At 49.8% G+C, this 67,248-nt stretch overlaps 2 protein-coding genes across 3 annotated transcripts; one reads left to right on the top strand and one right to left on the bottom strand.

Annotated features, from left to right (window-relative positions):
• Positions 1 to 440: 440 nt before the first annotated feature.
• FAM114A2 (family with sequence similarity 114 member A2) lies at positions 441 to 17,304 on the bottom strand. The gene is made up of 16 exons (XM_063348716.1): positions 17,193 to 17,304; positions 15,501 to 15,712; positions 15,182 to 15,281; positions 14,618 to 14,713; positions 14,221 to 14,333; positions 13,124 to 13,258; positions 12,821 to 12,979; positions 12,082 to 12,205; positions 11,001 to 11,080; positions 10,163 to 10,291; positions 9,809 to 9,948; positions 8,951 to 9,023; positions 8,333 to 8,386; positions 2,810 to 7,612; positions 598 to 688; positions 441 to 501 (listed from the first exon to the last, which is right to left on the bottom strand). The coding sequence occupies exons 1-14, from the start codon at positions 17,200 to 17,202 to the stop codon at positions 7,511 to 7,513; spliced, it is 1,527 nt and encodes a 508-aa protein (XP_063204786.1). The 5' UTR covers positions 17,203 to 17,304; the 3' UTR covers positions 441 to 501; positions 598 to 688; positions 2,810 to 7,510.
• Positions 17,305 to 17,311: 7 nt separating this feature from the next.
• Positions 17,312 to 27,825, top strand: MFAP3 (microfibril associated protein 3). Of its 2 annotated transcripts, none has more exons than XM_063348717.1 (3): positions 17,312 to 17,399; positions 21,685 to 22,142; positions 23,539 to 27,825. In XM_063348717.1, exons 2-3 carry the CDS (start codon positions 21,863 to 21,865, stop codon positions 24,282 to 24,284), a joined length of 1,026 nt encoding a protein of 341 aa, XP_063204787.1. In that variant the 5' UTR covers positions 17,312 to 17,399; positions 21,685 to 21,862; the 3' UTR covers positions 24,285 to 27,825. The 2 variants fall into 2 exon arrangements, with proteins under 2 accessions (XP_063204787.1, XP_063204789.1); XM_063348719.1 differs by lacking the exon at positions 17,312 to 17,399 and adding an exon at positions 17,425 to 17,637.
• The last annotated feature ends 39,423 nt before the right edge of the window (positions 27,826 to 67,248 follow it).

Below are 67,248 nucleotides of genomic sequence, written 5' to 3' on the forward strand. Positions count from 1 at the left end.
TCTCCCCAGGGCTTGGTGGTAACCTGGGGGCTCTGCATCGCTCACGTCCCCGCTGCGCCGTGCTCACCTGCAGAGGTGGCCCGACTCTGTAGCTGCCTGCGTCCCCCGGGACACCGACCGTCCTCACAGGAGCTGGCCCCATCCCGTCGCGTGCTGGGCAGGGTGGTCAGGGTGCCCCACAGACACCGCACAGCCAGTGGGACAGCTGGTCCGGGGGGGGTCCCAGCATGGCCCCCCCGGCATCAGATGGTTTGGGAGGTGCTGGGCACACCCTGAGCACCGCGCTGGGGACTTTGGGGCTGGAAACCCTCCGGCAAATGGTTCAGCAGCTGATCTGCAGAAAACTCCATCATTCCCCTACCTTGTCCTCTTCCTCCTTTTTCTTCCTCTTCTTTTTGTCCTTCTCTTTTTCTCCCTCAGCCTTTTCCTTTTCTTCTTTCTCTTCTTCCTTGTCCTTTTCCTTGTCCTTGTCCTCTTTCTCCTTATCTTCCCGTCCAAACCCTACGACAGGGCACAGAGGGAGGTTCATTGCCAGCGTGCAGCATCCAGCGCAGACGAACCCAGCAAGTCCCCCCTGGGTTCACACCAAACACTCACATTTCAGGATTGTCGACATTTCAGCGAAGCCAAAGGGGCCTGGGGCACAAGACCGTCCCACCTGCGGCACAGAGAGGACCTGAAAGAGTAACTGGAGAGTGGAGTAACCTGAGCTTTTCAGGGATGAAAACACCTCCCTGGACCCCACCACTTTGTTTTCTTTTCTCCACGAGAGAAGAGGCATTTCCTCAAAATCGCAGGGAAAAGGGTAAAGGCCACAGACTTGTGGCCTCCAGAAAAACGGACCAGACCTTGCGCCCACACAGGCAGCACCCACTGCCCTCTGCCTGGGGAAGCAGCAAGGAGAGAGTGATGGAGCCAGAGAGAGAAATCGCACAGCAAATGCACAGGGAAGTGCCTTAAACTCCCTCATGAGCAGGTGCAAATTACAGAAATATTTAAAATTAAATGAGGATGACTCAATACAGAGCAGGTTTGGGGCTCCCAGGAGGTCTTGGCAGAAAGGAGATCTCCCCTGGGACAGGGCGAGGGCAGGGAGGGAGATGGAGGCAGCAGCAAGCAGAAGAGAAACGGAGAGCAGCGGCAAGAAAACTCCCAGCACCGATTAGGTGCCTGAAAGGTGGCAGATGAAAAGAAAAGAAAGAAGACAGCTTGCTTTAAAAACAGCAGGACCAAAGTCCATGAGAAAGGGGCAGAGGGAAGGCAGCAGGGTCAAGGGATCGGGTCCCTTCTGCTTGCAGGGAAAAACAGGGTCGCTGCTGCAGCAGGTAATTAGGAAACAGTTTCTCTTCCAGCCACTGATGGGGGGAAGCAGGATATTAATGCTTTCTTGTAATTATTTTTTTTTTTTATCCACAAAATTACATCATCTGGTTGGTATTTGGGCTTTTAAAAGAGCAGTTTCTGAGCCGATAACATTGATTTGTATTTTCTAGACAGGTTTTAAAACCCCTGGGATGCTGCAGGGCAGCGGGAAGCAGCGGGGTTTGGGGCAGCGGCAGGTTGGACGGGGAGGGCAGGAGCGTGGGAAGTGGCTGATAAAAGGCGTAATCAGCGCAAAGTTAAAATCTAATTAATAATGAACAGTAATCTAATTCATCTCTATAATTAACAAGTGCAACTACTAATTGAAAATAATTACATTTTAATCTAAAATCATTAAAAATAATCAAATGTTAACAAAAGAAAAGGCAGCCCCTGGGAAGACACAGGAGAAGATGTAGCTGATGCCCTGACCCCAGGTCCTATCGCACCAAAGCTGCTCGGCAGCTCCCAGGCGTGTGCCCAGCCCCAAATCCACGCGGGATGCTCCTGCCTGGTGCCTTCCCTGCCGGGGGCAGGGGGGGGTGAGCAGATAGGAAAGGCACAAGGCACACAGAGGTGGACCTCAAGCTTTGCACTATGAGATGGGCAACCAGACCAAGGCCCAGCAGCCAGGGCTGGGAAGGGGTAATGCTGCCCCAACGCATGCTAAGAAATGCCACCAATGTGTGTGTGGGGGTGTTTTACAACCCTTTAATTCCTCACCGCACCGATAATCCTGTCCCTGGGGACCAACCCAGCTGGTTTCCAAGCGATGGGGTGGGCTCCCCCATCCCAGGCTCTGCCGGGGTCCTGTACAGGGGGTGCCACCCAGCACCCCGTGCAGCCCCCACCGCGGGTGGTGGCTCAGATGACGGCTGCCAACGCTCAGCTCTTTTTCCCATCCCAGACCAGCAGATCCAGTTCCGCCTGTTCCTCAGGAGCCTTGGCCACCGCATTTTGGGCAGGCAGGTCTCCCTGCCGCAGATGAGCTGGTTTCCGAAAGCCCAGGCAGGCAGCAGACCAGCAACACCCAGTGACCGGCTCAAAGGTCCCCACTGACAAGCTGCAATTGTTCTCCATGGCCAAGCAAAGCACGAGGCACGTGTGGATCAGATCTCTGGCTAATGAAGCAAACGAGCCTATTCGTACCCCACCGGGTGCAATAGCCCGGGTGGCCTTACCCCCAGGCACAACGGGCTCACTGCTCCCACTGTCTGTGCCCGCTCCCGTCTCACTCAGAGGACTGAAGTGCTTCCCGCGAGGCTCAGGCACGTTGCCCGATTCCCATCCCCAAGACCACAGGGAATGCAAGTCGTCCCAGGGATGCTCCTGCGGCACCCTCTGCTGCAGCCTGCCCTCCCGCTCTGCTTCTCCAGCCCGTCTAATTGACAAGCGACTCTGTAAACCCCTCTGTAAATGACATGAGGGAGACAGGAAAGTGCCTTACCTGGAGCTGGGAAAGGCAAGTGGCCTCCTCAGTGCGCGGCTGGCAGCTACCAGGGATCTGGGTATTTGAGTGTTGCGGTCTCCTCCCCAGTCCCACTTTCAGAGCAGAAAAACTGGCTCTGCTGCCCGCCAAGGGCAGCGCATGACACTGGGAACATGACCAGTCCCATTCGTGTCCGCAAGAGCCTCACTGACATTGCCTCTGGCGCAGGCAGGAGCAGAAAGATCTCCTGACCCTTTGCAAGCAAGCCAGGGCAGATCTGGAGGCTGCAGACATCCATGGGGACCAGCCCTGGGATGAGGGTGGGCACTGGGGACTCAATCCAGGAATGTGCTATGGTCAGGACCCTGTTTGAAGAAGAAAAGAGGGGATTTGGGGGTGTCCTTGAGACCAAGGTAGGTGGAACCTCCAGCATGTCCTTGCTCCCCGCTTGGTGGGAGGTATCAGGCTGCTCCAGGAGGTCCAGGCAAGGCCAGACCAGGCAGAGCTCAGCACTCCCAGCTCCCTGCGATGCTTGTCCTTGCTGCTGGCTTTCACTCCAACATATCATTAAGCAAATGCCTGTCAGCAGAGAGCAGTTACCAGCAGGTCTAAACGCTTGCATAATGTGCTTCCCCCTCTAAAGCAATGCCCTCGTTTCCACTAGCACCAATATGGGATAATAACAGTAACAATAAGTCAAGAAGGGCTTGTGTACCTGAAAGCTAATTTGTTTTCTCTACCTAATAAAAGGCATTACCTCTCCCGCAAGATTTGCCCCATTTAAAGCCTTCAACTCTACAACAAAGTTGCTCCCATAGTCATTTTACTTTAATTTACAGCATGCGTGGAGCCCCCTCCCACCGAGCGAGACCGGGTAACTCACGTGGGGGGCAGGCACCTGTACAGAAGTCACTGGTCCCAAAAACCTGGCCACATCTGCCCCAGGCCTCCTCCACCAGAGCCTGCACCAGCCCCAGCTGTAGAGCAAGGGTCCCCTCCGCAGGTTTAGATCAGAAATAAGGGATGGGTTTTAAGGGCAAAGGTGGAAAAAACCTGGAAGAGCTCAGCCAAAATGTCGGCAGAGTCCCCGTTGCTGCCAATTTTACCATCGATGGCAGTGGTGCTTTCTAGCAGAGATGCTTCAGCTCATACACAAATCATTTGGGGAACTCCCGGTGGCCAGAGCTCAGTCTGGGGGTAAACGACAGCAGCGATGCTGCCCGATCCCGGGGTGACACCGACAGGGAACTCAAGAGGCACAGGAGGGCAGTGGAGACAGGATGGGGCCCTGGGCTGGATCCAGGGAGGCTGTTTGGTGTCGGGACCAGCTGGCATCCACTCCCACTTCTCTGAGCAGCTCCTGACACCACCTTAGGAAGATCCTCCCCCACAAACACCACGCTCAACCTCATTTTTAACTGGTGACCTCATTGCTCGCTCCCTGCCAGCCCCAGCCGGGCTCTCAGTACTCTGATGCGAGGAACCTAAGCCTGCAGCATCCTCCAGTTAGAGCAGCCCAGGGGACAGCCCTGCCATCGCTCCCTGGACACAGGGACACAAAGCATCACCCCGAGGCACTGGCTCTCAGGGACCATTCCAGCCATCTGGCCAGGCTGTAGCCATCGGCATCTGACAGCAGAGGGGCGGCTGCCACCACCCACCCAGCAGGACAGCAGAGAGTGGCAGGTCCCAGCCCACAGACTGCACGGGCTCTGCTCTCTCCCTGCAGCAGGCACAAAGCTGCCCTTGAAGGAAGGAAAGGAACCTGCCAGCCAGACCCGAAACACCAGCACGGGGCCACCTCCAAGCTGCTGTCACAGTGCAGAGCTGCAAGGGACTAGCTACACTCCCCGAAAACATTAATTAGCACAGTACTGGGCACTTATGTCCTCCATTTCTGTGCCAAGAAGCCTTTGGCTACAGAAGATCAATCTCTCTGCTTAAATCATATCATCATAGACCGCTGTTTATTTAGGATCCAGCGTGCACACCTGGGAAGGAAATGCCAGAGCTCTCCTCCTCCTCCTCCTCCTGTTCCTCCTCATCCTGCCTCTGAGTCAAGCCATTTAATTTGTGCTGCGGGTGACCTGGGACAGCTGTCCCCTTGCTCGGGGCCACCAGTGACAACGTAGCTGCTGCTTCTTCCAAATGAGGACAACTGCTCATCCCGCCCGTGTCAGAGGTTTTGCTGCTCCTGAACGTGCGTGTTTTAATAATGAAAAATGAGTTCCCGGGAAGCTGGTTGGGCAAGGGCTGGGAGCAAGTCCTGAAATCCATCGGGAGGACCGAGCCTTTATGGTTTAAACCTTTCCACAGCAGCTGCCAGGAAGCAGCTTTTACAGCTGCAAGTAACAGAATCTCTCCCAAGGAAAGAAAATAATTGTGGAAGGCTTTTTTTTTTTTTTTTCCTCTCTTCCCCTCCAAGTCACTGCCAGCATCTCGGCAAACTCTTATCTATTCTCAGCCACCTCTCACCTCCCCAAACACTACCAGAAGTGCTCAAATTACTGCCAGCTCTCATTAGGTTCATGCACAAGGCAAGGCCGAGCAATAAGACCTCCAGACAGTTGGATGCTGAATTCTGATGAATCCTTCGGGTAAGAAGATTTCAGCAGCTGTGGAACTGTTTCTGCTGGCGATCTCCTGCAGTCCTTGCGCGGGTACACAAGCGAAGCTGGTGCACATTTGGTTGTTGGCTGCTGTAATGAAATGTAGGTGGGCATATGACTGAAAGAATTACTGTCTGCATATTAAAAAAAAAAAATCACCTTATTTCCTTTAATTATTAAACTACTCTGCACTAAAGCACTGCAGGTGTGTGGAATTTATCTGCAAGAGCAGCAGCTGCTGCTTCATAAAACCCTGTTATCTTTATTTCATCTCTTCCGACATCTCTGTAGATTTTGGCTTTGCGGTAGGAGCAAAGCTGCCATTTTGCGCTGATGCGGGAATTGGGAGCTCTCACCCCCCAGCCGGGGTTCAGAGCCCTTTTTCCCATGGGACGGTACCCTGTCCTGAGAACAGCCCCAGCCGTCCCGGCCCCAGGGCAGCACCCAGCCCTGCCCCGCAAACCACAGTCAGGGCTGAGAAGAAAAAGACCAAAACCACAGTTAGTTCTTCTCATTTCATTCACGCCCATTGCTACCTTGATAGCTTTTATCTGAAATCATTGTCAAAATAAGTATTTTCTTTAATAATGCTATCAACCTAAAGAAGAAAAAAAAAACAGTTTATTGTACTGCACATTTTTTTTTTTTTTACCCCAGACACACTCCTTTCAAGTCTAGTTTTCTTTAAGATGCAAAAGAAGGCTCTCCCTTTAGAGATCTGATCAGTCTAACCAGGACTAAGGCAAGGCTTTTTCCATATATATAAAATCAGAGGAGCATTAGCCAAAAGGTATTCTAATAATAAAAACACTTCTCTGCTGCACAAATAGAGCAGAAGAATGTTAAGCCTTCGGAACAGCAGAAATGTGCAAGACCTGCTAAAACCCGGAGGATTTTCAAAAGGGGGATTTGAGCATCATTGTTACCAATGAGCGAGCACAGAGGCAGGTGTGACACTCGGTCACCTCTGGTTAGCTGTTCCTGAAGTTCCATTTTAGCTGTGCATTTCTGCTCTTGTGATTCCAACAGAGGCTGCTCCTTCCCAATGGGCAGGCTCAAAAGATAAAAATTGCAAAAAGGAACAAAGCAGGGAACTTTCACAGCACAAAGAAACAGATACCATATGTGGAGCAGCTTCTGAGACAAATTAGGACTCCCGCCAACAGAACCAAATTGCTTCCTCTCCCCCTACTTTAATATACCTTCCAAGAAGAAGGAGCATGGCATTAGAGTGTTTTTACACAGAAACGCGAGAAAAGCAGTATCCGAGTTTGTGAACAGTCTGTGGCTGACATGTCAAGCTGCACGGAAAAAGGGGAGTCCTCCTCCTAAATTCTCTCATTAAATCTTCCAAACACAAATCAATCCCTTTTAGCCAGTTCTCATTTATTGCTATAAAGCAAAGTACCCACATTCTTAGGGCCAGATCAGCATTTTCCCAGCTCGTGCTGAAGCAAGCCCTCTGCAAGAGAATGAGAAACAGCACCCTAGTGAGAGTCCCTGTCCCACATCCCTGAGTCATTAACAGACATCTTCAGGAAGCCAGGGCTTCGCTTCACAAACAGCAGCTTGATAAGGAATCCCCTCTGCTGTATTCTTTCCAGCCTAGAAACCACAAGGTTCATAATCATAAATATTTGCCTTTTCTTGCACCTCCTACGCAATATTCATTTCAAGACCAATGCAGAGCTATCAGGAACCCAATTATGTCCCTCTGACTTAAAAATCACACCATGATTTTAGCTAACTCTTTAACTAGCCAGCTGCTACTCTTTTCTCCAGCACTGTCTTCACAGTCCAGAGAGCTTCTCCAAAGAGCTTGTTAACGCATATAGCAGAGGGATTTCAGTGAAAAGATACAGACAGTCCATGAAAACAGAGAAGCAATCTGCACTTTAGGTCTGTCACGTTGTCCACCAGCCTGGACTAAGCTAATCACATCTCACAATGTGCTGCAAGAGCTGTCATTGCCAGACTGCATTTAATCACTGTTCTTGCAGCAGCAGCGATCAGAGTTAATCTTTTTCCCTTTAATAAGAGCCATTACATCATTCTCCAGCATGGAAACTATGAAGTGGGAAGGTCAAAAAGTTCTTAATTAGAAGGATTTTTATTGCTGTGGTAGTTCCGTTCTAGCCTCAATAAGAGAGATCTGCAGTACAGGCAGCAAGAGCTGGAAGGCATCTTGGATATACGAAGCACTGTTTGAAGCCTATGAAAACAAAAATCAAAATATACGCATGAATAATTATGCTACCAATCAGCTTTACTAACTACATACTCATTTCAAACAGCATTGATTAATGCACATAAGAAACAGAAGCCTAGCGCTTGTCAGATTTTTAAGGCTTCATTCTAGAAATCAGTTTATGTTTTTGAGGGGCTTTATGCCACTAGGCAAAAAAGCAACTGGCTTAAAAACTGCCAAACAAGATTAGGTACAATCCAAATATAGGATTCTGTTTTTGATAACAGTTGAGAAGAGTTTATTTCAAAGTGAAACATACCCATGCTGCAGTAGGAAGGAAGAACACACCAACAGGAAACACCCGTTTCCTACCACACCTCAGAAGTTTACAAGCACTGAGAACCAACTTAACAGCTGGGAAGCGTTGGGACTCTCGCATGCTAATTTATGAGCTTGTCTAAGGTTTGACTTTGGACATTTAAATTCTAGAAATACAGACTGATGAATTTAATGTGTGTCTTCTGTGTCAGCTGAGACCACATAAGGCTCACCCTTCACTTAGTCAGTCCTCTCTTGCGCAAATCTACAGACATTTATTAAAAGTTTTAAGTTATTAGATAGGTAAGCAGAATCTTAGCCCATGGGTTAGAGAACTTGACAGGCATAAGGATACTGAAATGGAAAAAAACCAGCATATCTATTTTTTAAGTATTAGCTTAAAGTTTTAACTTCAGCATAACTGACCTCTAAAAACACTCCAGTGATTAAGGGATTAAGCACATCTGCTTTCTCTTTGACCTGCAGAGATCAGACATATATTATCCTGATTGAAAATTTGATCACATTTCTTCAAGCAAGATAAAGCTAAATCCTCAGTAAGTTTAAAATCACCATTGCTCCCTCGACTACAGGAAAGCTAAGTCACAAACTGCAGAGCACCTGCCCTGTAGCATGCAAATAAGAACACAGCAACCCACATACGCCCAACACAAATTGGACATGAATACACACATTACATCTTCAAATGAACTCTGGAGAATTTAGAGATAATGATGTTATCTTCGGTAACACCTGAGTGTTTTGGAAAATCCACAACAGGATCACAAATCTAATTTTCTTCCCTCTCCTTAGTACTCTCAGCACCAATTCCCACCCCGGCTCTGCGCCAGGCTGAATGCAGCAGGAGGCATTCAAAAGCTCAGCTGCCACAATTTGGGGAACGCTGGCCTAGAAGATCAGTTCACAGGGCAAAAAACTGCATATATAAGTGTGCAAACACAAAAAGCACTTTGTGGTGAAGATCCCAAGGCTGTAATCAACCAAGCACATCTTATTCCTAAGAACTATGGTGTTGACTCTTACCCCTGCAGTCGTTAAGCACGTAGTAAATTCTTTAGAGAAAGTTGACAGTTCTCTACACAGCACAATCGTCATTCTGTGGAAGAAGAGTAGGAAAACCATCTGGTAATTACAGTTTACAAGAATAACTTTCTTTTAGCATTCCTCTAACACACAAATACCTTGCTTCCGTGCACATAAAGCTAAATTAAACCAAAATCGATACAGAGCATATAAACAGCGTCTGAAGATCCAGAAGTTCCCCAAATAAATTAGGGAGGAGGAACATGGAAAAATAAATAATTCAAGCTGAAGATAGGAAACAGCATTCAGGGGACAGACACATTCATTCAAGAAGGAACAGTACTAACTTGTGGGGTTTTTTTACTGACAACTGTCATTTTCTGACTATTTTCTTACTTAGAAAGTACTGCGTATTTCGTATACTTGCCAGGTATCTCCTGACAGAAAAGAAAAATCTTGTGTTATTCATTATTTGTAAGACCAGTCTACTAATTAGTTGCAGAAATTTTACAATATCACGTACCTAACATACTAAATGATTAACAAAGAGGTAATTAAGAATCACTTCTATACAACTGCTTTGTCTTATTTTAAATATCTGTCTACTAACTAGCACAAGCTTAGGGCAAACATTCTTCTTGGCTATATAAAAGCTTTCAAGTAGTTTCCTCTTTCCTACCAAGAAATGTTTTTAAGCTGGAAAAAGAAAGAGACAGCTGAATTCTGCTGGAAGATAGTGATGCAACTTTGAACACATATGCAGAATTCAAAAAGCCCTGAACCCCATGGATTTATTAGACAGTTTAATCAGTATGTTGAGTAATTATATGCTACACATTTACTATGAGATGAACTTACTGTGAAAGGGACTTGGCTCTGTCTGTGGCTGTCACCTCTTGTTTCTGACCATGTAGAAATAAAGCTGCAGTTTTGTGAAACATTTCTATGGAGCATGCTGTCAGTTCAGCCAGACTTCTTATGGCAAACGCATGAATATCCTGCGAGAGTTAAAAAGATTCCCCCCATAGCATACAAAACCCAGCAGTTTTTATTATTTAAAACAAGTGATTCACACAACATACTATCACTACACCACCCTTTCAGAATCTGCACAGAAATAGAAACCCATAAACTCTGGGAATCACAGCTGTAACTTAGCCACCAGATAAACACTCTGCGGTCAGATATTCTCTTCCTTCATTACTGAGTTACCTCTACTGAATTTTTAGCATCACGGCCACCATCTCCGGATTCCACTTCTTGGTTTTCTTCACTCCCTTTTTCTTCTTTAGGAAGGCTACTGTTGAATCGTGCTATCCATTCATGAGCAGATGTCCTCACCTGTATGAAGATGTGCCATAGTACTTAATGACTGGAAGGAAGCCCCCCTGCACACCACAAAACATGGAGTATTGGACCTCTCTAGAGGAAGGAAACAGCTACGACTCCTGAGCTAGCGAGGAGAACCAGGACAAATGATCCTAGCACCTTCAGGACTTTGTAGAGTGTCAGATGCACTGATGTAGTCGAGGGCAGTCATTTCTCTAGCACCGGGTGCTGGAGTTTACCAGCAAGACCACAAGTAAGAGGTGCTTTAAAAACATGTCTGCAGAATGCTGCTGCCACTTGGTGGATCTGAAGGGTAGTGAAATAAAGGCAAGAAAGGCAATTCTACCGCAAACCAACTTCTGAACGTAGTAAAACCAGCTGCTTTGTACCAAGAGGAGGGCTTCAATTCATGACCGTAGGTTGATTTCACTGTGGTGGCTGAAGGCTTACTGCTCCCGGCTATCTTTGCCACCACTGATTACTGCCCAGTGACAGGGCAAAGACACACTAGTGTCTACTGATTCAGAGCCAAAGACATGACAGAATATGATTTTGCCCCATAAAGCCAAAGGAAAAGACCCATCTCTTTTGCCTACTATTGTCAAAGGATCTAAAACGCAGCTTGGTTTCATGCCTTTGATATTTCCACAGGCAAAGCAGGACTGGGAAGCAGTTCCTGTGAGGAATCCCTCCAACTTTTAGAAGATGGGAAATAACTCACCATGATCAGTTTGTCTGGCTTTGAGCAGATACGCAATTCAGAAAACAACTCTGTTACTTCTTTTGTGAATTCCTCATCTCCTAAAGGACAGGAAAGGTTGAAGAATCCACATAAAGGACAGATACGGGAATAAGCAGCTCTTCAACGCACAACTGGTTCTGCACAAGTCTCTCAACTGTTTCCTTTATTTCTCTCTGAATCATCACCTCAGGCAAGAATGCATCAAACCTGCTCTTTTTAAATACAATTTATAAGGGAAGTTCTGAAAAGGTGGAGACATCAGTGCCCAAAGGTTAGCTTTTGCTTTTTCAATCCTGGTTTTGCAGATAAGGTAATTCTATTTTTTTTAAATTATTATTATTATTTTTCAGGCAGCATTTTACAATGCATTAACTTGCGCATCACCTTGGGGAATGTGAAATATCACTTAAAGTCTATGGTTCTATTATATACGGCAGGGCAGATGTTAACAGTGGGGGGAAGGCTGTGAGATCCATCATGTGCAAATATAAAAGGTACATTAAATGTTAAATGGTAGCAAATGCAGGTGTGTAAGCCCTCCCTGATGAGCCATTTAGGTAAAAGCAATGCAAGAAATTTACATTTAAAGCTGTGTAATCCTCAAGAATCAGATGGCTCTTGTGTACGGAGGCACCTCTGAGCCTTTTGGTCTGTGTGGCTAACTCATTTAAAAAAAAAATTAAATAAAAAGGCTTTTTACTTTCCCACAGGTTGTAAACTCTATTCACAGTCTTTCCCTCACGGTCAGGGGAACCCAGCATCTCTTTGAATTTGCATCTTGGCTCAATGTCTGTTGTATGTATTGCCTAGGAGTCAAGCAACTTTAATCCTGCTCTGGCAAGAAATCGTTCCTGCTACAGAATTAATGCACAGCAGCTTTCCAGAGATGAAGACTATAGTTACCTGTCATGCTCCTGGCCACAGACAGCTTTAGGATTAAGCATCCACCTAAAGAATAACTTAACTTTGGCACCATGCCCATTGCTGGTGATCTCAGGGCTGGCTGGTTCTACACTGAGAATTTCATTGAGAACCACCTTCTCTTCCCACAACCTCTTACCCTTCTTTTCTTCCTCTTCTTCTTCAAAGAATTCAGGTAAAGAAAACGCTTCTTTGAGTTGCTCCATTTCATCCTTGAGTGTGTCCAACTCTTCTCCAGAGAGAGCATTTAGAACTGATTTCACCTAGTTAGGGGCAGCACAGCCACAAAGAGAATCATAAACTCAACAAGAAAAAGAAACAGGATGGAAGATGCAGCACTGGTTTACACTGCATGTAAAAACACCACAGATTGATATTAATGAGAAAGCCATATTTTACTACGGTAAGGAGGAAAAGGAAAGACCTATTTCTGAAGTCTCGTTAGATAATAATGGATTCTTAAGGAATTATTAAAATACTTTCTTTCGTAAAAAAGTGAATGAATTCTCAAATTGCATGCTGATCTGCCCTCCTCCATACCCCAAGGCAGAGAGGACAATCTCTGCTGAGCTTAAAGTACTCTCTGCTTCTCCAGACCAAGGCAGCAAACAAGTGGGTATGACAAGAGAGTAACTTGTAAAAAATTGCTGAAGGTACGAAGGAACTGAGACTAGCTAGATAAAGAGAACAGCTCTAGCAGCTGACGACAGGCCATAATGCTCCCAAGGTAAACACCAGATCAAAGTGAAGTTGTGTAATCAATCATTTTATAACAAGTTCGGAGCACTTGATTTTACATGTATATACATATATTTCTCATTTTTTTTGCCCTGCTCAGCTGAACTTAAAATAGAAGGCAAATTGCTCAAGGCCATTACCTTTGATTCACTCTCTCTGGAAAGCATCTCTAAGGCCTCCAGATGTGAAAGACCCTGAAACTCATCAAACAGTAACCCATAATGGGCTTTCTTCTCTGTAGCCATGGTAACCTCAGTAGCTGTCTGCTGCTCTTCTTTCTCCTTTGCCTCTCTTAAGACCTGAAAAAGAAAAGCAGAGAACTCAGGTCAGTGCCAGAAGATACAGAGGAGAAGGCTTTTGGTTCAATAGTAAATGGTTGCTTAAAGACAGGACCACAAAAGAAGGGAGAAGAAAAGAGAAGAGCTGATGTGGAACTGCCATACCTGTGATAACGTAGAGGTTCTGTTCATTAAGCCCTTTGTTTTTTTGAAACCAGGGTCTCCCTCAGCTATTACATCCATTGTCTTTTTCCCGATGAATTCCAAGGCATCCAGACCTCCACTAATAACACTTTTGCCCTAGGAATCAGATTTGGATATACACATCGCATAAAAGTCACAGAAGACTATGCAATTGAAGACACTGAATCGGGGAATTTATACAGCAACGATACTCCAGACACTCACATGCAAGCCAAACTGGTCCTTGTCATCCTAAAATTCAACCCTAATTGCCACAAAGATAGCAGGACGACATGGAAAGAGACACAACATGCTATCATCCAACAGTTTAATATAGCACTCAGACAGCTGCAGCAATCTGATGGGAAATACATTTTTATTTTGTGAACAAGCTGGTTCTTGCCACATTAAAGTATTTAGTTCTTGTCCTTCCAATCACAAAACACTAGACCAGTGGGCTGCTAACTCTTGTTCAAGCCTTAAAAGCAGAAGCAAGCTTTCCATCTGCAGCTCTTTCAAATTCACGGGCAAATTGACAAGACAGCAGATCACAAAAGCACATTTTCCAAGGGTAATGCGTTCCTTTGAAGTGCATTTCTCATGGTCACAGGAGCAAGCTCATTTCCAAGCAATTTGGGCTAGATTCACAAAAGTTTTTGAAGAGAATGGATTTCACCTCTAGACATTTCTGTGGAAATCAGTGGAAATATTCCAGGAATGAGTCTGACCCTGCATTTACCCAAATACTCTAAAGGAAAGGAGCAGAGATAGCAGAGTACAGAGGTGACATGCATAGGAACGCACACATGGGAATGCACACACCACACAGTCCACGTTTTCTTTTTTGTTACGTATCAACATTCAATACAGAAACTATCAAAATTCAAGGCAACTTACATGTTAAGTGCCAGTTACAAGCAAGGCACGGGATAAAGACTGTCTGAAGGTTGAAACAGTTTCTCACCATTCATCCCACAAAAGTCAAAATTAAAAGTCTCCTCTTACGATGTTTCAGATGAAAGGTAAAAACCCCAACGCTCTCTTAAACCCGTTGTGTCCTGCATTCCCAACTCACTCACTGTGCTTTGGACAGCAGTAGAGATGGTTGATAAAACTCCAAGGGCCCCAGCAATAGGAAAGGAACTGCCATCATCAACTGCATCTGTGTTGCTACCACCAGCATTCTCGCTTCCTGCATTAGAAGGCAGAAAATTAACTTCCTCACTTCCAAAAAAAGATCCCATCAGCTGCAGAGTGAAGAAAATTACAAACATCAAGTGTCAGCCAGGAGCAGGGCTAGAACTGGGATTATCTACCTACCTACTTTTCAGTGCTAATAGAAGTAACCAATAGAGTATTATTTTAGCATACAGATATCTACTTCAACATGCAAGATGCAGGGTAAGGTGATGTTATTTTGGGGCCGATTATGTTATGAGAAACATTTCAGTGTTGTTCTTACGCAGTAAAACTGACCTCTTGTAGCATCTCCAGTCTCTGAAGATATTTCACTAGGACTGGGGATCCCAAGGGTTGTTTCCGCTTTTTCTATGACATTTGAAATACCTTGACCTAGAGAAGACAGCAGCATTACTTTAACCATGAGATACAACAGAAATCAGAACAGAAACAGGATTAGGGCTACATATTGTTTTTTATCATTCTACATTCCTCCAGTTTGTGACAGTTCACCCAGTACTAAAACCTACTATCCAGCTTGCTTGCCAGTGTAATGAACTCAGGTTTCCTCTCAGCTTTTAAATAAAGTTGTAAATGCCAGCTGAATATCAATTTAAAGTACCACCTGAAAATTATGCTAACACCTTAAAAACTTGAAAGTAATTTTGGCTGTGCATATCTCCTTAATCTCACTGTACCTTTTGGTACAAGTTTTCCCCATTACTTGAATGATTCTCTTGACGTTTTTCCAATAATTGCTTCTATAACAGAATTTCCTTTCTCTAGAAACAAGCTCAAAAGCACTAGCTTGAGACATGAAGTATGGTTAAAATATTTACCAAATACTAGAAAGAGCCTTACCTACAGTGGCTACAGTAGCAGACGCAGTTGACAGAAGAGATTTCCCCCAGCTTCCCCAGTACCCCCATCCTGTCTGAACTGCGGTAGGAGAATCGGAGACCTTTAATGAAGAAAAGCAGAAAAGAGTGACACAGGTATTATGGTGAGGAGAGGAACACCAGCAGTCTGTGATGTGTAACTTTTGTGCAGCTTTTTCTTTTCAGATAAACAGCAATGTGAATTTTCAATAAAGCAGTGAGGCTTACGGTCAAAATTCTTCTGTGCATAAAGCCATGAAAACCATGAAGTCACGTTATTCAGAACCAGCATAGGAACACACCTTGAGGGTTTCAGCTGCAGGCTTTCCTGTGGCAGCAGGCTGGCTTGGGGGTTTGGGTTCAGGTCTTTTCCGAGTCATAGGCACAGGTTCAAGCTCTTGCTCTCTCTCTTCATTGCTCTCAGCACAGCCAAGTTCCTCTGCTTTCTGTTCATTTTCTTCTTCGTAAGAGGCTTCTTCTTTCAGACTTTCACTACTGTCTTTCTCAGACATGACTATGAACATCCGTAGTAAAATAATCACTCCCTTGTACACTTTGACATTAGTTCAAAAGCATCACATTTGTGTTTTAAATAATTAAACACAACTAAGATAGAAATTCCTTTATGTTGCCACTCGTACCCGCACAAACAGATTATGTTTTTAAGGGAATGTGTACAATGAGTTACATCTGACTAGAAGAAATGTCACACTTGGAAGTTTAAAGTCCCACAGAAACATCCCACAGAAACACGTGGCTTTATCTAACAGACACACCCTCTCCGCAGGAAAGAAACAGGTTGCTAACTCTGAAAAGCAAATGCAAGGTACAAAAGATCCTCAGATAATTAAATCCATGACTTGCTTCACCAAAAAAAAGCCGAAACAAATTGCTTGGGACAGCTGCTTTGAAGGGTTTCAGATACGAATGAGGATAGTTGTCAGAATGCCAAGCAGGTAGGGAGGCAGTGACTGGTTCGCTTTTGTATTTAGGGCTCAGCTTCGCCAGGGTGTTAATGCCACCCAGGATTTGAAATGTGCTCCAGCTGCCACAAACACCAGCCCTGACATCGCCCGTTGGGGATGACAGTACCCACGCACAGGGCTGCCATGCTGCAGCCTGCTCACGGGGCAGGGGGTTCTCCCTCCCGGCAGCGGCACTTCACCAGCTCCGGGGCAGTAACGTGAAGGCAGCAGCAGGCAAGGACAGGCAGGGCATCCCCCAGCCCCCCGCCATTGAGCAGCATCCCCAGAGAGGCGACCTCTGATGCAGTCGGGGGAGTTACCCCCAGGAACGTGATTTTCTTGGCTTTAAGTGAAGGAATAGGGCAGCAGCCGCGATGGAAAGGGCAGTTCTGGGTGACAGACAGGGGACCCCCACCCTGTTTCCCCGGGACCCCCCCGCAGCACCCCCAAACCTGCCTGGCCACTGCCAGCTCCCCCGGCCCCCCACCGGGCCTGTCCTCACCCGGGGCTCCCCCTGCACCCCTCAGCCCTGGGGGTCTCCCTGTGCCTCCGCTTCCCTGGCAGACCCCCAGGGCCCCACAACCTCCATATGGGACTGTCTGCCCCACAGGGGACCCCCGAGTGCCCACAACCTGCCCACGGGACTCCCCTGCCCCACAGGGGACCCCGGGTGCTCCAAACCGCGTCCCCCCCAGGATTCCTTGCCCCACAGCGGACCCACAGGTGCCCACAACCCCCCCCTACTCACAAACACAAACACAAACATACATACGGGACACCCTGCCCTACAGCGCACCTCCGTGTACCCACAACACCCTCATGGGGCTCCCTGCTCCACAAGGGACCCCCATATGCCCCAAAGTCCACCCCCCCCAGGGCTCCATGCCCCACAGGGGACCCACAGGTGCCCCAAAGCCCCTTCCCCTTGGGGGCTCCTCGTCCCACAGAAGGCCCCTTCAAGCCCCTTGTGCCCCCGGCCCTCCGAAGACCCGCTCCGCTGTCCCATCCCCGGTCTCGGTGTCGCCTCACCCGCCAGCATGGACCAGGCCGGGCCGCCAGCTCCGCGCTGCCCCCGCCAGGCGGACCTTAACCATCGAGATCAGGCGCAGAGCGGCACTGGCCGGCTGACCCCGGAAGTGCGGCCCAGCCCGGAAGGGCGCGTGGGGAAGCAGTTCCGTGGCGGCGGGGCCGGCGGCGGCGGAGTGCGGTGGGACGGGTCCGGCCACTCTCTTCCCGGTGAGAGCCGCGTACCCCTACCTCACCGCGTCACTGTGACGTCAGGTGTTACCTGGCGACGTCAGAGTTGGGGGGGAGCGACGCGCAGGCCCTCCCCGCTGCTGCGGGAGGCGTCGGGGGCCCGTGTCTTAGGGGCTGTTTTGGCATGGAGGTGCGGACGGGGAGGGGTAAAGCGGTATTCTGGTGTGATGTCAGACCCGTGTGACGTCAGGCCCATGAGGCCTGCGTTACCTCAGAGGTACGTCGTGTTTTCCTGAGCAGGTCGGCTTGAGCGGGGTATTTCCACGAGGGAACCGAGGCGTGTGTGGGGCCGGGGCTGCTGGGGACAAGGTTTCTGTGCTGTGGAGTTTTGTCCCCTGTTTTTTTTTTTTTTATAGCCAATAATAGGGAAAAAAAAAAGATTGTTTTGGCGGTCAGGCCATCCCGTGTCCTTCGTTCATTACCCGGTGATATGCCAGGCAGCCACAGGACCACACACAGGGCAGAACACTGTGTCCCCTAAGGCAGTGCCCGCGGACGAGGTCGGCCCAGGTCTCATGGAGGTTTGCTCCCCACGTCGGTGCTTGGACTGTGGGTGCAGCTGCTCCCTGCAGAGCCTTCGCTGGTGCCAGCAGAGGGTGAACCCTCCCTGCTGCCTCTCCTGCTCTGGGAATGCATCTCTTGTCAAGCCTACAACATCTGTTTTCGTAAACTCTCTAGGAGTCTTCAGGGCTTGGCCACACGTGGCCCTCTGATTTGAAAGAAGGTCAGAGGGGCCTTACAAGGTGGTCACAGCAGCCTTATCGCTGCAAGACATCACACTGCTAGTAGGAAGGCGTGCTCTGTGCAAGAGCGATCCATTTAGATCTATTTAGTGCACGTTATTATCCATTAGCGTGTTGGAGATGCCAGAAAACATTTCCACGTCGTGTGCCAGAAGTGGCAGTTGGGTAGAACAGTCTGTGGTCTGTCTGGTGTGTCTCTGTTTATTGCTTCGCTTTTCTCCAGGTATGAAATGATGTTATAAGCAGTGAATGTGAAGCCATATGACCTGCAACCTCTTGGGCCTCAATTTTGCAGTGCCTTATAAATATGTGTACTTTTAAGTACTATCAGTACTTCCATGGACCTCAGAGGGACTACTTATAGTGCTTTAAGTTAAACACAGATACACTTTTTCAGGATAAGAGCCAAAGATGACTCATACAAGTGTATGCATCACGGATTTTTATCTTTCCACCACTATTTGTTGTTACAACTTATGGTTCAATAAAGGTTAAATATGTAGAGCTCAACTTCAGGTTCAGTTGTAAAATAGCCAGTTTATATTCCTCACATTTCATCTTGCTTGGGCTTAATGCTTTCTTGAAGAATTGTGGTGTTGGCACTGCTCACGCTTTATCCTTTTTCGGTCCTTTATCAGCTCCAGCAGCTGTTTTGCATAAGTGTGATGGTTGAAGAATGTGGATTTCGCAGATCATTTTATTTTTCTGAGCACTCGTCAGTGAGAGATCATTGTCTGCTTAGCAATAATGGCTTTTCCAAGAGCAAAATGTGACAAACAATTTCTAATAAATCAGGCCTCGAAGAGTTTAATAGTAAAATTCAATGACCCATCACCAATGTTTTATACATTATGCAAGCTCAGTGCAAATATAGTGGAGAGTATATGCAATTACTGAAGATAATTATCTTACTCTTATGAGGGGAAAATGTTGCTGACTATTTCTTGTGTTAAATAATTGACTGAGGTTCCTAATGTCATTTTAGGAGGAGTCTCACAGATGCTTGGAAATCTAAAAATTTAAATTTAATAATTTAAGATGACAATAACTCAGGCAAAGTACAGGAGGTACTGGAATTATTCTCTAATAAATCTAAAACATTATTAGTTGGGAGGTTATTGTTTTGGAAGACAAAGTTATTCTGTGCGTTTGATTAGATACTGAAGATGAGGGTTTGACTTCACTGCAGAGCTATCATCAGTTGTAACTGCATCAAATGCTGTGAAGTCAAGTCCCAGTGCATGCAAAAGCCATTAAGTGCGGTGGCATTTTTAACTGAAGGCAGCTGGGTTGTGGAGCGATGTATGCTGAATATCTGCAACCACAGCACCTCACTTGCTAGCGCAAGCGGTGACAGACACTCAAATGGCAGCACTGGCAATCCAAATGTCAGTGGTCTACAAACTGCTAACGATCCACAGCCTGCCTTTAAGGTGACCCAAGTTGTCATCAGCCTTTTGAAGGCTCTGAAACCCTCAGAAAATACTAGGGATCTAAAAAAGGAAGGCTGAAACCACTCCTTCAAACAGAAGATTAGTTGTTGATCAACTAATCGGTACTGGGTTTTTTTCAGACCTGTGCAGTCAATGTGGCTGGGATATTCTTCTTCACAGGCAGCAGGACTCAGTAGCACTGAAGCGTGACTGTTGGAAAACAGGAATGAAAGAGGCCTTGGTATATTTTTAACTGTTTAGCTGTGGGAAAGTAGCTTCTTCAGCGGTATAATTGATTTCTGAGCGTTGGTCTCAAATAAGCGGACAAGAGGCATGATAGAAAAAAGAGTGGGGCCAACTAAAGAAACAAAACGAGGGCAGATGAAGGGATTGCTGTTTACAAGGAAACAAGTAGAGGGCCTGTTTTCCAGTTTCTCTTGCAGGATTCACTGGGTGAGTTGGTTAGTCAAGCTTGAAGGAGAGTTGGACGCAGCTGTCTTCTTTGTTAAACTGATTTTGGCAATAGCTGCAACAGAAATGGGTCAGATACACGTTTCTCATCAGATGTCAAGTCTGGGATCTGGTTTGGCCTCTGGCAAATTATCTTTAACTGAAAAAAATTCCATCTGGGTAGTGTGTTATCAGCAAGTTTTCCTGTTCCTGAATAAGCTTAATTTTTCTCTGCTGAAAAGACAATTACTACAAATCACCTGTATTTATTTATATTATTTTTCATAAATTATAAGATTTCTATCTGGTTTAGGCAGTGATAACAAGAAGTGTCTGCATTATTTATTAAGAAAATGTATTCCTTTGTATTGTGTTATTTATGAAATTCAACTCCGCTAGCATTTGTTATTGGTAGAAGGCAAGATGATAGTTTGAAGTCACACAGTCAATGGGATGAAGTGAGATGTTCTTTAAGATAACATTTTGGCCTGGGGCTTCTGTACTTTGTAAATTGTTTTTTAGGGTTCTGGCGCAGTCTAGATGGAGTCATAACTTCAGGGAATGCATATTGGATTAGAAATTTTCTTGAATGAGGCTTCCAGGAAAATTGATTGCAGATTTTCTCTTATTGGTGTCATCTCATTTTGTTAGAAGTTGGTTTTATTCTGGCTTTTAAAAAAGAAAAATCCTTGTGAGCAAAGAATATAAAATTAAAGGCTGTATTCTAATGTCTTAAAAATATCTTTTGTGCACAATAATTTGAAGAGTGTGAAATCTGTCCCTAGACAAAAACAATTTTTCAAATTGCAGTGAAGTACGGGGCAGAATTTAGGTAGAAAAGATGATAAACAAGGTATAACCACTCAGACGCAGCAGCATAAAGAAAAAGATTTTCAATAGGAGCTTATTGTAAAACAAACAAGAAAAAAAAAGAGGCAGAGTTATAAAATGCAATATCAACAAGATAGATTGCAAAAAAGGAAGTATATTTAGACATCAGTGCCCTGATATTCAGAAAGGGACTTCCTCTCTGTTGCTCGAGATAACTAACACAAGAAACGAGAAGCGTATTATGTAGTACTTAGACATCTAACACTGACCGTGCCTCTAAAATCAAGTAAGTAGATGTATAAATGCTAAAAATCAGGTTTGTGAGTGCTTTGGTTTTTTCTAGATGCTAAATGAAAGACTGACTTTAGGAAATCAGGGCTTAAAAGCACTGATATTGATGGGGAGGGAGGCAGAAATTATGTCCTTTTTCTTGCTTTTCTTCCTGTATTAAGTGAAGCACTTTTTCTCTGTTAATAAATGCAGAATCCACTTTCTGACCCTAAAGATAGTTATGCATTTTAAGTAGTCTGAACAATTTGTTCTTTTTTAAAAATGTTTTTCCCCTTAATGATTATTGTTTCTGAGATTATTTATTTGGATGGGAAGATGAACAGCTGGAGGACCGAAGGTTGTGCTAGTGCCCCCTTACCCTTGTTTCATTACTGTGTTCTGAGCAAAGCTCTGATTTGGAATCTCTCGGCTGACAGTTTATATTATGCTAATCGAAATCTGTTTACTGGAAATGAAATTTGAATATGCTGTAAGCTTGCTGTCAATAAACTTAATTCTTTTTCTTTTTTTTTCCAGTTGGATTTCCAGTTTCCACTTCTGATATTGATGGTCTTGAAAGTGCATTTGGATCCAAGACGTTTTCTATCGCTGAATCAAGAGCCTTCTCTCTTATCTCAGAGCAATACAGACAGCCTAATATCATATGACCTCATTTCTCCAAATTAAATGAAAAAGGAATTTTCTGTAGCTTTCCATGAAGCTCAGCTATTGCCTGTTAATTTTGACTGTTAGTGCTGATCTTGTAATCGGATATACACTGGAAAATGTAGCTTCAAATGGGACTGTCGCTTTTGGGTCTTTCAATACATCACTTCATGCAGTGTCTCAAGCTTTAGTAAGTTCTCCAGCACACCATGATATCATAGCCAAAGAGGGGACCAGTATTTTAATTGAATGTAAACTGAACATCAGCCAGTATGAATATATTCTTTGGTATAACTCCAGAGGACACCTGCTTCAACAGAAAGATGAAGGTGAGCTTTCCTGCTGTGTTCTATCCTTCAGTATTCCCCTTTTATACAGTATCTGAAAACCTCTGGGACTTTATTATCATTTTCTCTTCTCGTCCTCCCATTTTTACAGTAGGCAGATAAGGAGAGAGCAAGAAAAAGCCCTTTGCCCTGTGGCGTGTGCCATGAGAATTATACCTGAGTTCTTCTGTCCTAGCCCATCCCTCCTGCTGTGGTGCCCCACAGAATCAATTCAGTCAAGAGGTATCACAGTATTCAATACAGGAGAAATGAGTCTGTATCCTACCAGATACTAACTGATGTTTTTATTTATTATTACTCTGGTTTATATTATATTTTTCCAAACACATAAATTAAACAAAATTCTCTGCAACTTCTGACTTTTTCCAGCCGGCAATCAATGTTTTAATTTTGTTACAGGATTTTTTAAAGCATGGGGTAACTTACTACCTTTATTTTCTCATGTATGCACCAGTGAGACTGTGGAAACTAACACCATTTGTAATGGTCAATGATGAAATACGTGCTATTTAACCCTCTTGTACAAAGGGAGAAGATAGATTCCTAGCCATTGGCTCTTATAGTTCTGTCGCAGTAGTTCTTAATTTTCAAAAAATAATGTCTTTTAGAGATGCATGTGGTTTTTCGCTACTCTATTAGTATTAATGAAGGTCATCGAGCTAATTGATAGGATCTTCTCGGAGGCCATCTTTCTGCCTTAAGTATTCAGTAACCTCTTTGTAGTTAGAATGCCATCTGGAGATTAGCTCAAAGTAGAGTAATTAGAAGAATGAGTTATGAAAACAGTTTTCCCCCTAAGTTATAAATGCGTAGGAAATACTGTATAAAGCTAGCTTCTTTTATTGATTTCTTTTTACATTGGTTTTGTATATTAGCACTGCATGCTCAGCAGAAAACTCAAGAAAATCCCGGGTTCTTTTGCCAGCGGAGCCATTTACTGACTCTGATCTTTTTCATGGGTCACTTGACTTTTGATTCCGAACATACAGAAAATTAGACTTTATAGAGGACAGTCTTTCAACATAGTGTTACACAGTGGGCGAGAAGCACTGGTTAAGAATTAGGTTCCCTGTCAGAAAGAGCTGGCAGTCCAAAAGCACACAAGAAACTGCAGATGAGAGAAAGCAGCAGAACCAGAGAAGCAGGCATGCACAATAATTTACCGTTAAGCAGTAAGGTTGGTACCTGGTTTGTGGCCTTCTATATCAGAAGGACGAAAAGGAAATTTCCGTCCTTGGTGTACTGTTTGTATTATTATGCCAGAAATGGACTGCTTACTTCCAAGCTCCGTCTCCTGTTGATGGAGCAAACAACATGTGTTTAGTTTACCAAGTGATTTTTATTTCATTAGCTCAGTTTATTTCTTTTGAATCTCCAGGTGGACGGTGGAGGATTGCTGATAACTCCCTTAACATCACAAAGGTCAACTTTGCTGACCGGGGGCGATACACGTGTGCAGCTGTTAATCACAATGACACTTCATATTACACAGTCACCCTGAGGGTTATCTTCACCTCAGGAGACATGAGTATCTACTACATGATTGTGTGCCTCGTTGCCTTTGCTATCACCCTCATTTTAAACATAACCCGTCTGTGCATGATGAGCAGTCACCTCCGCAAAACAGAGAAGGCTATCAATGAGTTCTTCAGAACGGAAGGGGCTGAGAAGCTTCAGAAGGCTTTTGAGATAGCCAAGCGTATCCCTATCATTACATCTGCCAAAACACTAGAGCTGGCCAAAGTCACTCAGTTTAAGACCATGGAGTTTGCTAGATACATTGAAGAGCTTGCCAGAAGCATTCCCCTTCCACCACTGATCCTTAACTGCAGGGCGTTCATGGAGGAGATCTTTGAGGCTGTGCGAGTTGACGACCCTGATGAAGTTGGTGAGGAGGAAAAACAGACCCAAGGCTGCGGTACCCAAGCTGCGATATACCCCATCAACCCAGAGATCAAGCGCAGCGATTCACCAGCCGGGGATTCAGACGATGGGTCCATGAATGAGCAAGGTCAAGAGATAGCCGTCCAGGTGTCCATTCACCCGCAGTCAGAAGTGCAGAGCATTGACACTGTTTCTCACGACAGCTGCCAGTTTCCACCTTCTGAGGAAGGCGCCTGCTGAGTCCAGCGCTACGCTGTTGTGAAGGGACCAGAGTTGACCCAAGGATACTGCGAGAAAGGGGTCTGCAAACAAGCTGCCTCAGTCCCATATGCACAAGAGTTATCCAAATTGCAAAGTGCCAGAACTGCTACTGAAATCTGTATTTTCTGTCAGTGTTGATCTAACGATTTCAAGTCTGTTAGAGAAAGCCATTTGGAATATTGTGCAGTGGCTTTTCTTTTTAAAGCGAGCTTGCTATACTTAAAATATTTACAAAACAGGAATTCTTTGTCCTTTACTCCTTGGTAGCTTCTGATACTTCTAATCTGTATTAGAAGCGGCCAAGCTGAGCAGTACAATTTGCAATAAGATCTTTTCCACAAAGTGGAGCCGGAATTCCTTTGAGTCAATGGTGTTGTCCTGATGAATTGAGTTGTGTGCTCTTTTTGAATTGCCTCTTGGTGCGTGTAGCCCATCAGAACCATGGTGAGCTTGAACAAATCTGTTTTGTGTCGTGTGCTTCTATGTTGCTATCAAAATGTACTGTACTTAGGAAAAAGAATAGTACCAGGATCTGCTGCTGGATTAAACAAATTGTTGCAGTTTCAAAGCAGCTTAGAGAACAACCAGGGGGTCTCAGTTTTCCATGCATCTGCAGAAAACTTGTGTGTACTCTAGTGTGCAGAGGGCGAATTGTTGTTACAAAGCTTGTCACGTAAACTCGGTGCTGATTGCCAAAGCGCCTTACCCTGGTTCTGTCTTCGAGAACGGAGCAGTAACAGCACTGCTGGCACTCTCTTTCTTTCGACTTTGCTGATTTCACTTACTATAGAAAATCCAAAGTTTTATATTGTATTTGACATTATTGTGAGAAAAGAATGGCAGTAATATGTAGTGGCGTAATTTATAAATTAATTCATCTACAGATCAGATGTCTCAGGCGCTTCTCTCTGAACAACATTATAATAAAGGAGAGGAAAAGTAGTGACACTCACTTTGCTCTGGCTAGTGCTTTCAGAAAGCAGTTGAAGAGAGAGTGGTTAGCGGAGGGGCTGGCTGAGCTGTTTGCCAGCCACTGTTTGCAGGAGCGGAGTAACTCACGGACCGTGCTCTGCCTCATCTGCTGAAGAGGGGTGGCAGAAGGGAGAGGCGCAGGTGCTGACATAGGTACACACGTAAGTACTTCACCAAGGATATCTCGCATGGCTTCCTGAGCTGTAGAGATCCAGCCTCAAGGAATCAGAGTGCAGACAAGAATGTAATTTCTTCTTTCACTCTTTGGTGCTGTTTTTTTTTCTCCTTAACATTTGTAAGTTGTATCACTTAAATAGCATTTTATATCCTGTTGAGATTTAGTAGATGTAAGGCTTGTAAGCACTCCACAAATTAATTTCTTACAACTACTGGAAGCATATTGCCATATAATTTTAACAACTTGGCAACAGGAGCACCATTTAATTTCCCACAACTCTTTTTTCTTTCCTTATTATTACAGAAATGTCAGTTGAACAAGTGATTTTGGACGGCTGCTCAGGATTCTTAAGAGGATTTGACATTACATTTACATGAGTAGAGATGGAAAACAAGCAGGCACGGTGGTAATAGCAGGGTGGGGCTGTCTGTTGTAATGCATGCTCGTAACAAAGGGTCTGAACAAATTATATTTATCGTATCATGTCAGAGAATGGGAAACCGAAGCATCTCTTAACATTTTAAACTACCTTCTGGGGAAAGTTCTGCAGTCAGCCACCAGTAAACGCAGCCTAGTTGGCTTTGGTTTGTCAGATAAGTGCTGTTTGTCAGGAAGGAAGAAAATGGCTAGCCTTGGTTATAGCAGTGTTCCCGCCAGCTTGATACCTTTTCCAAGATTGTAGCAAACTTTATCTGCTTCAGGAGAATAAAGCCTTCTCTAGACACTTCCAGTAGCTACTGCCCTCAACAGTAACTTCTTTTTTGCTTCCATAGTTTGGTGGCACTTTATGTCCAGGTGAAAAGTTTGTATAGTTTTGTGTAACCTGTCTGGTTTCTTTTAAGTTTTTTGAGGTCATCGGTGTTAAAAGATACTCTTGTGGATAAATGCCTAGTTCTCTTAGAAGCCCTGCTAAGATGCTGCTGGCTTCACTTCTGTACTACGACGAGCTCTGCAGCTTTCTTGCACATGCATGAGTGGAGATTTGGGGGTTTGCACTGATTTGGATGTCCTAGTTGGAAGAGGTGAAGGCTACAAGAGAGAGTGATAGGTTTTAATCTCCATTGGCTCTCCTGATGGCTCTCCACGAGCCATCAGGATTTTACCTGCGCCTGCCTTTTTTCCCCATAAATAGCTCTCCTTACTTCTGTGAAACTCTTGCATTATATGCAGCAGTAGCATCTTGGCCATTTTCCCCCTAACTACGTATGCAGTGTAGAGATGCAGCTACAAAATCAAAGCTGCAGTTAATTGCTTCCTAAGAAGCAGTTGTGCAGTCGTGATTGACAGATGTCTCATCGGAAGCGGCAGTTTACAGGTGGCAGAATGACACTAGAGGTGTGTCAGATGGGTGTCAGGAGAGCAGTTTCTAGATTAATTCAATCTGTTCGTTGATTTTTACACTTTATTTACATAGCTCCAAGTTCTTACTAAGCACAGTTACTCGGTGTCTTCGTGTGTCCTGTTGCTGGTGGAGAGGAAAGAATGGTCATGCATAAAGGTCCTCAAAAATGCAGTTTCAGTGTCAATTGCGGGATAGTAAAGCTAAGAGTTTTGCTGAATTATTACAGTATTTTGTTCGGTAAATTAATTTCATTCCTGGGAAGGAGGCTGTTTTGTAAGGATTTCAGTAAATCAGGAGTACTTATTAAATGATCCTACTCCCACTGAATTCAATTAGAGCAGATTTGAAGCTCTAGTATATTTTACAAACGATATTACAGGATTTTTATGCATCTGAAAGCAAGGATGGTGGGGATGTTATACTATAAATGTGATTTCCAGAGAATGAAATCTGACACTGGTTTGCAAACAACGTGTGAACTATTCTTGTTATCCTGACTAGATGTATGCACTTAAATTTGTTTGATGCGACTAATTGACTATTAACATTGAAAGATGATGTAAACATCAGTGTTTCTCTCTTAATTTTTTGTAGGACAAGGAGAGTCTACAGTGGTTTCCTTGCTTTAAACTAAATTCTTTGACAATCACAAGGCTATTTTTCTCTTCTTTGTGACTTACTTTAAATAATGTTAAATCTACTTGTTATCCAAGAGTACCTAAGACTAACTTTGTAGTGGTTATTTGTATTACCTGTAATGTAACTGTTTAATGTAACCACATAGGATTTCATACTTTCATAAAATGAATTGGTAGATTTGCAAAATAAATTAAAAACGGAAGCCTCGTTTTGTTAGGGTTTTCTTTTTTGTCAGTGAGGGGCGATGAGTGCCTGTCTGTCCGAGGTTAAATAGCAGCGGTATGCAACTAAGCAAAGGTGGTTAGCCAGCCTGACGAAGGTCGGCGGGGTATTCAGTTAACTGATAGCAGTTCCTGCTATGACGTCTTTGGGTCTGTCGTTTTTCTATGTCTCAAAGTCCCCAGCAGCATCTGTAATAATTGTTACAGGTACATAAACAAATGGTAATGGACATGAAATGGTCTCAGGAAGGCCCGTGCGTTCTCCTTGATTTCACTTTTGCAAGGTAAAAGGGCGATGGTGAAGTGCAGTGACCGTCAGCCACAAACCTGTATTTTCTGTTCTTACCTTTTTCACGGGATTGTACTATTCTATATTGTAATCACATCTTTTTTTTTTTTTTTTTTTTAAGTTCTGCTCAAAACCCAGTGTGTTTGGACACAACTTATCTCCTAAAAGGCAACGCAGCACAAATGTGGAGTATCTAAAGCTTTTGAGTGACCAGGTCCGTGTCGCTGTTTTTCCAGTGAGTTGCTGAGATGGCATAAAGAAATTTCCACTCCTGCGCCAAGGGAAGGATGTGGGCTGCTCTCACTCTGCATCCCTAGAGCTGGAGGAGACGTAGGTCTGACTTTACCCTTGCCCTTTGCTAGCCAGCAGTTTATTACATTACACGGGGAGGGAGTAACGTCCCCCGGAGTGCTGTGCTGGGCACACTGAGAATGGAAAGGAGGGGACCAGGCTTGGGTTCCTGATCCCTTTGCAATCAATTCAGAGTATTAAACTCTGCCAGGGGATGATCCCAAGCCCCTAAGCGAGGCGTTTACTTATCCCCACCGGTTACACGGGGAAGCTGTATTTCCCATGTGGGCATCCGACACTGCGTGATAACAGATGTCTTGTGTGTGGGCACATCATGCAGCTCTGGGTGCCAGCCTGGAGCACAGAGTAAAAGCGCCCCTAGTTAAGTTTAAACTGCAATCCCCCCCCACCCCAAACACCAAAAATCCATCTTGCTGAGAAGCCCTCTGTAATGTAGTCAGTGGGGTTGTGCGAGTGTGAATGAAAGCAGACTTCACCACATTGCTTTTAAAAGAATGGTCTCTGGTTGCCAGTCTCTGCACAAGGCAGATAATAGAATTAAAGCTGAATCTTGGGGATTTTCCCATGAGAATCAGCTGCTTAAAGGAGGAATTATTGGACCCATACCGCTCAGGCTAGGTTAATGTTCACTCAGCATCTGCTTTCTATCTCCACGTTACGAGATACGCATGAATGATAACGGTTCAGTTTCTTAAAACTCCTGTAACCTGACTCTTCATGATCCCATCCACAGTGAACAAATTCATCAGCATAAATTCAAAGCGCTTTTCCAGTTGGATAACAACTAGAAATTGTTTATTGAACATTGTTGATCACTGTAAAGGGAGCTGCATTAAGGATGATTGTACTTTAATTTTAGGTGTTCTCCTTAAAAAATACATTTTTTTCTTAATGTTGCACGTGTGGAGACACCACCATGTCGTTCAATTCAGGCAAGTTACAGCTTTATCGACTTCCATTCAGCCAGGTCATTTCACACCAGCTGGGTCTCTCTCTGTTTTTTTTTTATTGTATAGCGGCTCATTCAGATGTCTCCAAACACTGCCAGCTTTTTTGCATGTGGAAAGGAGAATTACACCATCACTCCAAAAAAATAAAATATTGTTTTGCTAGATGTTCAAATATCAAAAAAGCCCAAAAAGCTGGGAAGTTACGCTTTATCCCTGGGAAGGCAGTGCCTATTCTTTGGTCACGCCTGGCTGCCAATGATCATCGTAATACTGAGCAATTAGGCCTTTCATTTTCATTAGGCTAATTAATTGTTTTCACAGTGCCCTGAATATAGAATCATTTGCCTTTGGAAAGAATCAAAGGATTGGAATGGCTTCATCCCAAGATGCTCAGAATGTATTTTTTTTATTTTATGGGCGAAAAATTCTCTCGCGCCCCCAGTGCAAACCATATACTTGAGCACTAATGCCTGCGCTGGGACGCTCGCATCGGCAGAGATGCACATGGATTATACATATGTCCATCCATCTGCCTCCACATTCCATATGGTATCCAAGGTTTCTGCTGCTGCATGTCGATGAGTCGGGCAAAGAGGCTGGTGTCATCATGGCACGTGTGTGTGTGCTGCCGGGTTTGCGCATCGGCCGCTGTCAGAGGCTGGAAGAGTGATGAACATGTCAGATCTCTGACGGAGATCGGCTGTCCCCGGCACAGACGTTGCTGACGGCAGCACCACTGGGATTGTGAGTGCTGTATCGTGATAGCCCTCGGAGGGCAGAGCACTGGGGTGGATAAATGCACTGAAGACTGTCTCAAGAGGTTTATACTTCAAGTAAATCAAAGGCAAATGAAACCTGGGCGAGGATTTTATGAAGGGCGCACAGTGGATTCAATATTGCAGAGGCTATTGCTAGCTCTTTTTTACGTTCAGTGCCTCTTTGTGCTACCATGTTATTAAATATATATAATTTCATATTAAATCGTTCCAAGCATAATACAAGCTTGCAGAAAGCCATTGCAGTGGAAAGTGAGGGGACGTATTCAGCTTTAAATTTAAGGGGGAGGCTGCCACCACACGAACTTCAGTAAGTAGTTGGAGATAGCTGGCTGGAGTTCCCCTTCCCATTCCTTCTCTCTGCCTCTGGTATAAGGCCTCTTATGGGCCGTCTGCAGGACCTGAAAATGAAAATTGTGTCCCGTGCTACTTTCTGTTCCTGTGAAGGTCGGGGCACTGAGAACAGCCCTGGGTTAGAAGCGAGCATGGGAGCCCACCCAGGACGTGCTCTCAGCCACGGACGTCCGTCCTGTCTTAGAAACAGCCACTGGCAGAGATGTCGCATCTCCCAGGCAGTCTGTTCCCCTGCTAACCTATCCCAACTGCTGGGAATATTTCCCTGATACCTGTCCCCAAGCATCTCTAAGTTCCTCACCTTTCTCATCCTGTCTGTGTCTACTGCTGCTACGTCTCAGCCCAAATCAGGGCCACCCCGAACACGCAGGAGAGGAACTGGGTGGGGACATCAAGCAGGGCCGTGCTTGGCTTCACGTGCCTGCCAGGTCTGAAGAGGCTGTTCAGTGTTCAGACAAAACCTGCAGAATTTAACTGAAAGTTGAACTCCTTTTGTTTATTCAATGCCTGGATGCCTGGGTGTCGCTTCCCTTCAGGAAGGGCTTTGGACCTTCCTGCTGTCTAACTGTGCTGGGTCATGCGAATGTCCCTGACATTAGCACTGGCAGGCAACGGTCCCTGCCCCTGTTCATGTCAAACGAGTAAATCCAGTATTTTGGGTGCAGCGTTCTTGCGATAGCTTCATACAAGTATGTGGTAGAGAATGGAAAGCAGCCACTGCAAAGAATATGAGCACATCCCACCATTATCTCAAGAGCTTTTCAGCATTTCACTTACTTTCCCTCCTCGGTGCCTTCTCTTTACTTTCCTTCGCAGTAAATACACTATGTTGCCTGGTCAGTGGGGGAATCCCAAGTTTTCATTTTTCTTTCTTTTTTTTTTTTTTATTTTGTGACTTTTCCTCAAGCTCAACTCTCCTAAATAATGACTAGGGAGGAGGAGAAGAACAGATATGAAGGAGTTTGGACAACTGTCCTGAATTAGAGGATGGGTTTGCTTTGGAAACCCTAACTGCATCACGCTCTGTTACAGAGAGTTGGCCTTAACAGCACATCTCCTGCAGCAGGGTGTCACTTCGCTTCCATACATTACTTGAAATGCCTTATTAATTTGATGACCTCGTAGGCTCTCAGAAAAAGCCATTTATCAGTGTTTTGAGGAAAGAGAACTCCTATGAGCTAAAGGGACTGTTCTGTTGCTCAGATTTATTGCTTGGCTGACTTAATTCACCATTCAGACATGATGATTTTTGGCTGCTGGGCAGTGGCCCTTTCAATGTTGAAACTAATTAACTGCTAGAACTTTTTTAGTAAGGCTGTTTTCTTACTGTTGGGCTTTTTTTTTCCTTTTTTTTTAAATCCACGGAAATAAAGCAAACACGATCCTTGAAACACAGGTTGCATGGATACGGTATCAGCGCAGACGCAGCACCCCGTTGAATGACTTTGTGTTACAAAGAAAGTACGGCTGCCGGCTGTCCCTGCTGTCCACCTGACGCTATACAAAGGTAAGATGAGAAAAGAGACAACATCTGAAGAGGGAAGAAAGGAGGGATGCCAGAATCATGACAAAGTGAGAGCTCGGAGAATAGCAAGAGAGGGCTCCGGTGTACAGGAAGGGATCCACAGCCATCCAAGACCTGAGCTGTGGACTCGTTGGCAGGTGAAGGTCAACGGCTACGCAGCTGGGGAGTCCTTGCACCTTCCTCCCCTTCCTTCATCCCTGCCGCTGCTCTTGCCGCCTGTACTTTGGAAAGAACCGTGTACTTCATAGCTCGGACAGATCATAAGGACTGCGGTGCCTGCTGTCAGGACTTCGTCTAAACCTTGCACGGGAGGAGAAGGAAGGGAAAGAGGGGTCGCTGGTTGTCAGGATGCATCCGGCTGCGGGAAGTTAAGCCACTGGTTGTTAACTCATGAGGGAATTCTGCTGATCAAAGTATTTTCTGGGAAAAGTTAATAACCCCTGCGATATTTCACGGTGATGTCTAAAGAAGGCATAAACAGATCTAGAAGCTCAAGCTTCTAGATAAATTCAGTGTTGGTTTTGCACCTCCCTGCAGTGTTTTTGTAAAGCACTGCTGCCCTGCTCCTTGCTCCGAGTTCGTAGGTGCGAATGAAATATAAATAACAGCTGTTAACTGAAAGCAGGGAATCCCTCGCTGGCTCCAGCGAGCTCCCCATCTGTCTTTGTTCCTGACAGTTTGATTACCTTTATCATCATCTTTAAATGCAGAGCCACAAATACCACTAGTGGTCATAAAGAACGGCAGTTCTTCCTGACATGCTTCAACCACAATGTCCTCCTTGACTGGCGGCAAGGAGCACGGGCCAGACGTCTTTCTCCTGTGAGTTTGGGCTTGGAGTCTCAGCCCTGGCTTTCAATTCACCTCCATCTGATTGTCGTCTTTCCTGCATTTCATTTCAGATGTCTCCAGGATTTCCAGCCTTCTTCTGAAGCTTCACGGTCTAGTTGCTCATCCCTGGAGCACAGGAGTAGAGAGGAGCACCCCTGCGGGTGTGATCAAGGAAATCTTCTGTCACTCGACTTGTTCTGGACAAAGGGGAAAGTGCAGAGGACCAACTGCATCTAGGAGAGGAGAGACCTCTGCTTGCCATGGATGCTGGTGGAGCTCACCTGGTCTTGGCCAACTCAGGGAGAGCTCCGAAAGGATCATGAGGTTTTCTGTCTGCTAGTTCTCTAGGTGAAGTAAGAGGACCGTTGGTGGAGGTTTGTCATGGAGGGGGGGTTGAATAAAAGGAAACAGAATTTGGTGGTCAGGAGAGTCCAAAATAGAGTCCACAATAGCATCTTGGGATATGTTGTACCAATCAGCTGCCCCATCTCTTAACTCTCAGCCAGACCATGTTCTAGCATCCCCTGGCCTAGAAAGGTGCCCTTAGAGGTAGGACAGGACACAGTCAGGGTGTGAGGGGGACAGGGCTGAGGGCTGAGCGTGACCTTGAGGATGTACCAGGCATGGCGCCAATGGGGGAGACCGATTCTCTTTGGTCCCTGACACTTCTCTGTGCACCAGTGGGAGGAAGCACACATCTGGTCCAAGTGTCTTACCGTTTACCAGCCATCCCTGCTGATCTCTCCTTGCCTGTGAGCACCCGCGCTTTGCTTCCCATCAAACAGTTCTTGAAGCGACACAGCAAAGCGCTGGGCGTATCTTTGCTGCCACTCTCATCTCAGCAGCCCCAGCTTTTGGTTTGTTTAGCTGAAAGGGAGCCTGGGTCAAGGTTTTTATGTGCCAAGCTTAATCCAAACAGCAAGAATGTGCAGGTGAGCTCCGAGCCAGGATCTGGGCTGACAGGAGCCTGGCGGGAGGGGCATGCCGGGGACCAGGGCAACGCGGGCAGTGAAGGGGGATGTTGGTGGTGGATGGGGTGGGAAGCCCTGGGGTCCCTCTCGCGCCACCCCAGCCGGTTGTTGGGTGGCGGGGGCACATCGCAGCCAGGCAGCAGCCCCCAAGGCAGGGCTGGGAAGGAGCTCCTTGCCTGGAGCCCTGCACAAGCCCCGAGGCGTCTCCGGTACCGCTAGAGGCAGCTCTTGTTTTGAGCACGGAGAAAGCAGCCGGGCACCGGCAGGCACTGAGCTGCAGCCCAGGGATGGTGCTGCAGGCAGGAGGGACGGGGCTGCTCCTGCCTGCCCTGAGCGATGATGACCCCCAGCCCCTCGCCACAGCCCACCCAGGGTCCGACAGCCCATTCAGCAGCGGCTTTTCTCCATGGTGGCAAAGCCTGGGTGGGCAAGGGGACACCCAGCACCATGCCAGCCAGCCTGAGCCCAGGCAAGAAAAGGTTGTAGGGGACATGGGAGGCTCAGGGGGGCTGAAGCCTGGCACCTGGGAGCAGCAATGTCCGAGGGAGGATGCTGGAGTGAGATCCCCCCCAACCCGTCCTGCCTGTAGCGAGAGCAATTCCCCACCACCAGCATCCTGCGGCAGGAGGGCGGGAGATAAAAGCCAATGAAGGAAGGATTTGGTTTGTCCTTCTTTCTTTGTAGATTAACAGATCCAGCTCTGACTGAGGGATTTAGTGATTACAGCGACTTAATTGCATGGGGGAAACATTTCCTAGCAATTATTTATGTGTCTGGCTTGGCTCGCTGGGTGTTTCCCTTCGCACCGGGAAGGGCAGGGACAGCCCTCGCATGGCACGCTGCCCCAGCGCTCGGGGACAAAGCCGTCCCCAGGGAAGGGTGGTCGCAGCCTGGGTGGCACACAGGGCTGCACCCGCACCCCGGCCAGGCCTTCAGGACAAGCCCTGCCGGATGGATGCTGCCTGCAGCGGTGCTCCTGCCTGCGGCGTGCCTTGGGGACCCCCGGAGAGGTCGGATCCACACGCCCACCCTCCCCTTGGCGCAGGCAGCGCAGGCAGCCAGGCAAGTCCTCGGTGGCCGAGGAGGTCCTCGGCAGCCACCCACCCCTCTCTGCTGCGCCGGGGCTCAGCCTGGGTGATTTCCAGCATTGCTCTTTTCATTTCAGTGCAGTGGGAGAAGAGGCTTACGGTCGCCTTAAAGGAATAAACGATGCATAAAAATATTTGATCAATTAAGCCGAACGATTTGGCAAGCGCAGACTCCCGCTGTACCCATCCTCCTCACAATTGCCTCATTATCCGGCCCTAAATCAAGCTGTCACAGCTTTTTTCGGCTTGGCGGGGAGAGGGAGGGAGGAAAGGAGGGGGGAAAGGAGGGAGCTGCTTTCCAGCGTTCACCTCCAAAAGAGAAAACCCTCTCCCCGAGCGGGGAGCGGGGCAGTGAGTCACCGAGAGCATCCTCCCCCCCTGCCTTCCCCCGCCGCCCCCTCGCCGCTCGCTCGCAGTCTGCCTGCGCTGCTGCTCCTCCTTAATTTGATGGTGGAGCAGGGAGCGGAGACGTGACCGCGGCGGCTGGAGCAAGGGCTGCATTAGCCGGCATGGGCTGGTGTGGAGGCTGCGGGGCCCCACGCCGGCTCTGCCTGACACCAGGGGTGCCTTTACGGTGCCGTCCCCAAAGCTGTTGCCTTGGTCACTTGCTGCTGTCCGGGAAACATCCCGGGAAGGGGACAAGTGTCTCATCAGCAGGGCAGGCAGGTAGCCCGGGGAGGGGTGTCCACTCTCCTCGGGTGCCCAAATGAAGAGAGCTCAGATCCTGCTTGCTTCTGTCCATGCCACATGCGATGAGCATCTGGAGATCCTCCTCTTGCCTTGGCTGTGACAAGGGGCCCCTGGAGCCCCATAGCAATGGGCCCACTGCACTGTGGTGTCAGATCAGCCTCTTTTCACTAGGAAACCGTGAGGGGGTTGCACCAAAGAAGCTCTTGATAAGAGCAGGTCCCAGAGGGGTATGTGTGTGTGCGTTAGCCCCAGATACCAGACATGGAGTCTTTCCCTGTTCATCAGTCAAGAGAGAAGCAATATCTGTCTCTCTGGGAGCCTCAGTGTTTCACAGGCCCTGGAAAAATCGCCTGAGGACATGTTTCTTGCATCCTCAGGACAACAGAGCATCCCTTGCCCTCCATGCAGGGAATCCCCTCTCAGGAAGGGTCCCCCTCACCTTCTGCCCTCCCTCGGCTGCGCCCTGGATGCTATGCCAGACCTGCCTGACTCTCCAAAGACCAAGTCTGCTAAATGAATTTGGAGCCAGACCCATCGATTCACTCTGCTGGGAGAGTGAAACAGCTGCAAAGTCATCTGTTCGTGGGAGCAGAGCCAGGCAGCCAGAGCATCCCCATTACGCTGGTCCCTTCTGCAGCAGAGACAGCCCCAATCAGACCCTTCCACCCCAGAAAACCTTCAACCCAAGAAGAAAAAAAGGGGACCATGTGGTGTAACCACAAACACTTGCATACAAAATTGCTCCAGCTGGAGTTATCCAAATATGTGTGGTTTTCTCCTGCCGGCACGGCCCCAGCGGGCAGGGCAGGGATGCTGGCTCTGGCAGGCAGGCTGGGACTTTGCGGGTCCCCAGGACCTGCTGCGCTGCTGGGGCCACCAGCAGATCGGCTCGGCGCTGGGTCGCTGATGCCGGAGCGACAGCTTGCATGGGTGGCATGTTCAATCCGCACTGTTTAGTTTCTGTGCCTTTTTAACGCTGTCAAAACATGAGACGCTCCTGCTGCTTTCTCAGCCTTGTTAATTGATTGCAAAGAGCAGGTTTCTGTTCAAATTGCAGCTACTTTTGAACTTCGGACTTGCCTTTAAAATCCAATTCCTACGAGGTTTTCCTCCCCCCCATCTCTCCTTCCAAGCACGGCTCTGCTCCAGCTTGCAGAGCTGTGAAGCAGCACAAGCGCAACTCTCTCCCACGACCCTCCTTGGAGGACCGAGGGCAGGTCACACAGTCCACAGGGATCCCACAAGGGGTTTTCTGCTCCTGTGCTGGTCTTCCCAGCTCCCCCAGCCTCTGGGACCTCTGGAAATAGAGGATTGCAGAGCCCATGCCAACCCATCACCTGGAGCCTGCAAGCGAGACCCTCTCTGGGGAGCATCTCTTAGGCTGAACCTCCAGCTGCGGTATTTCCAGCCTTTCCCACTCCGGCCTCGTTGTATTCCCTCCTTCCTACTCCAGTGACTGTTCATTCCCCCCAGTAAGCCTCATTGATCACATGGGTGCAGGATAACGCCGTGTGTTGGGTGCTGAGAGAAGCACCTGCGTGAGTCACAGCAATAGCTGCGCTCCCTGCCTGTCCTCCACCCACACCCCAGCTCAGTCACCTCGGCAGTTCGGGGGTTTTCAGTCTGTTTTCCAGCTCTGCCAAAGCCGGTAACAGTTTGAGCTGTACAGCGGGGCTGGAGCCTTCCTGACAGCACACGCCTGGCAGGCTCTGGGTTTCCTTAGATGAGGCCAAACAGGAGCTCTGGAAAAGCCCAACTGAATCCAGCAGCAGCTGGAGAAGGGCTGGTGAGCTGGGACACCTCCAGGCTCAAACTGTGATCCCCTCCAGGGAGACTGGGAAAACCACATCACAAGAATGGCCCAGGCCCAGGCCCTCGGCAGAAGTGATGCAAGGAGGAATGGGGGAGCTGGGCAAAGCCCCCCGACCCCTCTCTGGTCACCCCTGAGCCTGCACTAACGAAAACACGGGCGATGTCCATGGAGGATGAGCCCACAAGGATGGCGCCTGCACTAACACGCAGACGTCCAGCTGAAGCGCTTGCCAAGAACCTGCTGCTCCGGAAAACAGCCTGAGACTTGCAAGGAGCTACTTGCCAGAGCAGAAAAGGTTCCTCTCCAGCACATCCTTCTCTCAACAGATGTGTTTCAGGTCCTGCTAAGCTGTAAAGAGGCTGGCCAAGAGTCCCCGATGGGTGCAGGTGGGCTCAGCTCCATTAGCCGTCATTAACTAGTCAAAATGATTTTCATCAACTCAAGAAATCTGGATTTCAGACTCAAAGATGAGCGGTATGGGCACAAAAAACACCTAAACTCTTTCTTTACATCGCCTCTTGCAAATGCACTGGCCATCGGGAGCCACAAAACCAGCCTGCTGCTGGGCAGGAGGCACGGCCGGAGGCAGCTGTGGCCGATCCAGCGCTGGAGGGTGCTGGGCACAGGGGAGGAGAGGCTGGATTTGGATGAAAAATCAAGGCAAAAGCACACTCAATGTGAGTAGTTGGAGCAGCAGTTCAGGGTTTCTACATTACTTGATAATTTTAGATCACAGATGGAAATATCCAAGAGAAGCGTCTCGTAAATCGCACGGTCTGTGGTTTTTCCCTTTTTCCCTGCTGCGTTACGAAGGAAAATTGCAGCCGTTGTTTCCAAAAGCCACGAAATACCGTGCAGGCCCTGGCAAGTTCATGTCCAGCTGAAGCAAACTCCATTCCAGTTTGCTCTTTGCCTCTGAAAAGGTCACCGAACACAACAGCTGCATTTTTCTGGGTGTAATTTGCACCTTTCCCCAGGCTCATTTGGCTGCTCTGACGCCTTTCGCACCAGCGCTGATTCAGCGTTGTTCTCATGCCAGCCCTGCACCCCTGGAACACAACGGCAACCGGTGGATTTCTGATAGGAAACGTGGAAAAAAGCATGGGCAAGCAGCTGGGAGAGGAACAAAAGGGGATTTTTTTGTATGAATCTCCAATAAACAGAGGAAAGACGGGAACTTTGCTAAAAGTCACCGTGCTGCACCCAGCAAGAGAAGATGCTGGGGCCCAGAAGATCTTCTTTGCTGCTGCCTCCCTCCGTGGCCAGGAGAAAACACGATGAGCGCTGCGGCAGAGACACCCGGTAGCACTTGGTGCCGCAGTCCTGCCTTCAAAACCACGTTCTCCATCTGCCCTCAGTCTCAGCACCGCAGCGGTAGATTGTCACCGTCCTTTCCCCGGCGCTGCCCCAGCTGCCCTCACACCCCTCCGGGCTGCCCCGGTTTACCCGTGGGGCTCGGGGTGAGCATCGTGCCATCAACTGGGAGCAGCTGCATCTTCGTGCTGCAGCCCAGGACACGCTGGGCTCCAGGATGTGGCCCCTTGATTACCCTGGAGCTATGATAATGGCTTTCTATTTTAATTACATGAAAGTCTAAACGTGCTGCAGGGTCTGGCTAATTCTGCACAGCACAGAGGCCTATGCATCACCCGGCAGCTTATTTTTTTTGCATAATAAAGGTAAAGCAGCACTGGGGACATGTCTTCTACGGTCCAACGTCAGCCCCCTGCAGGTCCAGAGAGCTGCGAGCGGGAGGGGAGAGGGAGGGAAGGCAGGCAAAATAAACAGATAAATCCCTGGAACATATGGCGTGTGCTCGGTATCTTTACGCATGAGGCACCCCACTTAATAAAAGTTTAGGATGGAAAAGCCAAATAAAATTGATAATCTGCCCAGGGAGGGTGATTCAGATGAAGTAAGCACATTACAAGGGGGTGACTGATTTACAGTTTTCTTCTATTTGCAGTTTTATGACTATTACAGTTATTCTTGTGAATATAATTCATTACCATGCTATTATTCCCAGAAGTGAAAATCAAAGGTTTATCAGCCGACACTGGCAAGCATGAAATACTGCCCCAACACGCAGCTCTACACTGGAATCAAAGCTCAAAACCAACCGAGGAGGCAGGAGCCGAGCACTCGCCTCTCCCCATCACCAGGTCCCCTCCCGGGATGCGGGCGGGGGCAGGCGGCTCGGAGCCAGCAGCATCTCCCAGCCGGGCAGGGAGGAGGCGATGAACCATACGGGCATCCACACAACCGGGATCGCATCCTCCAAAAGATGACAGACACGGGAGCGGGAAAGTGAGGGCAGTTGGGTTATTTGTAATACAGGTGTGTGTGCTGGTGGGCAGCCCTGGGGGGGACAGAGGCAGCGTGGAGCGACAGGAGCTGGGTACCAAAGAGGGGTCAGGCACGCGGCCTCTACCGGGGCCACAGCACGCTCCCAAGGCGTGGGTTTGGGCACGGCATCTCACGGCATTGTGAGGTGCCGGTGGGGCAGGATGATGGGCTCGAAACCAAGAGAACGTGACCTGGAGCCAGAAAGAATGGATTCAGGGGATGGTTTTATTTTGGCTAACAGCTATAGCTGGCAGAAATGGACTAACCCAGGGTTTTATCCAACCTAAAAAGCAGTGAGGAGAGGACTGAAATGTAATTTAGGTTGCTGCTCAGTGGATACCTGATCCTATAGCCCACATTTAACACAAAAGCCCTCCCTCCCATGGCGAGGTTTCTCTGCCAGCAGCTGAAGCCCAGCCCCAGCCAGCCACTGCTGCAGCTGCTCCAGCCCAATGGCACAGGCCTCCCCGCAGCATCCTGCTGGCTTTCGGGCTTTGTCAATCCTACAGTCTAGCCTCAGCTGTGAAAAATAAGACAAATCTCTTCCAGCCTCCCTTTGCTCCATTTTTCAACAAGTTTTGGTCTGAAGAGCCCCCCTTTACTGTTTCCTGTTTGGCTCCACGACGGATCCTCATCCCAAAGGCTTTGTTGCAGCACTCCAGATAATCCTGCTCCAATGCTGATAGATGTCACGTAGCTCTGGATAAAAAAACTCCGGAAAGTAATGGCAAAGGCAGCCCTGCACAGCACGGAAACCCTGCAATAAACCCCTGTGCTGCTTGAGGGTGGATGCAGGGGGGAGAGGAGAGGAGAGGAGAGGAGAGGAGAGGAGAGGAGAGGAGAGGAGAGGAGAGGAGAGGAGAGGAGAGGTGAGGAGAGGAGAGGAGAGGAGAGGAGAGGAGAGGAGAGGAGAGGAGAGGAGAGGAGAGGAGAGGAGAGGAGAGGAGAGGAGAGGAGAGGAGAGGAGAGGAGAGGAGAGGAGAGGAGAGGAGAGGTGATGGAGCCCCAGATCAGCACATCTGGGCCAGATCAAGGGCCCCTTCAGCCCAGCATCCCAGCACTGGTCCTGGCCAAGAGCAGGTCTGATGGAGAGAGAAGGACGGATCAGACAGACTTGTGGGACACTTCCCTGGCATCCACCCATCTGGGTCCCAGAGCTTGTCTTGGTGCTTAATAGCTCTTGATGGATTTTTTTTCTTCCTAGAATTTGTCTAATCACTTTCTGAAGCCTGGCAAATTTTTGGCATTTGCAGTATCTCCTGGTAATAAGTCTCCGGCTGAAGGGCGCGCTGCGGGAGGAGCTTTGTGTGCTTTCAAAGCCTCGGTCCACGGTGCTGGGATCTCAGTGACATATGAGGATGGGAAACACGAATGCAGAGGCAAGGAGTTTTCTCCTCATCACTACAAAGTGGCACAGAAAGACAGAGTCTCTGAAGTCTCAATTGTTTAAAAGGAAATAGAAGCGTCACTAGCTGCGTTCTCAGTCTGTCCTCAGCTCTCTGCTCTCTCCGGGGCCCTAAAAATGGCACATCTCGGAACAGCTGAAAATAAGCCGCCAGGACAAGCCGCAATTGCTGTTTAACAGCTTTAGATCAGGAAAAAAAACCCAAGCCCCCACTTAAACAAATGTGCCTATTGACTGGAGTGAGCTGAGGCTCTGCCCGCGTTCAAAGTGAAGCCCATGTCAAGTGCTGTGCTGAGAAGGGGCAGTTCGGTGAAGCCAAGAGCTGCGATGGTGAGATGAGACCAGACCAGCAAAGGCTTGGCCTGATGACAGCCCCTTCTGCGGCCCCTCGGACCACCAGCACCAGCTCAGGCCCCTTGTCCCCATGCCACCGCCACGGCCAGGCACCAGGCTGGGGCTGCCCTGGGCTTCCCCAGTGCCACCGGCACGGCGGCTTCCAGCCGGCGTTTCGCACAGCGAACAGCTCCAACTGGACGTGCGCAAAATAAATCCTATTAAGCTGCAAATGTCACGAAGTAAAGGCAAATCAGCTGCAGCAATAAAACCATGTACTTTCCCTGCCAGAGGCTGGGGACAGGGTGCACTGGGGCCCCGAAAGTGCCCAGCGAGGACGCAGCTCCAGACTGAGCTAACGGCACATGTGCGGCCGAGAGACTTCAGCATCACGGTTAATTGTGACGAGCAATAAAATTCCAGCTGGGGATGAAGGTCCCAGCGCCTGCCAATTAGTCCTGGCATCCTGAAGACAGACTGTAATGGGATTATTGAACTGGTCCTATTATGCACTGAAGTGTTCGGGGAACCTCGCCACTGTGCCGCTGCCGAGCTGAGGGGAGGGATGTGCACACCAGCACACACCGGGAAGGGCTGCCCAGGGAGCTGGGATGGGAATCAGGCACCTGCCCTCCCTTCCCGCAAAAAATAAGGACCTTTTCTCACTCCCTGGCTAAAGCACTCATGCCAAAGGTGTTTGAGTCAACAAGCAGGCGGCAAAGCTGGGCAGTAACCAAGATTTTGCTGGTTTAAGATAAAAATGGATTCCATTTTCTCTTTTGAAAGACAAACCCAAAGAAGCTGCATCAGCCCCCAGCTGAGAATATTTAAAAGGCAGCGCTGATGCGAGTAGCTGTTTGCTTGGCCATTTTACCATAATGGCAGGTATTTGTGATTTGGAGCATTTTCCTTGGCAGCCCTGATGAGATTTCATGTTTATAACACTGCAATTAAGGGCGGGAGGATGGGCTCAGCCTGCCAAAGGAGCCGCTGCTCTCTCCAGCTCACAGGTGACATTTGGAGCCAGCGGGTTCACCACGACAGACGATGGAGGGAGCATCCTGCAGACTCCTCCTCTCAGCCGCTGCTGAAAATACGTGACCCTCTGGCCCTGCTTGCTGCAGATGTTGCTGGAGGGATGTCTCTTTGGTGGGGAAAGACCAAAACTGCTATTCAGATGAGAGCAACATTGGCAAGCCCCAGCTACAGAAAGGTGCAGACGTTTGTGTTGTGGGTGCTGCATCCTCAGCTCTCCCCGTGTGTCCCAGGAGGGTCCCCTGGCAGTCGGCAGCTCGGAGGCAGGGACCACGGCTGGGTGTGTGCCCCTACCATGGCCCATGCGGTGCCATCCTCAGCCCTTCCTGGAGCTCTGAAGCCACGAATCACCCCAGAGAGACGCTGGTCCAGTGTAGAGCTGAGATCTCCCAAATTATCACACAGAGCCCACGGCCCTGTCCCGCTCAGTGCCCATTGCTCATTTTTGGCTGAATGGCGAAAATGTGGCTTCATTTTGCACTCTGGACTTGGCCATAGAGATAAAATAATTCTGTGCTGAGAAAGGTCATCTCCCGCTCATATCTCACCCCAAAACTTCTCTTCCTCTGGTGCAAGGACCCGGCCATCGTGGGGCTCTTCTGACTCCTCGATGGAAGAACCTGGGAGCTTTCAGGAGCCCAGGCAAGCCGGGGACACTGCCTGCCCCAGGGGATGGCTGCAGTCACAGCAGGCTCGCAGGCGGGTGACAGAATTGAATCAGACGCCATTTATTAGGCAATAAAGGGGCAGACTAAGCGGAAAATGAGTGAGGTGGGAGAGGATGGGTTCTAGTCTGTGTCTGCGGGAAGCATTAGCAGGATATGGTTTACAGGGATGAAAAGCCATTTGATTATTAGTGCCTGTGGCTGCAGGAGAGGAAATGGTGCTACTTTTCCCCCTGCTCAGCGCAGCGCAGAGCCAGGACTCCTCCGGCCGTGCCCGAGGGCTGCAGCAAGGCGGTGGAGCTCAGCCACCGCGGCCGAGGCTGCGCCATGGTCCAGAGGAAGGGCAGCAAAGGTCCTGCTGCCGGAGCAAGGCTGCTCTGCCCACACTGGGCTGCAGCCAGTCACTCCTATAAAAGCATTAAGAGGGTGTGAATTTTATCTCCAGTTCGTAAGGAGCCTTGCTTTTTCCGCCTGGTGCGAGGTGCTTCCAAGTGGAGATTCATTTCACCTTTATCATCCCAGGCAGATGCCCCCAGGCTCCCGGGAAGGCTCAGCCAAGATGATGTGCACATCCCAGAGCCCAGGGAGATGCAGGGAAATGCCCTGGGAGCCACCTGTGACCTGCTGTGACCTGCCCTGCTGTCCCCGTGAGGCCAAGCGAAGCTGGCAGCCCGCAGCCACGCTCGGAACTGACTCTGAATCCATCATTTCCACTGCATTAATTTCTACTTATTATTGATCACCTCATAACACACTAGGATTGTGCTGCGCTCCACCAGCCGTGAGTTATGAACCCATCGATATTTGGCCGTGGTAAATGGTGTGCCCTTAGGAGCCACGCTGCCCTCGGGGAGAGGAGAGGAGAGGAGAGGAGAGGAGAGGAGAGGAGAGGAGAGGAGAGGAGAGGAGAGGAGAGGAGAGGAGAGGAGAGGAGAGGAGAGGAGAGGAGAGGAGAGGAGAGGAGAGGAGAGGAGAGGAGAGGAGAGGAGAGGAGAGGAGAGGAGAGGAGAGGAGAGGAGAGGAGAGGAGAGGAGAGGAGAGGAGAGGGGTCCCCACGCTCCCACTCTGCATGCCGTTGCCCAGGGTAGGAGCCATCAGATTGCGAATCCTAATGTGGCCATTGGAAGTACTTACCTGCTCCTAGCGGGGCATAATGCGCTAGTCACAGAGCTGATCGCTATACTGGATTCTGCTATAGGTACAGCACAGCGCTTCACTTGTGTGGTCCTGAGGTATTTGGGAGCCAGAGAACAGTGGGATACCAGGGGATACCAGTTGTTTACGTTTTTAAAGATTTCAGGGTCAGCAGCCAGGATTTATCCGGAGTTAGAGGTAAGCACCAGTGCAGTCTTGGCACCCACTGCCTAATGAAACGTGATAGCAGCAAGGGGAGAGGAGGGGGCTCGGTGCTGGAGGGTCTCCCAAAAGCAAACAGCACTTTGATTTATTAAAAATTCGATGCCCAAGGACTCAGCTCACAGGTGGGACTCGGGTACAAGAGCCACGCACGTGCTGCCAAGCGAGTGGGTGTCCACACCGTCAGGGCAGCCTCTGCGGATACTGGAGGTAGGAGGGATATCAGAGGGGGTTTGCTCCTCACATTGCAGGGCGGGAGGTGAGCGGCAGGAGGAACTGTGCCCCTCAGCAGCACTTCATGCAATTAGGTGCATTAAATTGGGTGCCTTAAAGGAAAGGGCAGCTGCAGCATCAGCTGCTTTGGAGACGCTGGGAGGGAGGGAGGGGGCGTTGATCTCTTCCCTGCTGACAGTTTCTGTGGCCGGCGGCAGCAGTCAGAGCATCCCCGAGGAGGACGTGGAGCCGCCGCGGCCGCAGAGCGCTAACGACAGCGGCAGAGGTGAGACAGGAGGACTCAGTCCAGGTTGTGCCGGTGATGCTGCACGTTCGCGGCTTCACGTCAAGGGGACCTGAAGTGTGCACCAAGAACCTCAGGGCTGTCACTTGTTTCCCACTGCACCACGACAGCTTCTCACCCTGAGGAGAGAACACCGGGATGTCCCCAGCTCCCTAACGGGGTCCCTGTGCCAAGGAAAGGGAGGGAGAGCTGGTGCCCCCCCCCCAGGACAGGCAGGAGGGGAGTCGAGGTTGGGCTCAGGACAAGGGCAAGATCGAATAGCAGGCTGCGAGCAGCAGCATTTCCCCTCACAGAATTTGCTCTCGTTTGGCTTTGGGTTCCCTCCTACCCCTTCTCCTACCCTGAAGGGCTTTCAGCACGCACAAGGGAGCTCTTCCCAAAGCCCTCACCCTGAAATATTGTGTCCTGGCACGTCAAGACACCACCTCCCTGCCCAGCCCTGCTAATTGCAAGATAAACCTGGATTTGAGGAGGGATGGCACGCAATGTTTGAGTGCACGAGGGAGCAAAGGGACACCAAACATGGAGAACGAGAACAGGGACAGACCGTGAGACAAGGAGCTTGCTGTGAGGTCCCCGGAAAGTATTGGGAATTACAATATTCACTGCACGGACCCATTGGCTGGAGAGGGGTGATGGGTTTCTTTCCCATACAAGAGCTGACATGCCTTCAGATGACCTGCCAAAAGCTGAGATACGAGGGAGAGGACAAGGAGGGCTGGCTCTCCTTGCTGTGGGACAAGGACACCCCTGTAACGCGGCTCCTCCTGGCAGAGCTCACACCCAGCTCAGCGGCTGGTGCCTCGCCAGGGAAAACTGCTCGCGCCTCGAGCAGCTCCTCACCTCTGGACACCTGAGCTTATCCTCCAGGAAAGCAGAGATCCTCCTGCAGGGATGTCGTGCTGACGGCACAGCCACACACACCACCTTCCTATAGCTTCTATGAATATTTTTTGTGGTAGGTCGTTTATGAGCTGCAGGCTCAGGAATGCTCTTTTCTCGCCTTCGTCAAAAACCAGAGCAGCTCTACGTACGCATTAATACCCAGCACACGCAATTTATCTCAAACCACCTGAACTTCTTGTCGTGGTGTCTTATCTGCCAGCATCCGCCCTGGGAGGCGTTACATGGCATTTCTCCGTGCGGAGCCCCAGTCCGTCAGAGCCTCGGTGTTTTAGATCATATTTCCTCAATACGACATAAGCTGTTGGGAAAAAAAGAGCAAACACGCCGCAGAAACGAGAGGGAGCCTGCGAGCGCATATGGAAAAAAGGCAAAGCAAGGTTTGGGTTTCCCATCCACGCTCTCTTGAGTGTCCCATTAAATTTGCAAACTGACTGGAGGCAGAATGATCCAAAGCCCAGCTGTTTCGCAGCCGTGCCGCGGGAATTGCTCTCGGCCTCATGCTGCAGTTTGTCAAATGGCGTTTTCATCTTTAGAGGCTCTTAATTAGCCCCCTCGTTGTTCGACAAAACCATCTTTGGTTTTGCAGCCTGCATGTTGGGATGGGGCGACCCTGGGTGCAGAATCCCAGCACCCGGAATGATGGTGCCCCGTTCCCGCAGGGCCGTCCCAGTTCCCTGTATAACCTCTGCGGAAATACACAGTGGCACTTCCCTCTGGTCCCCCGGTATTTTTTCTGAATCACTTATTTCTAAGAAACTTAGAAACAGGCTTAAACCCCTCCTTTTTGGTCCCAGTACTGCAAAGCACCGATGCTATAAACAAATGGCAACAGCCTCAAACCTCTGGGCAGAGGGTCCTCCTTTGGGGGTGACCCGTCCCGAGCCAGGCTGCTCCTCAGGGCTGCAATGCTGCTCCCCCAAAAGAGAGTGGGGCACCCGCAGAGCTCCATGGGGGGCTCAGAGGGGGCTGCATCATGCCCACATCCCCTGCCAGCCTGTGCAGGAGCGGGGACGGTGATGTCCCCTTCCCGCTACCCTCCAACCGGAGAGGGAAAGCGCAGGGATGATGCAGGACCTGATGCATGGCGGGGCTCCTGAGTGACTCAGAGGAGGAGCAGCCAAACAGCGCTCCCTTTATTGATTTATTTATAGAGAATGAGATATTAATGCAAGACCTGTTGTTTGAACCGGTTTCTTCTCCCCGTGCCAAGAGAGAAGCCCTGCTGTGCCGGGGTGTGCGTGCGTGCAGGCGTGTGCAGAGTGCTAATCCCTGCCCCGTCCCCTCCTCGCTCCATCTGTTCCTTCCGATGATTCGCTTCGACTTCTCAGCTTCCTATTCCCTTTCCCCTCTCTGAGCAGGGAGCGGCTGGCAATTAAAAAAATTAGCAGGGGGGAAACGTTTCATAATGCACATGATTGTTCCTTTAGCCCAAGGAATTTTAATTAGCTGAAAATACAGAACAAGTTCTGCAGGTCAGACCCTGCAGCCTGGCAGTGAGACCTTCTCCTGCCTGCAACGTGCCTCGATGGTCTGTTATTACGTGGCCAGAGCTTACACCTCCAGATTTTCCTTCACCTTTATTATTATTTTTATGTCCTAAGTTTTACAATATATAGGCTTTACAGCAGGGTATTTTTTGTGATGGGTTTTTATCTTGGTTTTGGTTTTTGCTCAGTAGCATAACGAGACGATGGGATTTATGGGCAGCTCTGGGTTTTCTGTTACAGCTTTTCTTAGCAAGATCATCACTTTTGTCACTACCCTTGCTGGCCTTTCTCCCTGGCTTTGGTGGTCCCCAAGAGACGCAGCCCACATTAGTCTCCAGCTGTTGTTCAAGCAACCCAAGCAGCGATCACACAGGAGCTGCTGTAGCTAAATAAAAGTTTCAAGAACAGCAGGGTTTTAGAAGTCTTCTGAGGTATTTCTGCTGTCATCCATTAGCAGCGGCTTGGGCAAAGCCCTGCTTACAGGGGACAATGGCAAAAAGCGTCCTTGGTTGGAAGGCTAAGGAGTAACGCAGCAGTCTTGGATGACCGGTGGGGGACTGAGAAAGCAGCTGAGAGCTGCGGCAAAGCCAGGAGCTCTAAATGGGAAAAAGGATAAAAAGAACCGGGGTGTTATTTCTTAATGATGCCAAACTCAGGACTCGGGTGGGGAAGGTGTGAGCCAGCTCCAGCGTGTGCCCAAGCTGCTCCGGGGGGAGCTGCCCCACGGCTGAGGAAGAAAAGGCTCTGCCTGGCCGTGAATTTGGGGCTGTGATCCTGGCGGCGGAGGCCGTGAAGGCTGAGGGATCCTCAGAGGCCAGCGGGAATGAACCGCCCTGTAGTTTTGTGATGAAGGGAGAGCAAAGAGCACCCTTCAGCTGAGATGGTGGTGAGAATTTGGGAAAGGCCTCGCCGGGCAGCCAGCAGTCAGCAGCCAGCAGCCGTTGCAGGCTGATTCTCCACCCAGCCCCGTCTCAGAAGCAGGGCTCTCACAACACGGCATCGACCATGTTTTAGCTTAAGTGGGCTAATGAGATTCACTCGTTAAAAACCCCGCCAGCCCACCCACCCACCCACCCAGCAAGAGTGTGAGGATAAAGATCCAGCAAAAATCTTCTCCCCCTTGATTTTGTGGAGTTAACCCTTGAGTCTTGTGATTTCCTTTAGGTGGAGCCCCAGAGTGGGCACCGAAGGGCAAAAGGATGCCAGCACGGCAGGCTTGCTCCTTCAGCATCTCTCAAGGAAGGACAAGGGCCAACAACTCCCTTTTCACACCCTCATCTCTGATAATTTGCGGAGACGAGGACATTTCAATACTTTTGCATTCACTTTGCAAATATCGCCCCACGCATTTGGCAAAAAACTGGATGTTTTTCCCCTCAAGAGAAAGATCCCACTTGCAATGTGGTCCATGATGGTGCTAAGACAAGTGCAGGGACTGGAGGTGTCCCTGGGGTTGCCTAGAGCTGTGTTTTAGCTTAGTAATTACAAGATGATTATCTTGGAATTCCTTCCCTGGAAGAGAGGAGGGAGGAATCCCTGGAGGCTTTACGCTGGATGGCAACCTGCGGGCAAGGCCGACCCTGCACAGGATGGGGCAGCTTTGCCCAACCTCCTCCTGGGCTTCTTGCACCAACATCCCCCTCCCTGCCACTCAAAAAAAATAATAAATAAAATAAAGAAAGGAGGAATTCCTAGAGGATCCAACTGCCGCAGCATAGAAAGCTTTTCCCATAGCAGGAGCTCGCCTCTCCTCCTCCCCACAGCAGCCAGGGCATGGCAGGGAAGGTGGGAAATTGCTCACTGGGGAGTGTAAATATTTCAGCCATGTCTCTCCCATGTTTAAGTGCTCAGTCCACTCCTGCAGACTCGCCCTAATCCCCTGGCGTCCTGTGCAGAAGCAAAACCAAGCCCCCAGCCCTGGAGACAGTGCAGTCAAATTGTCATCAGTTTCCAAGGAAAAGTAAATAAAAAAAGTTCATGCTTTACGTGCTCCTAAAGCCTGGCTGGGCTGGCTGTGAATCACTGTCTCTGCACAGGGCTGGGACAAGCTGGGACAGACCCAAGCGAAGACGAGCTGGGATGAAGTGACCAGCTCAGCAGCACTTTGCTCCGAAGCTGTCCCCGGAGGCACGGCCAAGGTGGTGTGTCCAGACCCTTGATCTGTGCATCGCCAGAGAGCTGGGCCTCTGGGGAGATTATAGACCCAGGTCCCCAGGGGTGGTCACCGCGGGCTCTCCTGGCCATCTGTCACTGGAAGATGTTCGGGCTGGCAACAGGGCAAAGCATCACCCACGTGTTGACCTCCAGGGCTTCCCAGTGGCTGTTAGAAACCACTGCAGGGACACACACATGGCCATAGTGGTCTGGAGACACTTGCCCATAGCCCCTGGGTGAGGGAAAAAATAAAAAGGCTCAGTCTGGAGCAGAGGAGGTCAAGGGGAGATGCTGGCATGTGTGTCCCAGCTCCAAGGGCAGAGGAGATGGGGGGGGGACTAAGAGCAGGGGAGACAAATATCGACCAGAAATGGCATTGGTAGAGCTGGTCCTGCCCCAGAGCTAAGAGGGGAGATCTCTAGTGATCCCTTCCAATGAAATCTGCCAGTGGAAAATAAAAATAATGATATTCATCCGAGATTCACTGGTGACACATAACCTACATCAACAATGCATTACCACCGCATTAGCAAAGCCTCCCACCCTGGAATTGCAACGAGCCAGGGCAACAAGACATTATCCCATTATATTTGGGAACGAGATGAGAAATCTCATATGGTTTCCCTGCAGGTAACAAACTAAAATAGGGCTGGTTTCTTTGGCAGAGACACAGAAAATGTCAGAGGAGGAGGGGGCCGGGCTTTGCCGGCTCTGGGTGATGTGGGGCAGCGGCGAGGGATGCTGATGGACGGCAGCCGAGGCCGTCTCCTCCCTGCACCAGGCGTCTGCAGGACACAGCTGCTGCAGGAGCAAAGCCAGGCTGGGCTGGTGCGATGCAACCCAAACCCAATCTGTTAAGCGGGGAGAAATTACAGGAAAATGACTTTTCCAGCTTTAGAAGAGAGAGTGTACTCAAGGGGAGGAGTTAGCAGAGAGATGAGATGCTCTAAGGGGTGTTGCTACCAGCAATCAAAAAAAAAAAGGGGCAATCAAAAAAAAGGTGGGCAAGAATGTATGATAGAAGCAGAGCTGCAGATGCTGGTAAAAGAAACCTTTGGCAGAGGCACCCAGCATTCACCTTTCCCAAACTGCTGGAGGACTCAGGCTGACCTGGGCATCTCTGTCCTTCATCCCACAGGAGACTGATAGCAGCTCCAGGAGGAACGACGCTTGTCCTCAGCAGCCTCTGGTCAAAATAATAATACAAAAAAAAAAAAGGAGGCAGAAAGCAATCGAAACCCAGGAGAGTGAGGTGAATTTAAAACCAGGTAGGAATTTCCCGGGAGACCAGTTTGCTGGCTGAAAATGCCACTCTCATAAAAATGAAAATTTTTCTGTTGGGAATATTTCAAGATTGATGAAAAATTATGAGTTTCCTCTGGGAGAAGGGGTGGGAGAAATGAAGACATTCGCCCGTCCCATTTCTGCCTTCAGGGAGAAAACAAAATTAATGGGCACCGGTTGAGCAGTCACGCCTCCAGCCGAGAAACCCCGCTGAGCTCTCCTAAAGCTTTTTCCACCCGATCAGAATATCTTCTCCCGTGAAGAAAAAAAAAAAAATCTGATATCACATTTTTCCCCAATTCAGGTCAAAAATTGGCTTCAAATCACATTCCTGAGCATGGGATGGGATTTTATTTTCCAGCTGGCAGCAGCAACCTTGCATCAGCAAAACCTGTGCTCTGTGCAGCGTGCCCTGCTCAGCCCGCCCCAGTGTCACCAGTTTAATTAGCTGCCATCCCCAGTGCCTGAGGCTCAGCTTAACCTCACACGAATAAAACTCGCTGTGCTGGCCAAGCTGGACTCCTGCTTTCACCAGGGAGAAATCAGGGACTTTTCCCCATTTTTTTTTCCCCAAGACTTCATGCCTGGCAGAAATTAAAACTCTTTTATTTTAGGAGGAAAAACAGGAAAAAAGGCATCTAAGTCCTCCACCGAGCCTTGATACGTGGCTTTCCAAGCTGCCAGTGTCTGCCTGGGAGTGGGATTAATACCCATCATGGGCACTCGTGGAGGTGAAGAGCATCCTCACCAGATGCAGAGAGGGGCCAGGAGGGCCAGGCGGGGGGTAGAAAACACAAAGACGGGCTGGCAAAAGTGGGCTTTAGGCTCAAAAAGAGCAGGTTGTAATGAAGTGATAATGGGAAAAGTGTTGGCAAGGAAGGGAGGTGACAGTTCATCCTCTGCTGGGTCAGACAAAGTGGGATGGACTGAAACAGCAGCAAGGACATTTGGGGTTAGACATGAGGGAAACACTTTTAGCGCAGCAATGAATCGTGGGGAGGGCTGGTTGGGGAGAAGACAGACACGTTGCCACAGAGAAGAACAGGCCAGATGCACATCTCTCTGGAAAGATGAAGGTGGAGCTGGTCCTGCCTGGATGCGGGGCTCTGGGCCACACAAATTGCTGAGGATTCTGCTGCTCCGTTTTCCACTGGTCCAGCCCAGGGCCTGGCCCTGCCCAGCTGCCTAGGGGGATCAGTTTACAGCCACTTTTTGTCACTTTACCTCTTGTTTTCACAAATTATAGCAGCACTCTCCAAAGTCTTGGGCATCCAGGTGGGACCCCATGGAAAGAATTGGGTTCAGTGAGGCACAGGCAAAGCTGCACATCCCCGTGTGAGCCGAAGGGGCTGGCAGCACACATGGCCAGACACAGCGAGTGGGGACAAGGACACCCGCTTTCAAATTTTGCACGGGCTCAGACAGCAGAGTGGACTTGGAAAATACCCCGGAGAGGTTTGCTGAAGCAAAGTTTTTCTTAGTTGGCTCCGTCAACTGGATCGAGCATCTGCACCTAGTATCTCAAAGCACTGAAGGGATCACTTTCCCTTTGGGCACACAATCAGGGACTTCTCCAAAAAGACAGTAGAAGTTGGCTGGGATATTTTGTCCCAGGAAGAGGAGCAGCACCAATGGGCAGGACGGCACCTACCAGGGTGACCTGCATTTCCCTGCGTCCTGCAGCTGTGACCTGCTCCTTCTCCCATGGCTCAGCCACAAGCTAAACCTGCCCCGTTGTCATGGTTTAGGCTGGACTGGCCACTAAATGAACGACAGATGCCCTCTTTTAACGGCTCTCCCTTCCCAGAAGTGAAGGGACAGAGAATAAGGGAGAGAGGCTTATGGGTTGAAAAAAAAACTGAAACAGTTTTAATGAAATACTAACAATAAAATGAAAAGATAATAATATTAAGAAGAAAATAATGAACAAGAAAATAATTAAATATATACAAATATATACAAAACCAATATCAAGCTACCAGGATGATGACCACGTTACTGTGGCACTAGGAATAGCCCAGACAGGACTCAGCAGCAGATGGAAACTGGATTCAGGAACACAGGGATGGGAAGTAAAGGCAGAAGAACGGACAGAGTCCTTCTCAGACACCGGCCATTGAAGAAGAAAGGGCTTTGATCCCTCAGCTTTGTGCTGAGCATGATGCAGATGGGATGGAATAACCCATTGGTCAGTTTGGGGTCACCTGTCCTGTCTGCTCCTCCCCGCAGGTGCGACCCCTTTACGCTTTTCCACTTCCAACCCTCCAAGTTGGTGCACAACAAAGTCAGCTGGCCTTGCTTGTTGTAGCAATAAGTATAAGCAAGAGCCTCTCTGCATACTCAGTCCCTAGTGTTAACTATAAACATCAGGTGTTATCACTGCTAGAAGCAGGCACTTTCTTAAAAACGTTGAGTTGATTTCCAGGAGCACAGTCAGTTAGAAGAGACTTAACCAAAAAGTAAAATTACTGAAAAGAATATTGGTCCTGTCCTACCTCAAACCAGGACACCCGTCCCCACCGCAACCGCTTCCCCGCAGCAATGAGCAGCGCTGCACTTGGGGAGAGGGTTTCATCTTGCTCTCGGGGTAGAGGAGGTGAGCGGGAGGGGGTAACCCTGCTGCTACGGAGTTTACCAGCCTTTTATGGTGCCTGATTTTTGTCATCTGCAAAGCTATCAGCTGAAAACGTCAAATTAGTGCTGTTAGTCCACTGCGCGGCTCTTATCTGTGTCTCTCAGGATGGAAGACTCTTCAAGATGATTATTGTTCCCCACTGCTCCTGAAATGAAATCGGCCCTCCTGGAGCGCTAAAAGAGAACCGAGAAATTGTTTGCCTGAATTTGCATGAAAAGCCTTGGAGACGTAATGAAAGGGGGTGACAGGCCCAGTGTCACCTTCTGCCAGCTAAATGACGGAAGAAAAATTTTCCTTTGCATTTCTGCTTCATTTTAGGGCTTTGATTCCCCAACTGCCCTCGAGCGCCCGAGCCCTGTGGACCTGCCTGTTCTGTGACTGCCATGGGGGCTGCGGGCTTTGGAGCCTGGATGATACTTTGCCGCCCGAGGAAGGATGGTCTGTCCCCCATGGAGACGTGGACCCTATTCCCAGCACCACAACAGTGTCTGTGTGCCCAGGGACTGGCTCTCCCACCTTCACCCCAGGGGCAAAGTGGGGTTGTCCCTGCTCTGAGAGATGCCATCCTGCTGTAGCTTTTCCACAATTTAGGAAGTCCTGTGCATGAGAAAGGGGTGCAGTGACACAAATTCAGATCCCAGCCACTTGACCGCTGCAGCTGGATATTTTCCTTTTGATCCACTCGCTTGGCTGTGAGTAAGCACGGTTAACGCGGTCTCACTGGACAGACGGATGGCTGTCCGCTTCCAGGGCTCATTCTCGTAGCCATGGGATTGTCCACCCAAACCTGCAGCACCCTGTACGGGGCAGGAGCTTAACGATGGGGTTTTGCTGGCAAAACACCCCCAGCATCAAGGCAGACACTGCTGGGTTTTGCCTGGGGAGATGTTCCTCGCTGGGCTGACTTTGCAACACTTCAGCAGCCTGCTCCTGCAGTGCCCAAATGGAACTCCAAATCCGAGTCCTGCTTCCCCCAAGCGTGATATCGTGTGTGTGTGTGTGTGTGTGCGCGCTCACCCGTGCTGGGCAGCAGGCAGGCTGTGCAGGCAGCTGGCCCGGGGCAAGCTGCAGCCAGCTTCCAGCAGTGAATTTGCTCACAAGTTGTGTTTTGTGAAATTGCTAATTCCCACCAGCCTTGTGGTGTTCGCCGCCTTCCTCCAGCAGTGGTTATCCCCGGCTCGCGGCTTTCCTTCAGAAAGGGAGCCCCTTTCTAGATTTCACACTTGTGGAGAATGCCTGGAAACCACAATGCAAAAAAGCCTGAAAGCTCAGAAACCTGAAGGCAAATACTGAAACCACAGAAAACACGATTAAAACATGGAAACTCACGATCAGTTTGGTTTGGGTCTGAGAGAGGAGACAAGATGCTCTGCCGTGTTCCACCAGGGCAGCACTGGGCCATCTCCTCCCTGGTGATTGTGGGTGCTGCTTTTGGAGAGTCCAGCTCCATCAGCTCCTCTGTTCCCAAAAAACTCCATCCCACCCAGGTCTTCCCTCTCCTGCCTCCCCAAAGGGCTGCTGGAGCACCAGCGCAAGGGCTCTGCACGGGTGCAAATGCCTCCAGCTGGAGGTGCAGGGACCTTAATTCACTTTGTTTCTCTTTTAATCCATGCACAAGGAAACACCCCAGAGGCAGCTTCTGCTGGGATCACTTCCTCAGTCCTGACTTTTATTCCTAAACTGATTCCTGCAATTCTCCTGGCGCGGCATCTTCTGCTGCCAATTACCCGTCGCAGGGCTCACAGATCGCAGCCCCTCTAATGAGAAAAGGCCGTTCCCCCGCGCTGGCGACGAAGGGCAAGGAGAGGGAGAGCGAAAGGGCTGGCGAGCTGTGCAAGCACCCACTGTGGCAGAGAGGGAGGTTCAAAGCAGCGATAACTCATTGCCTGGAGATTTCTTCCCCTCTCATCATCGCGGGGGGCGGGGGGAGGCAGAAGTAAGCCCTCGCTCAGCTGATGGGTGGAAATGGCCATTTCAAAGACAGACACTCTGACAATGAGCCCCGAAACCCTCCCCGGGGCAATGAAGAGGGGGGGTGCAAGGGATTCATGAGCAATTAGCTCTGGCTGGCCGGGTCAGTCTCACGGGACCCATACGCCATACCACCACAGCCTCAAAACTCACTTTCTTCTTGAATAGTAAATTGGTCCCAGCCGTGCCCAGCCCCAGGGCATCGGAGCCACCGTCACCTGGCTGAACCGAGCAGACGTCCTCAGGTTCACACAGCAATGCCTCCAAGCCCTAGAAACCCAAGGTCTGGGGCACTGTGTTTTTTACCAGCGTGGCAGGAGGTGGGCTTGGCAGATCAGCCCGCGTAAGGAGCAGAGGCAGGGAGGGATGTGTGTGTGATGCTCTGCCTGCTGCAATTCATTTTCTCTGCTTTAACAGCAGGATCAGGAGACCACAGCAGTGCCGGCCGCCGCTGCCAGCTGCAGCAGGGCTTTCGGGAGCGATGCAATGGCATGGCACACAGAGGATGTAAATCTGCCCTGACACGGGGCTGCATTTGGCGTTTAATCCTGGCACCTGGCTGGCTGTGGCCCTGTGAGGGACCCAGCCGGGTCTGCCAGCTCACTTATGTTCCCATTTCCCCACCACCCTGCCGAGCCGGCGTTTTTGCCTCAATTTCCCCATTGGTTCGGGGAGCTCTGGAAGGGCTTTAAGTACAGTGGCAGCCCCCCGGCCATGGGGGGAGTTTTGCAGGGCTGGCCTGTGGATGCATGGTGGCAGCAAGAGGGATGGGTGAGCGCTCGTGTTGCATCGTGCCATCCCTGGGGAAGGGATTCCCATCCACAGCTGGGCTCCAAGTGACGAAACGCAACGGAGCAGCCAGCATCTGCTGGGGCATCCCTGCGGGAGGAGAGCCGATACAGGGATCCCCCCACAGGGACCCTGTGGGACATCACCGTGTCCATCACACTCCCATACCCCAACACATCTGCCCCAGCCCCAGCAGAGCAGCACCATCCCCTTTCCCAGCCGGACATCTCCCTGGTGCAACACAAGCAGCACCCACAGCAGACATGACGTCCCACAGCGTGTTTCCTCCAGGTTTCTGCCTGCTTTTGACTCCCTGCAACAGCTTCTGCCTCCCTTCGCAGGGACCAGGAGCCCACGGCCCATCTGCGCAGGGTTGCAGGCAGGCTGCGGAGCATCTGCACGCGGGAAAAAATACAACCGGAGTCACACAAGTGTCTTCATGCTGCTGCTTGGAGAAACCGTGCTGACACATTCTCCCTCTTCCCTATTTTTCCCACCTCCAGCAGCGCAGTGGGAGTTTTCTTGCTGCTTCACCTCCCACAGCCAAGCGAAGGTGGGGTGTTGTGTAACAGGCGCCCTCAGGAAGGGAAACTGAGTCACGGCGTGGGGGAGTCGGGGTCCACCCTGCCTGTTTGCTGGCGGGGGACAATGGAAGGCAGCAAGCAAGCCCAGCTCAACCATCGTGGCCGGAGAAGCCCCCTCCGAGCTGGAGCTCGGGCGCAGCGGGGTGCATCCCTGCAGCAGACCTCGTTGCCATGGCGGGGAATAAACCTGCCTGGAGCGAGAGAGAGGAGAATGTGTAAACAGACATCGCATCCCTGAGAAGGCTCGTACGCTGCGGCTGGCTGCGAGGGGAGAAAACCAGCTGGAAAAATGTATGGCTGGGAATTGGGAGGGAGCTTTCGGAGTCAGGCAGGGGGACCAAAAAGCCTGGCTACAGAGTCAGAGAAGGAAACAATTAAAGCTCTTGCGGTTTGTTGGTGAAATGAAAGCAGCAATTACAATGGGAAAATGTATATATAGCCAGGGAAAACTAGATAGCGGTTGTTATATTATGGAAGATGTGAAACGTTAAGAACACAAAAAGCAAGATGAGAATGCCAGGGAAAAAACGTGCCTGGAAGGGCTAAGGGCAACAAGAAAAGAGTTTTTAAGATCATATTGGTATTATTACAGACAAATGCTTAATAGAGATGGCAAAATTGCTAATGATGATACATAACAGGCAGAAACAGGCAGCAAATATTTCTGTTTGGTATTTGGAAACGAGCAGGCAGCTATATTTGTCTCACGTCGGGCTGCTGAAGCGCTTTCTAGTTCATTAATGATGTGGCCTTATTAAATATCATCTGCCAGGAATAAACACTTGCGAAGCGGTAGGCCAGGGTGCCTTGGCTGCATGCCCTGCCCAAGCCGTGATCACGGGTCCTGGAGCAAAGCCCGGAGCCGGGGATGCTGCAGGAGGTAAAGGCGGGGGGAAAGGTGAGTTGGCTCCCAGAGAGGGGATGTGGGATGACCCAGATCAGTGCTGCCTGCTCAGCTTGGCTTTAATCCTAGGCAAAATAAAAGAGAAGCCGATGTAAGATTCAATTAATAAAGAATTAAAGGATAGAAATCTAATTAATGCCAGTCCACGTGGTTTATAGAAAACAACATCTTGTCAAACAAAGCTGGTTGGTTCCGTGATGGGACGAGGAGTCGGGATAGCGGAGGTGACTGCGTTCTGCACCAGCACACGCTTTGCGGGGCCCCAGCTCTGAACCGGAGGGACGTCCTGGTCCCCCAGAACTGCTGCAACGCCTGTTTAGCAAAGGGCACATGGCTGGGATGAAATCTGGGCTACAAGCAGCTCACAGCATCACAGGGACCCTCACCCTGCGCAGCCCCAGCTCCCCCGGGCTCCTGGCCCCGCTGGCAACCTGTGGTGGTGGCAGGCACACGGTGACACACAGGGACTGCTGCTCTGCCAGCCCGTAAGCTCTGAAGGGTTGGAGTTACCCGTGTTAATTGAGGCAGAAGGAGGGGCTGCATGTTTATCGAGGCCAGAAGGATGCTTCCCCACACTCACTGGGGTGCACAGGAGGATTTTGGGGGCCGGAGGGGAGTGCTCCCGCTCTGCATGCGGGGATGGGGTGCAAGTGGGTGCTGTCTGCAAGGGACGAGGCCTGTGACGCTGGCGGCAGAGGATGTCTGTCCGAGAGCAGTGGTCAGTCCCTCCACTCTCCTTGACCCGCCAGCACACACACAGACAAATTTCAGACCGGCAGACGAGGCATAGCGAAGGGGACAGGCATCTGTGTCATGTCCAGTAGTGCCACGCACATCTGGTAATTGGCCCAGAAAGTGAATCCTGTAGCTGGGCTGCTCCCTCACCCCCAGCACAGCGTGAAGGTGCTGGTGGGCACTGGGTGGGCATCGCTCACACACCTGCTCCATGGGCAGGGGGTTTACCCGGGACTGCACATTTTTGGCATGCTGCACATCGCTCCGCTTTCGCTTCGGAGGAGGAATTATCCTCCTCCAAAAAATACAAAGATGTGCTACACGGGCTGGTCCCAATGCAGCTGGCGTGTCCCCTTGAGGTGCAGCATCGGCGCGGGACTGCGAGAGCTGCTTGCAGGGCAGTGCAGGCTAGAAAAGTCCCTTTGTCACGGGAAGGGAATGGAGATAAAAGCTTCTGTTCAAGGCACATGTGCGAGGAGAAGAGGGAAACATCGCGGAGGTCCCAGCACGTGCGGGATCACCCTGGTGCCACGAGCCCCGGCCGGCTGCGAGCCCCCATGCAGCCCCGTCCCCGCACGGCTGTCCCCTCCCCAGGGACGGTGTCCCCAGGTGGGGAGCACAGAGGTACTTCTGCGCTGCTTTCATCTGCGCTCAGAGGCTCAGCCCGTTTCAGCCTCATTGCGATTCCACGTCCTCGTGGCGTCTCCTGACACTGGATCATTTACAATGCCCAGGAGGCAAATACAATGACTCATTATTATTAGTTAATGAAGCATCCAAGCACTAAACCCACAGTCTGCCGAACGGATAAAGAGCTCAGGCTGAATCCGATTTACGATGCATCTCGCTGGCTCCTCTGGCAGCGATGGAGCAGCCCCCGGCCCCTTCCCTGCCACTGCGGACGCGGGCAGCAGCCAGGGGCTGGCAGGGAGCCGGGCTGGGAGCATCCATCCTGCTGCCAGAGCTGGCGAGCGGTGCCGGCTGTCCCCGCTGTGTCACCTCGCAGACCAGAGACCACCAGTAAGGCACCGGTATCTCCCCTACTGCAGTGTCATGGGCTTGCAGGGACAAAGTCCTGACACAGCACTGGCTTGGAAGCCACTGGCTTCAAAGCCACCGGTCCTGGGGGACAAAGGACCCTGGTCTGCATTTTGAGCCCGCACCAAGGGAGCCGGGGAGGACAGGGGCAGGGGAGGCGTGAAGGACACGGCACGTCCTTGGCCAGCAGCATGGATAACACAGATTCTCTCAGGCTGCATTTCCCTTCCCAGAAGGATAAATATTTGATAACAAATTACTTTGAAGATAATCCACTTAATCCTTTGCCATGTCTCCAGGTTTCACTGTAATTAAAGTGTGATTAATTTTCTAGAGAAAAGCTAAACCCCCATGCTTCTACTCGCCCCCTCTCCCCAGGGTGCAAGTGATGGGCTCAGCCCCATGACAGGGACGATGGGGTCCTGCTGAGCCCGCTGCCGGTGGCCAAGCAAAGCCCAGAACAGGACCCGCACACATCCCGCACGGCTGAAACCACCGAGCCTGGAGCAAGGACATGAAAGCCAGAAATGCCTCAGGCACTGGGAAGGTTTGACACAGGCATGCAGCCCCTGCGAGCTGCTCACCCAGATGTGTCCCTGGACTGGGAAGGGGCTTTTGACCCCATGTTGTCTCCCCCTAAAGTCTTCCCCCAGACCCTCACCTCCCTTAGCCCTCGTCCCCTGCCCAGAGCAGCTGATGTCCCACTGGTGTCACAGTTTTAGGGCTGGGGTCTGCAGAGCCGGTAGGATGCCCACCCCGTGCTGTTCTGCATCTGCCAAGGGCTGGTGCAGCTCCACACTGGGGGTTTCGGCTGCTCAGCCCTTTAGCCCCCAGCTTCCCAGAGGCAAAAATGTATCGCAGTGAGTTTGCCCGTGGCGGGGAGCTGCCGGCGTGGGCTGGGAAGCGGTGCAGAGGGGAGGTGTGTGGGCTGTGCCCCCTTGATGGAGCGGGATCACCTTTCCATTCCCCGAGCACCAAACCCAGGGTTGACTCAGCTGATCAAAAATAGAGAGTGAGGGGAGGTGTGAAAGCCAGCAAAAAAAAAAAGGAAAAAGGGAGAAAAAGAAAGAAAACCCAACCAACCTGACTAAGGCAATCTGCATCCGCCTCCGCCTCCCCTGAGGTCCCGGAGCCAGGGGAGGGGGAACCTGCCTTGTGTCGGGGAACTTCAGAGCTGAGCAATACCTCCAGGGAGCCGTGCTGGCATCTCCCCAAAGGTCCCAGCCATGGCAGCGTTGGTCCCCATAGGGGTGGTGGCAGCTCTGACATGGTGTCACACCAGGAGGGAAGCCGAGGGATGGGGATGGGGGTGCTGGCAGCAGGTGACACCGTTGGAAGTGGAGGGCAGGACCTTCCCTCATCTCCTCACTTCCCAGCATGGGGACTCAGACACTCAAAGACACCGGGAGGTACATCCCCCGTTCCCAGCTCTGTTCCTTGTCTCCGAGCTGTTTGCAGCAAAACCAGGTTGGATTTTCTGGCTTTTTGCTGTTCGGTGTTGAGTGAAGCAACCCAGGAAGCTCCAGCTTCCCTACAGACCAGGCAGTGTCCCTGAGCTCACCCCGGTCCCATGCACGCCCTGTGGTACTGCCATCCCCTGCCACTGGGATGGAGCGGAGGAGAGGACACAGGCAGCCCTGGCTGCTGGCACTTAAATATTCCCCTTCACTCGCGGCGGAGCAGCTTTCCCAGGCAACACTGGCAGGATGGACCTTGCTGCACGCAACTCTGACTCTTGGTCCTGCACCTTGGTCTGACTCTTGGTCGAGCACCAGTGTCAGCACCTTGCTGTCCCCAGGGAATTTCCCAGGACCAAAGCCAACTCCTTTCCACCTGGCTTTTGAGGCTGAATGTCCTGAAATGTTCCCAGCCCCAGCAGAGGCCAAGAGGAGACAGCTGAATAGCCAGGAGGGTGAAGCTGCAGGGGGAGTTTGATGGGACCTGCCCCTGTCTGGGGACATGGCAGCACATCACAGGCATGAAGCCACCACACTTGGTGCCAGGCAAGCTGAGCTGGCTGTGTCAGCCAGGGGAACGTTAATTTGCTTTGCCCACATCTAATGAGGATGCGAATCCTGGCTAAAACTAACACCGTGCCTTCACTGCAGCAGCCCTGGTGGGTCTTTCTTTATTATCTGTCCTGTGATAGTTGTGTCTTCAGGTCAAGTCTGTTAAGAGAAGCTTTGGAGGTCGGGACCATTTGTTGTAGAGTAAAACCCCCCCTGAGCACAGGGAACGTGGGAGAGCGGCAAAGACCCGCACTTATCAGACAGTTCAGCCCAGCGCCGGCTCTAAGGACACAGATGAAGCTGCATTATTCAGAATATTGGGTTTTGCTGTTGAATCCCAATAGCTGGCCGGCACTTTTGAAGCAGCAAACAGAGCAGGCACTTCACTGCAAGGTGGGATGCTGCCCTGGAGCCACTTGTGCGGCAGGCACGCGTGCACGGACCTGAAAACTCCCTGAAGAGAGGGAGCCAGTTGGCGGAGGCTGCCAAATTGTCAATGGAAAAAGAGTTACGCTGCTGAAGGATCAGTTATTCAACAGAGATGGCAGCTTCATTGCTGGGATGAATCAAAGAGCCGTGTCAGCCCCTGGAGCGGGGACTCTGTGCCCCCACAGCCGGCAGAGGCTGTGCAGCAAGGGGGGCACGTGCTGCTGTGAGCTGTTGCCATGATGCTGCACCCTAAGAGCAGAGAGTTTTACCCATATCAGTAGCTTTTGCATCACGAGGTCCAGGGTTGTCATTAAATTATAATGTTAAGGAATAAAACTCAGCACATTCTGGGTTTTTCTCTTGCTGGTACTCAGCACAGTGCGGTCTGCAGGGTAAGCGAGCTCTGCTCTGCCTGCTTTGCTTTTGCTGTACCCCAGGGTAGCCCTGAGGACGGGAAGAAGCGTTTGCTTTCACAAGCCTTCCTCCCTTCCTCCTTCCTCCTCCACTTCCCCCCATTGAATTCAGATTCCCAAACAAAACCAGGCGGAGAAACTCCTGTGATGGTCACCAGCAGAGCCTGCTCCCGTCACCCGGCTGCAGCAAGGAGCTGTATTTTAGGAGCAGCCTGCTGGGTTTTCTGCATTTCTCTCTCCCTTTGCAGCACCCGGACGAGCCACACTGCGAAAGACCAAGGGAAGAGGGATTGAAATCACCATCTGCCTCGACCAGCACCTCCAAAAGCCACTTGGTAGCGCAGGAACCCCAAAGGCTCTTCCCTGGCTCTGTGCCCTGGCCGGCAGCGACACGCAGGGGACAGGCTGAGCATCCCCGCTGTCCCCTGAGCCCCGGGGTGCCCCCAGGGGCTATGCCCACACTGAGCCATGCGTGGGTCCACCCGGGGCAATGCCAGCAGGCAAGTTGTGTATTTATTTCCCTTGAAAACCTCTCCTTAACGGGCACTTAACATTATGCTTAAGTGACAACGAATTACACATTTTATTTAAGAGCAGGCACAAGGAACAGTGTAATTCCCTATAGACTAATGGTGCATTTCTCCTCACAGACAGCCAATTAAATATTTAATCAGCACAATAGCCGGTTAAGTATTGTATATAGGCATAAATACAACCCAATACATTTCCACGCCACATTAAGCTGAAGCTTGTAGACACTTGTCTCCCCAGCATCAGGCACGACAGCTCCGTCAATGCATCCTTCGAAAGCAGATTCTATTTGTTTTCTGTCGTATTAAGTAGGCATCATTTCTATCCTGTCCCAGCCAAGTATATTAACTCTTCAGCAGCACCATATGAATAATCTGCATCAAATTGTGGATTAGGGGAAGACTGTCGCCTTCGCGCTCAGCAGCTATCTGTGAGCTGACTGCAAATTCCCACGAATAATTTCTCTTTGGGTCGCACCCTGGAGCTGCAGCAGCGGCTGGAGGGCCGTGGCTTCCCCTGCTCCTCGGATGCTCTAGAAGAGATGGAAGATTCAGTGATGAAAGACAGAAGCTAGAGAAAAAGGGAAAAGAAAAGAATTCTGTTTCTCCTCATTTAATGGAGAGGGCTGAGGTTAAAGACATTAAAAATTAGGTTTTCAGGCAGGGCATCGCCACCAGGAGGGGGGGATGGGGCTTACATCACCTCTGGGGATGCACCGGAGTGCTCAGCATGGGCTCTTGGTTCCCATGGGCAAGCAGAACTGGCCCCAAAGGAGGGCAGTGCCGGATCTGTGCGTGCAGGGCTATGCCCAGTGCGGTGTACAGGGAGAGAAACATTCATCCCATTTTCCCACCATCTAGGAGATGTATTCGTTCCACAAGTGTCTTCCTTCGGGCTTGATTTCTCTTCAGCTTTCTTTCAGTCTCCGCTTCCCAAGCTCTCATCGGCTCGATTATAACCGTAAGAATAAATCTATTTACGGTGCATTGTTGCAAAATGAATCAATAAACCCGAAGCAAACACAAGGCCAAATCCTCAACCACTCGAGCGGGCAGCTTTGTGTCGGCTGCGGCAGGTGCTGCCTCCCCCATCCTCCCCGCGTTTCTCAGGTAAGTGCTGTTTGCAAACGCAGGGGTCATTCCCGGTACAGCAAGTTAAGCACGATGGATTATTGACAGCTGATTTTCTTTTCTGGCTTCTGAGCGACTTCAGTTAGAAGTCAAAATCCTCTTCTCAGTTCCGCAAGCCACGGTGATCGGTGCCGGTAAAGTAAGGAGGGGAATCTGAGCCGCTGCTTGCAGAGATAAGCTACTCTTGGAAAAGGGGTCTCTGCTCGATTTCAAGACAAGCACGTAACACGGGGCGTGCTGCGAGACAGCACCTAAACACTGAGCAAGGGTGGGACGTAGTGTGAGACAGCACCTTCCCTGCTCCGGGCATTTCTCGGGCTTTGCAAAGCACCGAGCTGGCCAGAAGGCAGGCAGGAGAGAGCGGGTGACAACCTGCCCCGTGCTAGGATGGATCTCCCAAATCAGGGACTCCAGGGTAAATCCTGCAAAATGTCATTGTAAAAAGGCTTTTCAAGGTCTGTGAGCCACCCTTCGGAGAGCTAGAGGCGGTGAAAGGAAAGGCACCGTGTGTAGGGAAAGATCAAACTAAGGGAGGGACACCATTTGGGGGGTTAGTTTTAGCTATCTTAGAATAGTTTGTATAGAAATCTTTTACGTTTTATAAAGGTTTGGGGAAAGCGAAGGCTGCGTGGCTCGCTAGAGACCGATGAACAGACTGGGCGCCCCAGCAGCATCCTGGCCCCATGACCAGTGCTGACGGGCTCGGCCGGGCTGTGCAGGTTCACACCTTCCCAGTGAGCTGTGGTGGCCAGCCAGGGCCGTGATAATGGGCTTCATGACCTCACGGTGCTTTAATCTAACATGTTATTTTGTCCTCGGCCAGGCCATGAGCACACTTGTGCTGATTACATCATTTCAGCTGAAGCGCGGTGAGGCTTTAAGCCCCATGAATACCACCGGTTTTGTGCCCGTTGCCTTAATTACAACCTGAATTTCACCAAAGGTTAATTCTATCCTAGACATGGGGAGAGGCAGAGCTGGGAATCTGCCTTCAAGTACCCCCAGCCACCCCATCGGCTTCCTACTAATAAATCTCCATTAGGAAACAACGGGCAAGTGCTGAGGGTGATTTCAACTTTTCTATCTCTGTTGCTCTTAGTTCAACCTCTGCAACAGCTGCCAGGCGCCATAAATCACCGAGCACAATCGTGGAGCTGGGGATGACTGTCTTGTAAAACAAATATCTTCCAGATTTTGTAGCGCCTGATGCTGGTTACAAACTGTTGGTTGTCGGGTTCTTCCTCCTCTGTTCCATTTATTTCCCAGCCCTGCATCTCTGTTACTCCTTGTCTGCTATATATCTCCCGTTTATTGTTATTTCTTTCCCCCCTTTGTTTTAATAACTCTTTACTGTGGATTCTTGTAAAAACAGCTGCTCTAAAAAGTAAAAAAAAAAAAAAAAAGAAAAAAAATATTTGGAAACAGATGCCCTGGCATTGCTTCAGCTGTAATCTGTTAGATTTATAATTCCTCCTCGGTTCAATATTGATTCAGAATAAAACAACTCAAAACATACTAGCAGCTCACAGCTTTTTGTAGTCTTTTGCTATCTTTCCTCCTCTCTGTCATGACATTTCTTTTCTCTTCATCCAAACATCTAAGAACGTACAGAGGAACAAACCAATGCAAGCTGATGAGAGACACCCAGGTGCCTGCAGAGCAGAGGGTTTATGTCTGGGGAAGCTCAAAAGAGTGTTGTCAGCTGACTTTTTATTGTTTCGATTTCTTTCCTCTTGTCCAGCATTATCTACCTCCTCTCAGCATCCCCCCTGAAGTCATTCCCCTGCGTTTCGGGGACTTACAGAGTCCCCGAGGCTCACAGGGAGGCGCTGGGCCATGGTACCTGCCCTAGGATGTGCCTGTGCCACCCCCCTCGGGTTCTGGGTGCAGGAGCCCAGGGGCAGGGCACCACGGCTCCTCAGCCCGTCTGCTGCTGAACGCGGCACAGGAGTTAGCAAGTCCCTTGACACCACATTGAAATGGAAAAGATATCATTTCCCCTCGGTAAAGTGCCTTGAGAGCCCTCAGAGAAGGGCAGGATAAAGCTATTAGCACACTTCTTTCAAGTCTATAAAAAAGAAACCCATTTAGGATGAATGTATTAAATATACAGCCTATATTCCCACCGGCAAGCACAGGCACCAGGAGTCCTTGTTGCCTGCCTGTAAGTGGCTTGAGGGCCACCCACCAGCATACAGATTTCTTCTGACTTACCCCACACGGATGAGACTGTACCTAAGTGCAGAGCAGAGGGCTTGTTTGGAGTGTAAAAGAGGAATCTGCTCCTTTGAACATTTTCCCGCACATCAGATGGTGCTGTCTCTCTCTTACGTCTCAGTTTCTCCCAGGGCTATTTGGTTTGAATGGTTGGGACTATTTATGCCCGGCTCTTCCCTTCCAAGCCCAGTCCGCCCATGCTTCCCCCGGACAAAGCTCTGCCAGCCCTACAAGCTGTGTCTTCCCGGCAGAGCTCTCATTTGGGTACTGTAAATTAGCCTATCGATTTCTCCTTCAGCAGAGGAGGCAGCCTGGGCTCTCTTTAGCTTTTGAAACACCGGGTGGTCTCCAATTATCACACCTCACCCTTGCCACAGTCTGCAATCCCAGCATAGCCCTTTGAGTTCCCGCACAGGTTCCCCCTGCCTCTCCGGCTGCGTTCGCCTCCAGGGAGATGGGACCAGCTCAAGGGCAGCACGCGAAGCCCCTGTGCTTACCTAGAACCAGGCACTAAGAGGCACAAATTTAGGAAGTGGAAGTAAAAGATCAGTCCTATGATAGGGTGAGAAACACCGCTCCCAGCAGAGCTACACTGCTGCAGGGCATTTGATCTGGGGAAACAAGCTCCAGCTCTCCCAGCCAACAGCCAGGCTGGCTGGCTCAGCCGGGCAAAAAGTCTACCAATTCCTCAGGCTCTGCCACTTGTCAGCCTGGGGCTGGGAAACCCTCAAGCGATCATTTACATCGCTGTGCCCAGAATGGCGGGGATGCTCCCAGAGATGCTCCCAGAGGCTCTATACCAGCAGGAGAGCTGCTCTCCGCGCTGTCTGCCTGCAGACTGGGGTGTCCCCTCCTCCTCCAGCATGGAACTGCATGGTGGGGTGTGTGATTTCTCCAGCAGGCAGGAGGGACGTGAAGGTGCATGGTTTTAGCGAGCTCAAAAGCCACCTTTGGCATGTTAGCCCAACCTGGAATACATGCTACCAGGGGAAAATGTCACACGCAGGGGTGGCTTTCTGTGCCAAGAGTCCCCACAGTCCCCAGCCAGATGTCAGACAGAGTTTTCTGTGGCCGGACAGCCAACGTCTCCCGCTCTCTGCCCTGTTTGCAGCCCAGCAG

This window comes from Chroicocephalus ridibundus, chromosome 11, assembly GCF_963924245.1.
Source record: "Chroicocephalus ridibundus chromosome 11, bChrRid1.1, whole genome shotgun sequence".
NCBI classification, from domain to species: Eukaryota; Metazoa; Chordata; class Aves; order Charadriiformes; family Laridae; genus Chroicocephalus; species Chroicocephalus ridibundus.

Coding starts and splice junctions, on each gene's coding strand:
- FAM114A2 (XM_063348716.1), bottom strand. Junction 13,259..14,220: donor CTACTGCTGTCCAAAGCACA/GTGAGTGAGTTG, acceptor TCTGATTCCTAG/GGCAAAAGTGTTATTAGTGG. Junction 12,206..12,820: donor CCAGAGAGAGTGAATCAAAG/GTAATGGCCTTG, acceptor GCCCCTAACTAG/GTGAAATCAGTTCTAAATGC.
- MFAP3 (XM_063348717.1), top strand. CDS start 21,863: ATGAAGCTCAGCTATTGCCTGTTAATTTTGACTGTTAGTGCTGATCTT. Junction 22,143..23,538: donor GCTTCAACAGAAAGATGAAG/GTGAGCTTTCCT, acceptor TTGAATCTCCAG/GTGGACGGTGGAGGATTGCT.